General features: G+C 42.8%; 3 protein-coding genes across 5 annotated transcripts; 2 read left to right on the forward strand and 1 right to left on the reverse strand.

Annotated features, from left to right (window-relative positions):
* Positions 1 to 2,626: 2,626 nt before the first annotated feature.
* On the forward strand, positions 2,627 to 6,761 carry LOC311106361 (axin interactor, dorsalization-associated protein-like). The gene is made up of 6 exons (XM_084148701.1): positions 2,627 to 2,822; positions 4,189 to 4,352; positions 4,449 to 4,562; positions 5,108 to 5,230; positions 5,434 to 5,556; positions 5,712 to 6,761. Exons 4-6 carry the CDS (start codon positions 5,143 to 5,145, stop codon positions 5,831 to 5,833), a joined length of 333 nt encoding a protein of 110 aa, XP_084004827.1. The 5' UTR covers positions 2,627 to 2,822; positions 4,189 to 4,352; positions 4,449 to 4,562; positions 5,108 to 5,142; the 3' UTR covers positions 5,834 to 6,761.
* A 1,400-nt stretch (positions 6,762 to 8,161) lies between these two features.
* Positions 8,162 to 26,557, reverse strand: LOC311107177 (transport and Golgi organization protein 1 homolog; the record flags this gene model as incomplete). The annotated part of the gene is made up of 27 exons (XM_084149667.1): positions 8,162 to 9,644; positions 9,775 to 10,144; positions 11,048 to 11,113; positions 11,292 to 11,338; positions 11,444 to 11,515; positions 12,304 to 12,417; positions 12,890 to 12,978; positions 14,486 to 14,553; positions 14,752 to 14,950; positions 15,136 to 15,274; positions 15,364 to 15,454; positions 15,578 to 15,630; positions 17,778 to 17,859; positions 18,044 to 18,166; positions 18,278 to 18,382; positions 18,498 to 18,569; positions 18,993 to 19,103; positions 19,223 to 19,300; positions 19,409 to 19,497; positions 19,628 to 19,649; positions 19,780 to 19,911; positions 22,286 to 22,419; positions 22,513 to 22,815; positions 23,099 to 25,118; positions 25,244 to 25,330; positions 25,453 to 25,683; positions 26,552 to 26,557. 27 exons carry the CDS (start codon positions 26,555 to 26,557, stop codon positions 9,337 to 9,339), a joined length of 5,211 nt encoding a protein of 1,736 aa, XP_084005793.1. The 3' UTR covers positions 8,162 to 9,336.
* Positions 20,215 to 39,659, forward strand: LOC311106338 (TATA box-binding protein-associated factor RNA polymerase I subunit A-like). 3 transcript variants are annotated; one of them, XM_084148665.1, is made up of 12 exons: positions 20,217 to 20,628; positions 22,771 to 22,842; positions 31,759 to 31,916; positions 33,277 to 33,440; positions 33,537 to 33,650; positions 33,866 to 34,064; positions 34,289 to 34,410; positions 34,666 to 34,824; positions 37,094 to 37,160; positions 37,478 to 37,601; positions 37,782 to 37,939; positions 38,192 to 39,659. In XM_084148665.1, the coding sequence occupies exons 3-12, from the start codon at positions 31,781 to 31,783 to the stop codon at positions 38,347 to 38,349; spliced, it is 1,401 nt and encodes a 466-aa protein (XP_084004791.1). In that variant the 5' UTR covers positions 20,217 to 20,628; positions 22,771 to 22,842; positions 31,759 to 31,780; the 3' UTR covers positions 38,350 to 39,659. The 3 variants fall into 3 exon arrangements, with proteins under 3 accessions (XP_084004792.1, XP_084004791.1, XP_084004790.1); XM_084148664.1 differs by lacking the exon at positions 22,771 to 22,842; XM_084148666.1 differs by lacking the exons at positions 22,771 to 22,842; positions 31,759 to 31,916 and having other exon boundaries at positions 20,215 to 20,628.
* The last annotated feature ends 22,227 nt before the right edge of the window (positions 39,660 to 61,886 follow it).

A 61,886-nucleotide genomic window follows, 5' to 3' on the forward strand; every position in this document is an offset into this window, starting at 1 on the left:
CATTAGTAACACACTACGCCGTCATGGATTAAAATCCTGCAGTGCATGCAAGGTCCCCCTGCTCAAGCCAGCGCATGTCCAGGCCCGTCTGAAGTTTGCCAATGACCATCTGGATGATCCAGAGGAGGAATGGGAGAAGGTCATGTGGTCTGATGAGACAAAAATATAGCTTTTTCGTCTAAACTCCACTCGCCGTGTTTGGAGGAAGAAGAAGGATGAGTACAACCCCAAGAACACCATCCCAACCGTGAAGCATGGAGGTGGAAACATCATTCTTTGGGGATGCTTTTCTGCAAAGGGGACAGGACGACTGCACCGTATTGAGGGGAGGATGGATGGGGCCATGTATCGCGAGATCTTGGCCAACAACCTCCTTCCCCCAGTAAGAGCATTGAAAATGGGTCGTGGCTGGGTCTTCCAGCATGACAACGACCCGAAACACACAGCCAGGGCAACTAAGGAGTGGCTCCGTAAGAAGCATCTCAAGGTCCTGCAGTGGCCTAGCCAGTCTCCAGACCTGAACCCAATAGAAAATCTTTGGAGGGAGCTGAAAGTCCGTATTGCCCAGCGACAGCCCCGAAACCTGAAGGATCTGGAGAAGGTCTGTATGGAGGAGTGGGCCAAAATCCCTGCTGCAGTGTGTGCAACCCTGGTCAAGACCTACAGGAAACGTATGATCTCTGTAATTGCAAACAAAGGTTTCTGTACCAAATATTAAGTTCTCCTTTTCTGATGTATCAAATACTTATGTCATGCAATAAAATGCAAATTAATTACTTAAAAATCATACAATGTGATTTTCTGGATTTTTGTTTTAGATTCCGTCTCTCACAGTTGAAGTGTACCTATGATAAAAATTACAGACCTCTACATGCTTTGTGCGTAGGAAAACCTGCAAAATCGACAGTGTATCAAATACTTGTTCTCCCCACTGTATATATACAGTGGGGAAAAAAAGTATTTAGTCAGCCACCAATTGTGCAAGTTCTCCCACTTAAAAAGATGAGAGAGGCCTGTAATTTTCATCATAGGTACACGTCAACTATGACAGACAAATGGAGAAAAAAAAATCCAGAAAATCACATTGTAGGATCTTTTATGAATTTATTTGCAAATTATGGTGGAAAATAAGTATTTGGTCACCTACAAACAAGCAAGATTTCTGGCTCTCACAGACCTGTAACTTCTTCTTTAAGAGGCTCCTCTGTCCTCCACTCGTTACCGGTATTAATGGCACCTGTTTGAGCTTGTTATCAGTATAAAAGACACCTGTCCACAACCTCAAACAGTCACACTCCAAACTCCACTATGGCCAAGACCAAAGAGCTGTCAAAGGGCACCAGAAACAAAATTGTAGACCTGCACCAGGCTGGGAAGACTGAATCTGCAATAGGTAAGCAGCTTGGTTTGAAGAAATCAACTGTGGGAGCAATTATTAGGAAATGGAAGACATACAAGACCACTGATAATCTCCCTCGATCTGGGGCTCCACGCAAGATCTCACCCCGTGGGGTCAAAATGATCACAAGAACGGTGAGCAAATATCCCAGAACCACACGGGGGGACGTAGTGAATGACCTGCAGAGAGCTGGGACCAAAGTAACAAAGTCTACAATCAGTAACACACTACGCCGCTAGGGACTCAAATCCTGCAGTGCAAGACATTTCCCCCTGCTTAAGCCAGCACATGTCCAGGCCCGTCTGAAGTTTGCTAGAGTGCATTTGGATGATCCAGAAGATCATTGGGAGAATGTCATATGGTCAGATGAAACCAAAATATAACTTTTTGGTAAAAACTCAACTCATCGTGTTTGGAGGACAAAGAATGCTGAGTTGCATCCAAAGAACACCATACCTACTGTGAAGCATGGGGGTGGAAACATCATGCTTTGGGGCTGTTTTTCTGCAAAGGGACCAGGACGACTGATCCGTGTAAAGGAAAGAATGAATGGGGCCATGTATCGTGAGATTTTGAGTGAAAATCTCCTTCCATCAGCAAGGGCATTGAAGATGAAACGTGGCTGGGTCTTTCAGCATGACAATGATCCCAAACACACCGCCCGGGCAACGAAGGAGTGGCTTCGTAAGAAGCATTTCAAGGTCCTGGAGTGGCCTAGCTAGTCTCCAGATCTCAACCCCATAGAAAATCTTTGGAGGGAGTTGAAAGTCTGTGTTGCCCAGCGACAGCTCCAAAACATCACTACTCTAGAGGAGATCTGCATGGAGGAATGGGCCAAAATACCAGCAACAGTGTGTGAAAACCTTGTGAAGACTTACAGAAAACGTTTGACCTGTGTCATTGCCAACAAAGGGTATATAACAAAGTATTGAGAAACTTTTGTTATTGACCAAATACTTATTTTCCACCATAATTTGCAAATAAATTCATAAAAAATCCTACAATGTGATTTTCTGGATTTTTTTTCCTCATTTTGTCTGTCATAGTTGACGTGTACCTATGATGAAAATTACAGGCCTCTCTCATCTTTTTAAGTGGGAGAACATGCACAATTGGTGGCTGACTAAATACTTTTTTTCCCCACTGTATGTATATATATATATATATATATATATATATATATATATATATATATATATATATATATATATATATATATATATATATATATATTGTGGCTTTCACATGATTGTTTACGAAAATAGGTCGAACTTCAAATGGTGAGTCATGGATGATCTGGAGTCGGAACTCAGGGTACCTGGAGAAGAACTGGGCGAAAATGAGTCTTCAGATGATGATGAATCAATCAACAGAAAACGAATCAAGAAGCCAAACCTACCCCTGGCGCCTCCTATATTTAAAGGTAATTGATAAAATACAGTGTGTAGACGAATATGTGAACCCTCGAGTAAGCTAAACCAGCTAGTTCAAGGTCCTGCCTACCGATTGGTGCTACATACACTATGTATACACAAAAGTATGTGGACACCCCTTCAAATTATTGGATTCGGCTATTTCAGCCACACCCGTTGCTTACAGGTGTATAAAATCGAGTACACAGCCATGCAATCTCCATACACAAACATTGGCAGTAGAATGGCCTTACTGAAGAGCTCAGTGACATTCAACGTGGCACGGTCATAGGATGCCACCCTTTCCAACAAGTCAGTTCGTCAAGTTTCTGCCCTGCTAGGGCTGCCTCAGTTAACTTAAAATGCTGTTGTTGTGAAGTGGAAACGTCTAGGAGCAACAACGGCTCAGCCACGAAGTGCGAAGTGGGGTAGGCTACACAAGCTCACAGAGGACCGCCGAGTGCTGAAGCACATAGCTTGTAAAAATCATCAATCCTAGGTCGCAACACTCACTACCGAGTTCCAAACTGCCTCTAAAAGCAATGTCAGCACAATAACTGTTAGTCGGGCCGAGCAGCCGCACACAAGCCTAAGATGCCCATGCGCAATGCCAAGCGTCGACTGGAGTGGTGTAAAGATCGCCGCCATTGGACTCTGGAGCAGTGGAAACGCGTTGTCACATGTCACCATCTGGCAGTCTGACGGAAGAATCTGGGTTTGGTGGATGCAAGGAGAACGCTGCCTGCCCGAATGCATTGCACCAACTGTAAAGTTAGGTGGTGGAGGAATAATAGTCTGGGGCTGTTTTTCATGGTTTGGGCTAGGACCCTTAGTTCCAGTGAAGGGAAATCTTAACGCTACAGCTTACATTGACATTCTAGACAATTCTGTGCTTCCAACTTTGTGGCAACAGTTTGGGGAAGGCCCTTTCCTGTTTCAGCATGACAATGCCCCCGTGCACAAAGCGAGGTCCATACAGAAATGTGGAAGAACTTGACTGGCTAGCTCAGAGCCCTGACCTCAACCCCATCAAACACCTTTGGGATGAATTGGAATGCCGACTGCCAGCCAGGACTAATCGTCCAACATCAGTGCCCAACCTCACTTAAGCTCTTGTGGCTGAATGGAAGCAAGTCCCCGCAGCAATGTTCCAACATCTAGTGGAAAGCCTTCCCAGAAGAGTGGAGGCTGTTATAGCAGCAAAGGGTGTACAACTCCATATTAATGCCCATGATTTTGGAATTAGATGTTTGACGAGCAGGTGTCCACATACTTTTGGTCACGTAGTGTATGTCAGTGTCTGATTATCGTTTTCATCTTTACATAAGATGCTCTCTTTAGTCTTATTAATCAGTAGCTATGTCTGTTTCATTACAGAGACACCCCGTGAGACTGGCTTTCACAAGACCACAAGGAACTGCCTCCAACACATCAGGGAGGTCTTGCTGCACCATAGATGGCAGGATGCCGCAGAGTACATGGCCAGTTACTCACAGACACTGGAGGATACCACTGCAAACATGCCACAACTCTACGCTGAGGTAGGTCTATCTTTGGACTGACTGAACACTCACAAAGTGTAGCTAAGAAGTACTGTATAGATGCTAAGTTTGATTTCTTCAAACTTTGTCTTTCAGATAATTTGGAGGAAAGGCACAGAGATACTACACCACCATCCCGAATCGAAGCTGGAAGACTACAACAGCTTCTATGAGCGAGTGAAACACTCAGGAGTAAAGCATTACCTGAAGGTATGTTCCTTAATTGACCTCTTGATCTCTAAACTATCAGCCCTACTAAAGGACCCTAAGTCAATAGGTTTTGTTGTAGCATGAATATGATTGCCTACTAATAGACAGTTTGTTATTATCAATAACCCTATACTACTACTACTACTAGATAACTTTAGTTGTTGAATCTACTTTACAATGTCTTCTTTTTTTTTTACAAGCGTTCACCAAAATGGGTATGTCATCTTAGCCTTACCTGTTAGTCAGTCTACAACTTCTTCTGCTGCCTATTATTGTATAAGTAAAATAATGCTGACAGTAATGACTTGAAAAAGGATCTGCAAGTATAAACACTGGTTACGTCCCAAATTACACCCTATTCCCTATATAGTGCAATACGGCCCCTATGGTCCCTAGTCAAAAGTAGTGCACTATATAGGGAGTAGGGTTACATTTCGGACGCCAACATTATATTGATTTCAGCTGCATTAGTTCTGGGAAAGTGGGAATGTTTTATGCAATTATTGTATTTCTTTAGAAAGTTACAGCTTTCATGTCTCCAACAGGTACATTGTTGCCACGGTTACCCTCAGAGCCCGGGATGTCGCTGCTCACGATAAAGATTGACAAGATTGGGCTGAAAGATGCAGGGCAACGCATTGATCCCTACATGACAGTTAGTGTGAAAGGTACTGTATGTAGGCTATATTGTTTAAAATGCTGAGATGAGTTGCTTACCTTCACATCTGAAATGGTAAGGTCTGAAACAGTGATAATCTAGACATTTTGTAAAAAGAATTATCTCTGTTGAGTTGACGCTTGACAGTACATTTTTTATATATTTTTCCTGCAGAACAGCCCAAGTGAATCTGAACGTTTTGTTTCCCAACAGATGTGAATGGCATTGATTTGAACCCGGTGCAAGACACACCTGTGGCTACCCGAAAGGAGGACACATACATTCACTTCAGCGTAGACATCGAGATCCAGAGACATATCGAGAGACTACCAAAAGGTAGTCAAACTTTCTATTTCTACTGAATTAGTAGTGGGGCCTCTATTTAGCTAGTATCATGTAATATTAAGCTACTACAGTGTCCGTTTATGTTCAAATCCTTGCAGAGGGATTGGGCGGACAATTGTTAATCCTGAATTTTGTTCATGTTCCAGGGGTAGCTATTTTCTTTGAGTTCAAGCACTATAAACCCAAGAAGGGGTTTACCAGCACAAAATGTTTTGCCTTCATGGAAATGGATGAGATCAAACCTGGTCCCATTGTGATCGAGTTGTGAGTGACACATTGTTGAATTTTCCAGATTAACTTTCTTTAAATGTACTCTCTATTTTATTTAAAGATGAAAATAAATCAAATTTGATAACTATTTCTTTGGAGAATCTCAGATTTGAGTGTTATTTTTTGTTGTTGTTGGTCAGTCTGCCCTTTGAATATACAGTTTGAAATAATCACTTATTTATGCTATCGGATGTCGGGTACAAGAAGCCCACTGACTTCAAGAGGAAGAAGCTCCAGCTCCTGACAAAGAAGCCACTCTATCTCCACCTCCACCAGACGTTGCACAAAGATTAATAACCGAGGTCACTGAATGGAGCACATCAAGAAAGCAGAAGCACCACAGAATTCCACTGTAGTCATCAGACATCCAACAAAGTTTGGTGTACCTACTGCGTATCCGCCTCCACTCACATCAGCAATACTAAACCCAGCAGGCCCAAAGGCCACACCCTCAACTCTGTCATAGGATGGCCCTGGATGACACATATTAACTACAGCGGTGACAACACCCTACTGTATAATGCTGCGTTCGTAACCAGGTGGGAGGTGGGAATTTACCAGTTGTGAAGTCGTAAATACCAGTTGGATGCATTCACGTGCTTTGAACTTGTTGAGAAAGGCTGATTTGTCTAATGGCCAACAAGCTTCCTAAGCCATAAACTAAAAGCTATCATGCTGGTAAACAAATGAGTGTTAAAAAACCATATTAATAGATTGCTTTTTATAAATAAGGTTTTGTTGTTGCATTTAACTGCCGAAAAGGCTGTTATCCAGGTCATTTCCTTAATAGGTGACGTCAGAGGTCAGCATGTGGGAGAAGTGGGAGCTCAGGATGATATATACGAGTTTCTCACTAGTAATTTCCAGTTGGAGGGCCGTTCAAATGGATTTTTCCCAGTCCTATATGGTAAATTCCCACTTGGTTACGAACGCTGCATTTGACCCCTCTGATGCCAATTAGCGATAACTTTTTTCTCCTCTCTGCATGACGTTCAATGGAAAATAAGAGTTGAGTTAGCAATTGGTACTGTATGTCAAGCAACCAGCAGAAAAACAACCAGCCTCGTCTTTAGTCTTCCTCTGTCTTTCCGTTTGGGGACAAAAGAGGAACAACATGGTCATAGGTGGTCAAGCGGTGTATTGATGATGTCATATCCTGGTGCCAATTTCAAATGGGCACAATGAGATATTTTGACACAACTGCCACAGAGTGAAAACATAACTGCCCTGTTCATTTACTTAAAAATGCACCCTTATCACTGATCTGGCATTATTTAATAGGTAAAAGCAATATATTGGGATATTTGCTTTAATCTATCCTATCACAGATATGTGATTACTTCAAGGATGGGCGGAATCAAGGATGCATTTTATTACCATTCAAAAAGGATTCTGAGATGCTATGATGTCATCCTGTTGTAAAGGGATTTGAAAAAGGATGCTGCATGTAACTGAAGTTGATTTCTACCTTTGTTTCGAATGCTGTTCCCATCAATGCCACAATGGCTAACCACTATTAAAACATTTACTACATTTTAATTAATATTTTAATATTTTTTTTGTAATGGCACTAACTGAATATACTTATGGTGCTTTCAAGACAACTGGGAACTCTGAAAAGAACGAGGTAAAATCATGATGTCAGTGATCTTCAAGTCGGAGCTCTAGAAAGAGTTTCCGACTTGGAATTCCGAGTTGTATGACCGTTCAAAAATATATCTCAGTTGGAGTTCCCGGTTGTCTTTCCAAGTTCCCAGTTGTTTTGAATGTGGCATTTAGACACTAATCAGTGCATATTATTGTGTGTGTGCTGTCTGACAAGGTTGACGATTGTCAATACAGTGTTGTGCTTTGGGTGACAGGTTGTGAGAAAATGAACATTTATCATTGGATTGACAATTTACACTGCTTTCATTTCTAATAAACAACAAAATGCTGTTTGAATAGTAGTCCTCCTTTACACTTACTAAAGGAGCGAATCCTAACTAAACACTTATGTCAAATTTTCACTTGGCTTGTTCGACATTGCAGGTGACTGCTGACTGATCTACAAATGACCTTGCATCATAAAATAAACTGCTAATTATTTGTAGATCAGTCAGTCACAATTGAACCACAATGGATCACGTATTTGATGCTCACTACCATAGCCACTGTCATGCAAGACTAGTGAAGGCTTTGCAGGAGTGCCCATAGCAATTACCAGAATTAACCACTTCAGGAATAAACAGATGGGTATTACTGTAGCTGTTATTGATAGCATGTACAAAGAGAGCAAATTCAAGTGTAGGGTGTGGTCGACAGAAAATTCACTTAGTCATCATGATTAACCTTCAGTAACTCCATTTATGGCTTCACATACTGTATAAGGCAGAGCAGAGCCCAACTATACAATCATTTGACAGCCTTGATAACAGTGTACATCATAACATTCCAGATATGCCATTAATAATCAAATCAGTCAAGTGTTTTGGTAGCAGTAAATATTGTCTGTGGGTACAAAGAAACGCTCTGGGACCTACTCAGAGTTAAACAAATATTTCTCACCAAAGCATACATTATCTGAGCGCAATGATATAAATGTAATGCAAATACAGTCTTTAATCATGTGCAAGAAATATCAGGTTCTTTTTTTACTTGAAAATAAATTGACAAATGTGATGCATCCCTGATGTAACATAAGAACAAAAAAAAGACAAGCAAATGTGAAGGTAATATGACAGGTGTTCAGTTAGTGGGTGATTAATGGCTTTTCACATGTAATATAGCTATCCATACAAAACAAATACATGGAGCACTATCAGACATTTCCTTTAAACTAAAATGGATCTGAAGAGTTGTCATATGCTTCATATGAACAATAGATAACATAACTGCAGTACTTTTTACCAGCTTTATTAATAAAATATCCTAAGAATAGTAAATACATCTCTGACTATCAATTTACACAACCTTCCTTTTCAGTTCATTCTGAAGAGACTGTTTTGGGAAGAGTTAAGATAATACGGTACTTCTGAAATGATTGATACATTTTTAAAAACATTTTTAGTCATTTAGCAGACGCTCTAATCTAGAGCGACTTACATGATCAATTAGGGTTAAGTGCCTTGCTTAAGGGCACATCAACAGATTTTTCACCTAGTCGGCTCGGGGATTAGAACCAGCGCAAGCAACCCAAAAGCTTGGGGCCCCTTTATTTTTAATAATTTCCATAGGAAACCATGATAACATTGTGAAATTAATACAAAACCAACATAATACCCTTTTAAAAACTGAAAATCCTCAGTCATACAATATAAATGTTATTGCACAATAGGCCTTCTTGCAGAGTGGCAAGCCTCAGTCACTACTCAAACATACGAAACATAAGACATTGATTTTCTGATGCTTTAATAGGAACACTAACATTTAAGATACTTTAAGAAAAGATACTTTAAGAAAAATAAAGAGATGAATCGTGGTTGATTAAATGTAGCCGGGCCGTTAACGGTTGGTGGGTGTCTAAGGCTCTGCCATGGCAGAGCTGACTGAGTCCTGGGGGGCAGCTGTTGCCTGCTGGGAGCTGTAGTCTTGCCCCTGGCCCTGGGAGCCAATGCCGGGCTGGGGGCCCACAGAAGAGTCATGGTCATGGGGGGCCTGTGGCTGCATGGGGGGCTGCCCAGGGAAGTCTCTGGGGCCGCCGTGAGGAGGGTATGGGGCCGCCCAAGGGGGCAGGTGCTGGGGTGGGATGGAATGATCACGTGGTCCATAGTGCACGTAGGTACGTGGGGGTCCCATGGGTCGGGCCATAGGAGTGCCGCTGGAAACACCTAGGTAGAAGGGAAAACAAATATAATACCATAGTACCAACATAACAATAGCATTACTAACCACAGCTGAAATACTAATAGCAAAGAGTCAACTTGAGGTAAAAGCTGGGGGCCAGAATTCACCACCTACCGAATGGGGGAGGCACCGGTCCATAGTGAGAAGGTGGAGGAGGGCACCGGTTGTGTGGGGAAGGGGGACTGTAAGCAGCAGGTGGTGGAGGCCGATATTCGGGTGGGATCATGGGACCAGGCGGGTGTCCGTTAGGCGGTGGGGGTCCGGGAGGCATCATGCCTGAGTGTCCGTTGTCTGGTCGGTACACGGGAGGCATGAAGGGTGGGGGTGGGGGAGGAGGGATGTGGTGGGGGCCGGGGCCGGGAGGGGGACGGTAGCAGAGTCCGGAGGGATAGCTGATGATTGGTCTGAGGGGGCCGGGGCCTGAGTCGGGGGGGGAGCTGATGGGAGAGACCAGGAGGGAGCCAGGACCCTGAGGTCGAGAGTTCTGGAGGAACAACAAACAAGAAACATTAAAACGAAGAATAGCAATATGTCCATTGTGCTTGTAGCCCTGTTGCTGGCACCAACAGTGAAGACCCCTTTCATGTGATTCAAACAGTTTCGTTAGGTTAGAACAAAACAAACACAATCATGCACATGTGAGAAAGACAACAATAACCCACAATAAGTCAAGTTACACAGTTCCACAAGAATCACACTGATTTCGGAATCAGGACCGTTTCCACAAAGCATTAACCTCAAACACACACACAGCTTTAAATGATAACACATTTGAGATATCCATCATGTAGTTGTGCTGAAGTTAAGGCTTTGTAGAACAGTGCCACCATTTCACTCAGTGGGGGTCAGAGGGAGGGTGTCTTAATGTAAGGAACATGTAAAAGCGCTTACAGACGGGCCGCGGTAAGCGGCGAAGGTATCAGACTTCAAATGGGAGTAGAGCGGCAAAACGCAAGCAGTTTTGCTAGTGGCTCGGGTCGTGGTACTCACTCCAGTGAGCGGCGCCGCTGGCTCGGCACTCAAGGCTTCAAAATATTAAATTAGCTGAAGTCTTGAGCGGCACATGGTTGACCAATGAGCAGAGTTCATCTTGCCAACCAATCAAACAATGTTTTAATGATAACCTTCGAACTGACAACAACCGGGGACCGCTGGTCTCTACAGGATTTTCTCGAGGTTCAATTGCCGTTTACCGAGGCCCGTCTGTAAGCGCCTTAAGACAAGTAACTACGCATGTCAGAATCCAGCCAGCAATGTTAAGTCTGACAACCATGTGAAGCCACTACCCAGCTGCCTGCCACTCCAGCCACTGATCCACAGCTGGGGTAAGCATGCTCACACACACATCCGCAATCCCTGCCACCGCTGCCTGGAACATAATACTCACTGCCTCTGGGTTCTCTGTGGAGGCCTGGGCCTCAGCCTGTGACTCTGACTCTAGTGGAGTGGTCTGCTTTAGTGCAAACACACCCACATGATGGAGGAACAGGGGGGAGAGATGCACACACCACAGTAAGTACTGAAGGGGTTTCATTGAAACTTTCCTTCTCTAGTTCCATGTCACTTTTTCCCTCCTGACATGGTTACGTAATAAGGAAACAAATAAGCTGTGGAAATTGACTGAAACTTACCGAGCAGTCCAGATTGCTTAGTGAGGATGTACGTGGGGCCATTGTGTCTGTGGAGGAGCAAAGGGCAGAATGATTAGAGGAGATTTAGGATAAGGGCACAATTAGGGAATAATACTACATCAACCCTCAGTGACTACAAATATAATCTCTACCAGGTCTAGCAGCCACTGGGTGTTTGTGGTCAGGAGGGTAACGGCCGTGAGGGTCAGATGGAGGTCGTGGTCCTATTGGACACAAAATACACGGTGATGCCATATTCTCATCTTCTCGAATGCTAATCTTGGCTCTCCTGGTTGTCATTAGACACCTGACTCTAGACCACGTTGCTGGTTCATGCTACCATCTATTTATAGCAAAGTCTGGTCTATTTGCAGTCCGAGGAAAATGTTTGGTCATGTCATGGTAGGATATTACTCTTCTAGAACTAGAACACTTGCGGATAAATATTAATACCACATCTCATATGGTTTAAAAAAATAAAGCAAAGGCTAAAGCTTTGGTAACCTAACGAGTTGCCCCTTACATATGATCTCACAACAGCTGAACACAACAAAAACAACACCATAGTACTGGAAGAGCAAGAGGCGTTATTCCAAATTGTGAAAGCAAATGAAGGCATGGGAACATTCTGGATCATCTGGACACTCAAACACAGGTGAGAAAGATGGGTATGGCAGTAGAGGGATAAAAGATGGCAGTGAAAGAGACATGAAAGAATGTCATAGAAAATCAAAAAGGAAGTAATCAGAAGACAAAAAAAAGGAAGAGGAAAAGGTCAGAGGTGGGTACCAACTAGGAGCAGGATGAGAGCAGTAGGAAGAAAAATAAGGAAGGGAAATGATTGAAACACCACAGGGGAGGTGAAGAAAGGGAAAAAGGAAAGGTGAAAAAGAGAGCAGCGAGTCGGGGCATACAAGGGTGAACAAGGAGGGGTTTGATTGGCTGAGGGATGGTACTGCTCGGCCAATCAGAAGGGCCAAGGCTGTCCGGGGCGGGGGTTCAGGAGTCTCACCGTAGAGCTCGTTCCTTCGCCCCACGGGGGCAGAGGGGGGGCGCCCGGGACCCTCTATCATGAGAGGGGGGGACGGGGCACCGCCACTCACAGGTGAGGGCCCGTACGAATCACCTGTTTAGCAAAAGCATTTAACAACCTTTAAAACAACAAAACACACAACCAACACCACACAGCCAAATACCGCTGTCAGTCTCTCCACATTGGACCAGCTTCAAGGAATTCAAATCAAAACATCAGGAAAACATGCATTTCAGAAAGTAGAGATCAAACAGCAGATGGGGTATCAGACAGTCAAAACATCCAAGAACTAATCTGAAATGCAGTCACAGCTGAAATCCTACCGACAAGACAATAGAAATTAGCCCTGCCAGGTATGAAACACAGTGGGCAGTTCAGGAACGTTACAGAACGTTCAGATATAAATATATGATTCTCTGTCTTCAAGAATAGAGTCATTTCAGCCCTATTCATTTCATTTCTATCTGCAAGTTATATTCTGATGATTTTGCCTTACTGAATGCGCCACAGACGTGCCAGTCGCCAGCACGAAATAACAAAGGGAACTCTGAGGATTGGTTCTTACCTCGTCGGAGAGGCATGGGAGCCATCCCAGGGGTGGGCTTGAACAGAGGCCTACGGAGCTCATTCAGCTTGCTGGACATGTCAGTCAGTCTAGGGTAAAAAAGAGAACAGGCATTTAGCTTCTCAATACTGTACCTCCAAACCTAGACTAATATAGCTTACTGCATTTCAGGGCTCAAAACTGCGACCAAAACACTTGCATTTGCGACCCTTTGACTTGGCAGTGCGACCAATTTTAAATTGGTTGCTAGGGTGCCAGTGAATCTTTTTTAGCCGGTCACGTTAGTTTTTGGTTCACAATTTGCTTATTTTTTCTTTATTATTATGATTGTGCAATTGACCAAAAATAGACCATATGAACGGATCTGCCTGTCCCCATTTTGAGTGAGCAATAGGTGAGAGGTGCATTCTAATAAGCACAACCATATGACCGTTGCTTAAAATGCAATTGCGGGAAAAATACAGTTTGCAAAGCAACTACTGTTGTTCTAGTTACAGAGAGGAGAGTCACTGCTTTCTGTGAGTATATAATTACATTTCTCACCTCTCAATATGGAGTTCATGGCACCACTTTACAACTGGAGTAGGCTATGTAGTATATGGTTTTGATGCGCCGCGGAGCGCGCCATTTGCGGTGAATAAGGCTACATCAAGTAGCCTGTATAGGCCTAGAACTGGAAGGTTTTTGTAGGACATTACATTCGCTAATATATTAATGAATTAGCCTACATTGGCTATCTAGTAACATTATCATATTTAGAGTTAGCAATCTAGATAAGTGTTTTGAGTTCCCACATCCTCAGGTGGTGAATAATATAGCCTAGGCCAATATGCACAAAGTTGTCCAAAAATAAATCGGATCATTTTGGATTCTATTTCGACAGGTTGCACATCAAAATACCAACCATGCATTCCCTGGATATGTTAGATGAAATATCTTACTTTTTCAATCCTAGACTACCATCTCAGTTGTCTTACTTGTCACAGGATTATTATTTTTTCTTATACTGGCTACTGTTGATAGTGTACAAAAAGAAAACTAGCATTCCTCTTGGCTGGCCTACTGTAGACATATTGACCTCTCCTTTGAAAAGCAGTCTGTCTTAAAGGGACAAAGTCCTATTTTGAGATGTAAAAAAATATATATAAAAAAACACCTACTTTAGAAACAAAATTCTGCAATTAATGCAATGCAATTCTAACGAATAGAATAATGTCTTACATTGCAAAATTATATCATACAGCTTTTTAATACATCATTAATTAATATCCAAATGTAGCCTATTACTAGCTGAATATAGAGAGAAAGCATGCTTCCCAATGCATTTATAAAACAGTTCACGTTGAACCCTGAGTAAATATATCCAAATCAATGTAGGAACACAAGGGCATGCTAATTTAAAAGATGGCTAGTCATTATTAGCCTGGTTCTGTATGGAATGCAGGTACATTATGGGACACAGGTCAGGTCACCATCTCTGTGCAGTGGCGAAAAATTGGTGCGACCAAATCATGTGCTGGTGCCATCAACTGAATAAGCCTAGAGCCCTGCATTGGTATAGCCCAATTGAGTCTGTTGTATTAGTGTTGCACTCACTTGTTACGAAGGTTAGTTCTTTCCTTCTTCTCGTCCAACAGAGCTCGCTCAGCAGCACGTGCAATCACCTAGAGAGAAGAAAGAGAGACATTTAAAATCTCCTGTTTTGGACTAAATTCACCTTACAATTTACTGGCCAAACAGTAGACTTAAAAAAATGTTCTTGTCCTACTGTATGTGCCATCGGTGGGGGTTGAGAAATGAGAAAAAGACACATTTCCATTGTTTCTGTAACAAATGGACTAATAAAGTTGTACTGTACATACCCAGCTCTCGTGGGATTTCTGCTCCTGCTCAATCATCTGGGCTTTGTAGGACTTCTCGGTCCGTTTCAGCTCGTCCTGGATCTCTTTGATGCGCTGCCTATACACCTTGACCTCCTCCTCGGCCTCTAGGGCCTTGCCGTCCACCTCCGTCAGCATGTCTTTCTTGTTGCGGCGCTCAAACTCCTCCTTGGTCAGCTTCCTGAAAGGTGACACACAAATTAAATCAAACTCTCAATTTAAAGTGCATTTGAAAACCTCAAACTTCACAATAAAAGAATACAGTAAAAGACATTGAACAATGTTTTTTACATGCTGTGGTGCCACTGAGAACAAACCCTACAACGGTATTAACGCATGAACTGAACTGCTTCTGGTTCTACTTACTGCTGCAAAGCATTCTCCTTCTGCTGGTACATCTCGGTCATGATCTCGTTCTTCTGCTGCAGGGTGTTGTACTGGTTCTCCAGGTGGTTCCTGTCACTTTTCACCAACAAGATGTCATGCTCCAGCTGCTGATATTGTTCTGTGGCGATAACAAGTTGATAGTGTTGAGAGAGAAAAGGGAGTGATGCATTTCAAACTCTAGTTGCTGGGATAAAGTGCTTGACATACCTTCCAGCTCTTTCCTGGCCTTCTCTTCGTTCAGCAGCTTGGTCATGAAGCGATCGCGCTCTTCCTCCACGACAGACAGAGTGGTCTGGACCTGTGGTAAGTTGTGCCAAAAGTTAGCGTAAAAGTTGACACACTTCTTGGTTCTGAGCATCAGTTTTATTGGCTTTCAGGAACACAGAAATGTTGGTCCGTTCAAGAATGAACTCAGTCTTACCCGAGAGACGTCCATCATTTGCTTAATGCGGTTTTGGATGACGGTCTGCTTGTCTGAAATGGATCAAACATAATTGTAAACACATTACTGACACGTTTCAGGAAACTAGGCGTATGTCGTACGTCACTACTTCACAGGAGAGGCATTTGAATGTAAACATTTATCAAAATTAGTTTTTTTTGCAGAAATGCCTTCTGGAACATGTGAACTTTCATGTGCCTTAATAACAAACTTGTATGCCATCTGTAAATACAAATACAATTGTTAAATTACGAGCCTAGTTGGTTTAGCCACGGAAAAAGACAGGAACCTTCCTGCCAGCCATGATTGGCTGAGATAATGGATGGGCTGGACATAATGAGATGAGTTTGGATTGGTCTGCCATGTAGCACGCTTCTGTCTATAACATGAGCTTCTCAGTATGTGTAGGTAATCCTTTCTAACTTTGCTTTTTTGAAAGATGCTCTCCACTTTCTGGAGAACCGAGCTTTGAAATCCAGTGGAAGCATAGTATGATAGCTAAGGAGATGGAGAAAATGTTGTTGTTTAATTGCAAATATGTGGAGGGAGTCGAAAAGAGAACACACAGAAAGAAGGCAGTTGTATAAAACACCCGTCTCCGGATTACATCTTCAAACTAAGGGCAACCATGGCATCCGTGACAGAGGGAGAAGTGTTCATCCATGTATTCAGGTAAGAGAGTCTAGCTAGCTACATTTTACGATATTATAAGTTTCTAATTTTGTCAGAAAGTCGTTTTCATTGCAAAATAAAGCTTACTGTTAGCCGGCTGGCTCGCTAGCTAACGTTACGTGTATGATCTGTGTAGTAATATTACTCGTATCTCAGAGCCATTTGCATCGCTAGATATAGCCTAATGTTAGCTAGGTAGCATTGAACCTAGTTGGTTAGTTTTAGCTACCAGCAGATTCATACAGGGTAGTAACGTTGAGTTGGAATTATGGTTAATTGTTTAGCTAGCTAGTCTAAACAAAAGACTCCACTATGCAAGTAACCATTTCACTGTACCGTTTACACCTTCTGTATCCTGTGCATGTGACAAATAAACGTTGATTTTATTTTATATAATGTGTGTGTTTACCAGAGATGGTAATGTGAAGAACATGACCGGCACAAAAGTCAAATTTGGATATAACGTTAGGCCAACGAGACAGTGTCCAAGTTCTAAAATTCTCAGGTAGAATGCCCTGCTTTTACTTCATCACACTCACAACCGTAAGCTATTTTCTGTAATTATCTCGCCCTTAACTTGTAAATAATGATCTTGTTGGGAGTTTATTTTCCTGTAATAATGAATACAAATTAGCTAAAGTTAAGACGTTGTCAGCTATATGATATGGTCATTATTTGAACTGGCTAGCCAGCTAACTTAACATTAGCTAGCTGCTAACAAGCTAGAAACTAACCAAAACATTGTTTAGAAATGTGCTTTTAGTTGCCTGGTTTGCTAGATTGACATAACTAAATTCATTTTTAAACAGATGGGTTTATTGGTGTTCAAATACAACAGTTCTGCTATTTTGGACCACCAGGCTGCTGATGTCATGCAGCCTGTTGTTTTTGTGTTTATACTTTTTCATAACGACAACGACAAGTTTGATGTCGGACGACAATAGAATGTTCATGATGTCACTGCGACAACTGTCTACAGACACGTCGATAGACGTAGTATAAACTACCCTTTAGTCTTGAAATCTTTGGTTGTTTAGTACACTACAGTACTCACTGTTTAGCACATGTGAATCCTTAAAGAGAGGGGTGGGGCATTGGCTTAAGAGGGTGTGAACGATGCTGAATGGGTATAGACAAAGAGGAGCTCTCCAGTAGGTGTACCAAAACATTAAATTGATCATTTTCTCAAAAGTGGGGTTACAAGTTTATCAACTTTCAAAGCAGAATTAATTTCCCATTGTTCTTCAACTGTAGTGTATGATATACCATTTTCTAGCTCTGAGTCTCTACTTTTATCCAATGTAAAAAACATAAGAGAAGGCTGGTGGGAGGAGCTATAGGAGGACTGGCTCACTGTAATGGGATAAATGGAACGGAGTCAAGCACGTTGTCTCCATGTGTTTGGTACCATTCAATTTATTCCATTCTAGACATTACAAGGAGCCCGTCCTCCTATAGCTCCTCCCACCAGCCTCCTCTGATTAGGACACTGTGTCAGATGACTTACCATTAGAAGCTTCCCCGTTAGCCACAACTCCATCTTTCAGGTCATCGCAGGCCTCCAGGTCTCTTAGCAGGTCAGACAAAACCTGCCAGAGAGGGAGAGAACCACCAATTATACACTACACTTTTCCCCTGGAATCAGTCAAGAAGAAGGATTTTTCTTAACATAATACAGGTGCCATGTTTCTTTGTCATCAGGGTGCGTTTGAGAAGGTGTGAAAAGGAATTGATGCGGTGTAACAATATCGTAACTTTAAAAAAAAAACTCACCTCAACGTTGTGGTCCTTCTGAACGAGGGAATCCTCCAGGTCTTTCTGGGACTTCTGGTAGACTTTGATCTGCTCGCTCATCTCCCTGTGCTTCTCCTCCCACAACTTGGCAGCATGGTGCAGCTGTAACAAGGAAATGAGGTCATAAAGACAGTTCTATGCAGGCCCTGCATGGCCAATGAGTCCTACACATGAGGCTTCAAGTGTGAATCGTTGTTCTGTATTGGTACTCACTGAGAGGTTCTCCTCCTTCAGGGTGGCAATATCCTTCTCCAGAACCTGGCGCTGGACTTTCTGGGCATCTTCACGGAGCTTGGCTTCATCCATCAGAATGGTAGCCTACAGATTCAATGACAAGGATAATTAAAGGAAATGGACACTTTACATTTGATTGTTGCAATGTTAACATATCTGACATGTTTTCATTGGGCATGTTCACTTATATGAACTATACCTTTGAGAGTGCGTCCTGGGTCTTCTTCCTGCTGCACTTCAACTTCTCAATGGTTTTGTCCATTTCAGACATCTATGGGCAAAGATAATGATAAGCATAATGACAACCATCTTTCTCTGTGCTCACCAACGAGTCATCCTATGTAGGCTTGTAGCTGGCTAATAGTAGCTGCCTATGCTGTCTACATCAAGAAGCAACTGCTCTCTAGGGCAGTTATCTCTCTCGTTTGCAGGCTGTCCCTTCCTCTCTGTAGTCAATTACCAAATTTTCTGCACTAAACTATGTTGAATATTTATTTGCCTGTTGAAAATTAAAACTTCCTACAACGTCTCAAAGTTTGTGCTTGATTTGATTTCTCTAGAGAAACGGCACATTGAGCTCACAGAATAAAACAAACTTAATTGAATTAAAAGAATTGAACAGATGTCAGACAATTGGTTGTTTTGAAACCAGGGGGAACATTTTTATTCCGGCTAATCGCTCAATACTACTCACCACATCTTCATGTTTCGCAGTATTGGCTCGCTCATCGTCAAAGGATCTGGCGAGTAAGTTATTTTCCTCGTCCAGGCGCTCATTTTGTCTCTCCATCTCTTGCACAATATTCTATTGGATAGAAAAATAAAATGGTGTGTCAATTCAAACACTATGGAAAACAAAAAACTAATAAAAATTGTCAGCATGACAATGATGTGTGATCAAGATAATATTTCCTAGAGACTCACCTCCAGTTCCTGGATCTTCTCCAGAGATGAAGTGGCAGATTTCTCAGATTGCTTTTGCTTTTCTTTAAGTTCTTCGCCCTGAGTGGAACCCAGTAGAAATACATTATCCAAACATTGTTATGTCGCTTAATTCTCGTTGAACCCAAAATTCTGGATCTTGGTCAGTGAAAATTCTCTGAAACTTACCTGTTGCTGCAGTTCAGCGACCTTTTGGAGTATCTCCTTCTTCTCTTGTTCAAGCCTTTCCATCCTGTCCGTCATCTCTTTTTCAGTAGCTAATAAAACATATGACAAGAGTATGAATTCAGACATGGTTTACACGTGACAAGGACACCAGCCTGTAGGCAATATGAATGAGGATTCACTATGCACCATACATTGCCAGAGAGAAGTAGAAGAACTTACTTAGATATGACTTGCTTTTGACCTGTGAGAAAGGGAAAAGAAAAGTGGCAGCAAACAGCCTCCTCAACAGTAGCATACGATACATCATAGAATAACATGAAGCATTCAGATGATGAAATTATGAAAGCAGTGACTATACAACAAGGACTTACAGATAGAATGCTCCTCCAGAAGAGGAAGAGGAAGCCGATGACCCCGGCACCTGCAGTGACCAGCACGGGTTCCCAGGACACGCCGTAGAAGTCTGGACCTGGCTTCCATTGCTCTGGCAGGCAGGTGACCATCTGGGGAGACACACAGGCCCAATCAGTGTTACTACAGCACATGTCTGGCTTAGCAAATAAGTTGGGCAATAGTTGGGCTGAGATGACAGAGGAAAATCAGTGATGTTAAACATTGAACTAAACCATCAGGCATTACAGTGTTCTGTTTAAAAGCATGGCTAATGGTTATCCCACTGAGCACCCTCTCAGTCAATGCGAAGAGGCACATCTTCAGATCAAATCAAGGTGGGTTTAGAAATAGACCTAGCCTATAACCCAGTTGTTGATCAAAATCAATAAAGAGAGAATATTTGCCTTAACCTTACGTAATCAATGGGGATTGGATTGGCCTGGAGCCCTAACACTGTCCAACCATGGAGACCTTTGCACAATGCACGTGGCATACAGGCACAACACAGAACTTCCATCGCAGTCGCTCAGTGAAATTCAGGGATTAGCTAAATGAATCACCACAGCATGGATCTAACTAACAAGCCTTAGGCCTAGGATTTAGAGTGCAAAAGATTGCATCATGTGCCCTTTCACCCTGTAAAATGGGCAATAAACAAAACAGATTATTGCATAACATCACTAGACATGAGCCACATGTATATTTAAATGGCATGTAACCTCAGGTGATAGTTATGCAAGGGGAACATGTCAAAGTAAAATTCAACAACTTGAAGACACCTCTCTATCTGAGACACAGATAGAGGAAGAACAGATACTGCCAGTCTGGTAAGTGTGACATTTTGTTTTCTATGAGGAAGAGGGCTGGCAACTTCCACTTTGAAAACATCGAAACTAAAGAGCAATCTAGTGATCCATTCTAGGCTGCAACTATTGGGGAAACGCATTAGGTATTGGAGGACAAGATCATTCCCCAAGACATTGAAGCTGCCAACATGATTCAGTTTCAATGTAGCTAGCTAGCAAGCCAGCCAGCCATACGGCGGCCTAAGACTTGACTAGCCAGCTAGCTACAATAGCTATTATAGAAAGAGTTCAACATATCCTCCATACATTGGCAGTATCAACACTGTAGCCAACTACTTACATATTGAAGTTCCGTTAGAAATAATACGTAGAAGACAGACAGTTGATCAGATTCTGTCATCAGGGGCAACGTGGGTAAAGGGGTTGTTTCTTCCGAATCCATCGCGACGCTACCGTACCTTAGTTTGACAGCTGAGCTGGCTATCTGATGTTAACTAGGCTAGCTAGTTAGCTTGGCTAGTGACGTACAATGCAACTCGCTTGCGGAAATCCGAAAATCCTTGTTTCACCAACTGATCAACGTAGTCGACTACTCGAGAGGATCCTTCATCGTGGTTATCGTGACTACCCAGGAGAGGACAATATGTCCCTATCTTGCTAGCTACCTAATAAAGTTGCTAGTTAGCTAACGTTAACTTGAACGCTGGCTCTGCTTCTCCAGCAACCTGTCTACTAGCCTCCTTTTAGAGTTTTGAACGCGATTACTTTCTACGCCAAATTGACAAAGCCGTATAACACGAGCGACGGTGTCATTTATACCCCATTCAATAAGCCAAATACCGGCTGTGGACACTGAACTTCAGCCTATACTTCACTAGAACATGTCAACAAAAAAAGGGGGACGGATCAATGAACCCGGGCTGCATTCAGTATGTTTTGACGTTCTGGAACTTTTAATTGAACGGAAACGGTGCCGTACTCAACGACCAGTTGACAAACGGGGAAGGGTTGGGTTGGGGAAGGCTGTCAGCATGGCCACTGCCCTTTAAATACCACACTCATGATGCTTTCAAGACAACTGGGTCGAATCATACCATCAGTGATTTTCAGGTCGGAAAGTCGAAGCTCTAGAAAGAGGCTCGAGCTCCCAACTTGGAATTCCGAGTTGGATGACCGTTCAAATCGATTTTTCCCAGTCGGAGCTCGTTTTTTTTCTTTCGATTTCCCAGTTGTTTTGAACGCACTGAAGTCTGATTTTTCCGAGTTCCCAGTTACGACTTCCCAGTTGTTTTGAACGCGGCACGAGTTCTCAGTAGCTTTGAACGCGGCATCATTGCTTCAAGCCACACCTCTTCACACTCATCAAACTGGAGCAAACGTACCTGTCTGTTCAAGAACATACAATAACGTTTTGTGGAAAGTGTCGTTTAGTACAAACCATTCCGCAACGTAGCAAACGTTCAACTGAACACACCTCTGTAGAACCCAAAATATGTTGAATTTTAAGCAAAAAGCCCCCCTGAAAAAACAAAACAAATACATGCATTGTCCCAGCAATAATTAGGCTACATAAAATAAGTATGAATCCTTGAGTCCTAAGCACTAAATGCAGGCAGTTAGTCAATTACAATAGGAAGGCAAGCCCATTCATTAGAGAGAAATACATGAAGTAACTTACCATAACACCATATATTCCAAGGTACTCATAAAACAGGGTGACGAGACTACCAGATAAAATTAGCACTGATACGAATGATGAACCACTGTGCTTCTCTTCATGGAAATCAGTGACAGGAGGTGACTCCAGAGATCCTGGAAATACAGCACAAGAAAATTAGGTTAATGCATACACAGTTTACATCTCACCACAATCTCAAAAGTAGGGAAAGTTTAATGAACACCTACCTGAGGGAGGGTGATCCATGCCTACACTAAGTCCCATGTCCAAGATGTTTTCCAAAATAGTTTGAGGGCCCCTCTGGATTTCTTCTGGAGTTTTAGAGCTCAGCTGATTGTCTTTGTTTCTGTTAAAGTACCTGCCATCCTCCTCAATGTCCATATCTGGTCTCTTGTGACCTTCATCATGGGCAGGCTTCTCAGGTGTGTTAGTCTCTTCACCCGTCTCTGTCACAGTGAGGTTATCCTTGTCTGTGTCCTCCACAGAGTGCAGGAATGTCTTCTCTTCCTCCGCATCAGACATTTCCCCATCTTTTGAAACATTCAGAGGTTCAAACAGTGAGTACATTTTCATGCATTGCAATCTCACTGGCATTGTCAGGATGTGTATTTGTTCTGTCAACAGACGACTATTTACTTTGTTGTACTTCTTGGGCATTTCATAAATACAGCTTATTATGCAAACCAAATTTCCAGGCATTATTATCATGTCATTAGCAATGTATGACACTTTCCAAATATGCATTTAACAAAAGGTTTTAATTCTCCTGTACTCTGACATGAACTTAAACTGATTAAAAAAAAGCAATATTACCTGTGTCCGGGTGTAGTTGACTGCCAACTGCCAAGGGAGCATTGTTTCTGGCGTTTGAGTACTTCTGACGCAGGGTGAACACCAACTCCTGGAAGTCGTCCAAGATGGCAGCTTCCTCAATAAACTCACCAGCCTCCTGCTGCAGGTCAGAGAACAGGAACTCCACCCTAAAGAGGTTCTGAAGACCCAGAATCTTTTGGAAGCGCTCCATATCCTCCTCCTTAAAGTGGTTTCGCAATAGTGTCAGCCTCAACACATCGTCACTGTATTTCGGCTCTTTGCTTGGGAAGGGATCCGGAACCTTCTCTTCAAGTGAGGGTGTGTGGCTTTCAGCATCCTTCTCAGTCTCATGCACCTTAGGTTCTATGTCAATTGCCTCGTCGTGTTGGACCACATCCAACACATCACTGGATACAACATCGGTTTGTGTATCATTATTGGGTTGCTCTGACCCAAATTCAGATAGACTGTCTTTGTCCTTTTCATCACTGTGCTCAGTTTTGGATGAACACAATGATGCATTTTCATCCTCCAGCAACTCTTCCTCAATCTCTTCCCCCTCTAGGTGTATTGAATCCTCCTCCTCTATGAGGAGTTCTTGATGGCTCTCTTTCACCATAGTTTTTTTACTTAGATCTGGGACCTTCTGGCATGGTTCTCGAAATCGTCTGAAAAGCTCTGTACCACCCTGTTTCAATGTATTATCTACTTGTGACTCTTCGACAGCTTGTTTCTGCTCTGATTCGTTAATTTTACTATCAAAGTCTGAGAGCATGTCTGTCCTTGAGAGCTGTTTAGGGACTGGGCTGTCATCTACTGTAAGGTTCTCTGCTAAAGCCTCCTCAGTGTGTTCAAAGGGACTTGCCTCATCAGCAGGAGGTGTTGAATGTTCAATGTCACCTTCTTCAGATTCATCCTCAAACTGCAATGTCTGGGAATCCTCATCAGGTACTTTGACAGCATCCTCACTGTAATTAGAGTCTGCAGGTTCTTCAAAGATTAGCTCATGTGGCTGTTCTGCTTCCTCTGACTCCTTGGGTTCTTCAATTTTGGGAGACTCCTCTGGTGTCATTTCACCTTCGTCATCATCCTCGTCATCTTCCTCTGAACCGGCAACATGAGCTATTCTTTCCCCACCACTGACAATGTTAAAAACTGTATCACCAAATGAAGACCACAGGTTATTGTCCTTGGAGTCCTGTTTCTGTGTATGAGGTACCTCTGATAGACTGTCTTCCTCATCTGTCTGATCAGATTCCGGAATGTTCTTGTGTTCCAAATTAGAAGGTTCTTCAGAAAAAGCCAGCAATGGAGTTTCCCTGAGATGATAATCACTTTCCTCATCCTGCTGATATTCAAACTTGTCACTTTCCTCGTCCTCCTCGTCATATGGAGTCACCTTCCAAGTGTCCTCATCATCAGAGGTGACAGCATCAAAAGTTTTTAACTCAGGGATAGGTCTGCCTTCTGAAAAACCACCAGGTGCATTCTTTAACTCAGGATCATCTTTGGATAGAGGTTCTGAGGGGGTTTCTTTGGTCTCACCTTCCTCTGGTTCAACAACACTGTCCGGCACAGAGTCCTCTGTCCTCTGCTGATCTTTCTGAAGGTAATCTTTGATCCTCTCAGCTGTGGTCTCAAGTACAGTGTCAGATTCCACTCCCTTTGTGTCAATAGTTTCAGGCTGAGGCAGAGAGGACTCTAAAGGCTCAAAATGTCTCAGATCTTCATAATCTGAAACCTCCTCTACAACCTCATCTGGAACCTCCTCTACAACCTTATCAATGTCCTCAGGAACATCCCTATCAATCTCATAATTTTCTGACAGTGTCACTTCAGGTGGAGGCTTATCCACTTCAACTGTGGTGCTCTCAGCACTTTTGGTTAGGTCAAAAGTATCTGTGGTTACTTGCACAGATTCCTCCTTGTCTGTTAACAATAAAGAGGAGCCTAACAGTGAATCAATGTCATAACTGTCAAACTTATCGTGTCCAGTGTCAAAGCAAACAAAGTCGGTTTCCTGAAAAGAAAAAGAAGACATTGTTTGAGTCATACTACCCATTTCAGAAAGAAGTTCAGTCATTCCAGATACTTTTTTAAGTGATGATGCATTGGCAGTAGTGAAATAGGCCTAAATCAATTTACCTCAGAAGGAACCTCCAATTCTTTTTCAGTGTATATGTGATTGATTACAAGTTGGTCCTTATTGAAATAACCAAAGCGGTTACCAACCTATTGTACGAAATTGCAACAAAAACAGAGAACGAAACATGATGTTAACAAAACAGAAAATGCTTCAACATTCCATCTAGACTGCAATGTTATCACATAATTAAATATTAACTAATACTTACACTCCCTGCCCATATATCTGTCTGTCTGCCTGAGAGTTTATAGTAGACATATATAGTCTCTCCTTTTTTAAATGACAGAAACCGACAGTCTGGTCCGGTGAAATCGCTGAAAGCTTTCCCCCTGCACAGGAGCACTGTGGAGAGAAATGTTTCAAAGATCAGTTGTTGTGGAGATGTAACCCCTACCAAAGATTCCGGCCCATGACCCAGCCACTGACCTGGGCGTCCACGCTATGTGCCCCATGCACAATCAGGGCGTGAATAGAATAGACATCTCTAAAGTTATCTACTTCTCTTTTTACAGAGCCAGAGTAACAAAAAGGAAAGCATCAAGGGTAAATAGAATATTGTTTTTAACTTGATAAGGTAGATGCAAAAAGAAAATAACTTGCAAGCAGAGGGGTTAATGACATGACAGTCTTTTATGTCAACAATAGCTAGCTATATAGCTAACCATGCCTATACACCATCTTGCAATTTGCTTCCTAAGCAAACACAGAAGTATGATATCTTTATGGTCCGTTTAGTAAGTAAGTTAGCTAGTTGATTACAATCAAGCTAACACATCTCTATTGTGTGTATGGTAGGCTAATGTAGCTAGCTAGCTAACTAAGAAGACTGCCAGATCAACTGGCAAGTTATGTTATGTAGCTAGTTAGCTACTCCAAACTTGTGAACATTGACTATGAGCCCTTGTGTGGCTTTGGTTAGTACAGAAACACATAGTTGAGCTAACGTTAGCGTACGTTGCTCTACTTCCAGGCAGAGGCTTCGCTTCGGCTACAACCAAGCAAGCTTAGGTTATTATTTATTGGTATTTACTACTAACGACAGTTAGGTTAGCCGAGTTCATCCCTTTGAAATGGCAACCGGTCAATGATAACGCCTGTCAAACTAGCTAGGGATGAGGTGGGGGATAGTGAATTGAACGATGGAAGCATCCTGAAAGTTCGCGTGAGTTTAGCGCCAAGTACTTACTACTGCATTCTTCGTCTGCACATCTTTTGAAGTCAGAGAATCTCCTTTCGACTGCGGCTTTGGGTATGAAATTATGAATACATAACATTAAAATGTATAACGTTACATAAGAAACATGTACAGCCATGTTGGGCTGGCTGGTTCTGCTCGAGCATGAGCAGATGAAGCCGACACGTTAGAAAATCCAAGGCTGGAGCAATTCGAAGGATGTGTTGATCATGGAGGCAAATATGAAAATCTGGGCAGACGATGTCAAAACTAAAAGAGCAAGGACATGGAACCAGAACGCTGAATAAAATATGATTATGGCATCACAATATACGTTCTGATTCGGGTTTATCACGTCTTTGTTGGATAGAACTAAAACATTCCACAAGTTTACTGACAAGTGAGCGCAATTTCCCACTCGATTTCTCCATTCAATTTGCCTATCTGACTCCCGCAGATTTATTATGATACCTCAAAAGCACATGTAGATTATTTTTCAGGCACTGGGTACCAAAACAAACTAAGCAAATACAGAGAGGATATGACTCTCACAGTCTCGGGGTAGGCTATCGTCCCTCAACTACATTTATATTAACCTTTAAAAGTCAGAATTGATCAAATAAATGTTAATATAAATGCCTAGTTGAGGGACGACGCTAAGGGTTGGCTATCCTTATTTTATTTTGTTCTCAAAATAGTAGCCACTCTACTATCAAGGTCCAGGGAAGCCCGGTAGTGAACATATTTGGGAGGACCATCAATGATGGTAATGATCCAAGTCACATGCCATTGCAAATGAAATGACAAAAAAGCATTGCAACTAATTACAGGCCAATACCAAAGACATGAACCTCTTTCTGCCTATTCTTACAACCCATAAAAGTGATGTTGGCCAACTGTGCTGGTCCATTCCATATTCAGGGTCAATATCTCCCCAAGTATTGCCTTTATTGTTTAAAATGATCTATACCCCCCCCCCCCATAAATAATATTCAGATTTTCCCCAGTACTGTTTGAGGCCTACTTAACTACATGATTCTAGGGATGTGAGGCACTGAGCCTACCAAAGATTTTGTACCTGAACCTCATTTATGTTCTTTTACCATTTTGTTTAATTTCACTTTGTTGTCACTATTAATAGATTGTATAGATGTGTCACAGTCCCCTTTAAGACTAAATCCATTTTACAATGGCTGTACTTGAACTCAACATGATTCTGAGTTGCATAGAAAAGTAGCAGATGCTACATCCTTTTGACTATCTGGAGATAGGCCAATACAATCATTGCTTGTTTACTGTTATTTGGTGATTTACAGAAAAAAAAGTGTTTGGGGTTTCTTGTGCTGTGTGACACATTCCTCACCATATTTACATTTCACTGCATTTCTTCTCCCCCCTCTGTGTTTGGTGTTTTTGTATCAGTTAGTTTATTGTCTTTGACTGTTGCACTGACTAAAGTTTATGCTGTCATCCTCATCTCCTATCTCATTACATATGGGTGACGGCTCAAAGGATTGGTCAACTCAACCTTGTTCCTCAATCTGATTAACAAAACTGAATGTTACCTCTGTTCTTGTCCCACATATTCCTAAAATGTTTGATACTACGTTTGGTGACAATGGGTTTTCCAATTGGCCATTGCAAAGTTTTGGCAACTTCCTCCCAAAATTCGAAATCACACTTTTCATTATGCTGCATAATGGAATGTATTGCCATTGAAATAGCATGATAATTCCCCTCATTTTTTTGAGTGTTAACTTTCTGATCCTCCACAACATCCCTGCCACCCCATACAATTTATGTTTCCGATTTGGTGGTTCAACAGCCTTATTTTCATTCATCTGTTTTGTCAAATTATTCTGATCTATGCATTTATCAGTAAGGTCGACTCCACAGTTAACTCTTATCACCATAGACAACAGCGTCACTATCAGTACAGTCAACTCCTACTATAGCACTAGGTCCACCCTTTACCAGTCCTTCCACCAACACCAGACCTCTGCGACCAACTCCCTTCCCTAATTTATTCTATTCTATTTTATTCCATTATATTGTTGTTAAATCATTATTATATATATATATATATATATATATGTTATTATAGTATAGCCTATAATTTCGTCCACAAACAGGTAGGCCTACCTTTTATTTCTTAAATAGGAAGAAATAGGCTCGAACACAAAGCCCACTTGTTATAAAGTCAAATTAAAATGAAGACCCTATTGAGTAATCCCAACCCCACTTCATTCCGGCACCTAGAATAGTTCTCTCTATAAGCCAATATGTAATTTATAGGCCTATAGTGCAGGGCTAGGCAACCCTGGTCCAGGAGTGCCGCAGACACTTCATATTTTGGATTGAACCAACCTGGAACAGCAGGTGTGTTGAATTTAGGCAATCACTGAACTGATCAATTAGCTCAGTTGGTCAGGTGTGGTGCCTAGTTGGAACAAAATCCTGCAGAACCTGCTGCACTCCAGGAACAGAGTTGCCTACCCCTGCTATAGAGCCCCACAGTGGAGGTGTCATAATACCCATAAAACCTAGCGGTCAAACGGAAATGGTTCCAATCGTTTTTCCACCATTCATTTTTCCTATAGGGAATTTTAGAAACACTTAAAATAAGGGCTGTGCTTCGTGTAGGCTTACCCTGGTATGACGTTTTGATAACCATTTAAATCGCTCTTGGACAAGGTGACTTTTATCAATATATTCGGCTCTATTTACTCTCAGATTCGAAAAATGCTAATTAGCATCAAAGTAGACATGCAAGACTACAAATCCCTGCAAGCCAAAGTCAGGGCTATCCAGAGCGTACAGTGGAGAAAAAAAGTATTTAGTCAGCCACCAATTGTGCAAGTTCTCCCACTTAAAAAGATGAGAGAGGCCTGTAATTTTCATCATAGGTACACGTCAACTATGACAGACAAAATGAGAAAAAAAAATCCAGAAAATCACATTTTAGGATTTTTAATGAATTTATTTGCAAATTATGGTGGAAAATAAGTATTTGGTCAATAACAAAAGTTTCTCAATACTTTGTTATATACCCTTTGTTGGCAATGACACAGGTAAAACGTTTTCTGTAAGTCTTCACAAGGTTTTCACACACTGTTGCTGGTATTTTGGCCCATTCCTCCATGCAGATCTCCTCTAGAGCAGTGATGTTTTGGGGCTGTCGCTGGGCAACACGGACTTTCAACTCCCTCCAAAGATTTTCTATGGGGTTGAGATCTGGAGACTGGCTAGGCCACTCCAGGACCTTGAAATGCTTCTTACGAAACCACTCCTTCGTTGCCCGGGCGGTGTGTTTGGGATCATTGTCATGCTGAAAGACCCAGCCACGTTTCATCTTCAATGCCCTTGCTGATGGAAGGAGGTTTTCACTCAAAATCTCACGATACATGGCCCCATTCATTCTTTCCTTTACACGGATCAGTCGTCCTGGTCCCTTTGCAGAAAAACAGCCCCAAAGCATGATGTTTCCACCCCCATGCTTCACAGTAGGTATGGTGTTCTTTGGATAGAACTCAGCATTCTTTGTCCTCCAAACACGACGAGTTGAGTTTTTACCAAAAAGTTCTATTTTGGTTTCATCTGACCATATGACATTCTCCCAATCCTCTTCTGGATCATCCAAATGCACTCTAGCAAACTTCAGACGGGCCTGGACATATACTGGCTTAAGCAGGGGGACACGTCTTGCACTGCAGGATTTGAGTCCCTGGCGGCGTAGTGTGTTACTGATGGTAGGCTTTGTTACTTTGGTCCCAGCTCTCTGCAGGTCATTCACTAGGTCCCCCCGTGTGGTTCTGGGATTTTTGCTCACCGTTCTTGTGATCATTTTGACCACACGGGGTGAGATCTTGCGTGGAGCCCCAGATCAAGGGAGATTATCAGTGGTCTTGTATGTCTTCCATTTCCTAATAATTGCTCCCACAGTTGATTTCTTCAATCCAAGCTGCTTACCTATTGCAGATTCAGTCTTCCCAGCCTGGTGCAGGTCTACAATTTTGTTTCTGGTGTCCTTTGACAGCTCTTTGGTCTTGGCCATAGTGGAGTTTGGAGTGTGACTGTTTGAGGTTGTGGACAGGTGTCTTTTATACTGATAACAAGTTCAAACAGGTGCCATTAATACAGGTAACGAGTGGAGGACAGAGGAGCCTCTTAAAGAAGAAGTTACAGGTCTGTGAGAGCCAGAAATCTTGCTTGTTTGTAGGTGACCAAATACTTATTTTCCACCATAATTTGCAAATAAATTCATAAAAAATCCTACAATGTGATTTTCTGGATTTAGTTTTCTACTTTTGTCTGTCATAGTTGACGTGTACCTATGATGAAAATTACAGGCCTCTCTCATCTTTTTAAGTTGGAGAACTTGCACAATTGGTGGCTGACTAAATACTTTTTTTCCCCACTGTATCATATGCAGCAGCTGGTAAAAGGGTTGAGGGTTTGAATGGTGCACTTGAAGTCCACTAACTGTAAGTCGCTCTGGATAAGAGCGTATGCTAAATGACAAAAATGTAAATGTAAAATGGAAAGGCCTTCACTGCAGGCTGCAGGGGTTGCCTTTCACCAGCAGGATCCTGATATTTCAAAGGTTAAGAAGGTGGACTTTGTGGCCTTTATAGCTATGGTGATAAATGGCACTGCCAAGGTGGAGAGAAGGTCCAGGAAGATAGAAATCATTGTGGAAGCGGCGGAGAGGTTCCTGGGGCTGAAAGATTTCTCGACGAAGGAGTTACATGGAATATTGTCACAAGCCGTACCACCGTCTCAGACCCTAGAGCCTGAGAAGGGAGATATGGAGAATTGAAAGAAGGAAGAAATAGGAGTTTTGTTTTGTCAATGTACTATTTTTATTTGGGTGGATTGAGTTAGTTTCCCTATCACGTATGGATTTTATTTTTTACCTTGTTTTGGCTTCAACCCATCCAGTTGGTGGCGGCAATACACCTTTTTGGGTTGTAGTCCACCATAACGCCCACAGAAGAAGAAGAAGAATACAGTGTATTGCACTTTTAACCAAATACCACTTAAGTAGGAACAAATATGAATCATTGTTAATGTTTAGACAATTATTTTTGTCATGAATAAATACAGTTTAATGATACTTTTCTACTATTACGTGGTCGACCTTTATTTTGAAAAACTCAGAAATTCCGTGACCCGGAATTATTTTATTTTGTGTCGCTGACGAGGCGTTGGTAGCATGCATGGGGTTTGGAGCAAATTCACACTTTTTGCTAAACTACCTACATTATATTTTGCTAAAAATATAACAAATATATATATATATATATATTGTGGCTTTCACATGATTGTTTACGAAAATAGGTCGAACTTCAAATGGTGAGTCATGGATGATCTGGAGTCGGAACTCAGGGTACCTGGAGAAGAACTGGGCGAAAATGAGTCTTCAGATGATGATGAATCAATCAACAGAAAACGAATCAAGAAGCCAAACCTACCCCTGGCGCCTCCTATATTTAAAGGTAATTGATAAATTACAGTGTGTAGACGAATATGTGAACCCTCGAGTAAGCTAAACCAGCTAGTTCAAGGTCCTGCCTACCGATTGGTGCTACATACACTATGTATACACAAAAGTATGTGGACACCCCTTCAAATTATTGGATTCGGCTATTTCAGCCACACCCGTTGCTTACAGGTGTATAAAATCGAGTACACAGCCATGCAATCTCCATACACAAACATTGGCAGTAGAATGGCCTTACTGAAGAGCTCAGTGATATTCAACGTGGCACGGTCATAGGATGCCACCCTTTCCAACAAGTCAGTTCGTCAAGTTTCTGCCCTGCTAGGGCTGCCTCAATTAACTTAAAGTGCTGTTGTTGTGAAGTGGAAACGTCTAGGAGCAACAACGGCTCAGCCGCGAAGTGGGGTAGGCCACACAAGCTCACAGAGGACCGCCGAGTGCTGAAGCACATAGCTTGTAAAAAATCATCAATCCTAGGTCGCAACACTCACTACCGAGTTCCAAACTGCCTCTAAAAGCAATGTCAGCACAATAACTGTTAGTCGGGCCGAGCAGCCGCACACAAGCCTAAGATCCCCATGCGCAATGCCAAGCGTCGACTGGAGTGGTGTAAAGATCGCCGCCATTGGACTCTGGAGCAGTGGAAACGCGTTGTCACATGTCTCCATCTGGCAGTCTGACGGAAGAATCTGGGTTTGGTGGATGCAAGGAGAACGCTGCCTGCCCGAATGCATTGCACCAACTGTAAAGTTGGGTGGTGGAGGAATAATAGTCTGGGGCTGTTTTTCATGGTTTGGGCTAGGACCCTTAGTTCCAGTGAAAGGAAATCTTAACGCTACAGCTTACATTGACATTCTAGACAATTCTGTGCTTCCAACTTTGTGGCAACAGTTTGGGGAAGGCCCTTTCCTGTTTCAGCATGATAATGCCCCCGTGCACAAAGCGAGGTCCATACAGAAATGTGGAAGAACTTGACTGGCTAGCTCAGAGCCCTGACCTCAACCCCATCAAACACCTTTGGGATGAATTGGAATGCCGACTGCCAGCCTGGACTAATCGTCCAACATCAGTGCCCAACCTCACTTAAGCTCTTGTGGCTGAATGGAAGCAAGTCCCCGCAGCAATTTTCCAACATCTAGTGGAAAGCCTTTCCAGAAGAGTGGAGGCTGTTATAGCAGCAAAGGGTGTACAACTCCATATTAATGCCCATGATTTTGGAATTAGATGTTTGACGAGCAGGTGTCCACATACTTTTGGTCACGTAGTGTATGTCAGTGTCTGATTATCGTTTTCATCTTTACATAAGATGCTCTCTTTAGTCTTATTAATCAGTAGCTATGTCTGTTTCATTACAGAGACACCCCGTGAGACTGGCTTTCACAAGACCACAAGGAACTGCCTCCAACACATCAGGGAGGTCTTGCTGCACCATAGATGGCAGGATGCCGCAGAGTACATGGCCAGTTACTCACAGACACTGGAGGATACCACTGCAAACATGCCACAACTCTACGCTGAGGTAGGTCTATCTTTGGACTGACTGAACACTCACAAAGTGTAGCTAAGAAATACTGTATAGATGCTAAGTTTGATTTCTTCAAACTTTGTCTTTCAGATAATTTGGAGGATAGGCACAGAGATACTACACCACCATCCCGAATCGAAGCTGGAAGACTACAACAGCTTCTATGAGCGAGTGAAACACTCAGGAGTAAAGCATTACCTGAAGGTATTTTCCTTAATTGACCTCTTGATCTCTACACTATCAGCCCTACTAAAGGGCCCTAAGTCGATAGGTTAAAAAAAAGTAATATAGGACAGTCAACACATCTGTACTTTTTGTTATGAGCCATTATGACATCTTCAAAAACAAACAAAGGGATGGAATGTCTTTACAATCGAAATGTATATCAACGTGCTTTGAGGAAGTGTTTTGTCCTGAAGGTCTGTCTGGAGCACTCGTTCCACCTCCTGGTCAACGGGCAGTTTGAGGATGCCAAGCGTCAGCTGTCCATCGCTGAGAGCTGGAGGTACGGCAAGCAGTCAGCCGGTCAGTCCCAGAGGATTAAGCTGATCCAGGCCTACAGTGGCTTCCTGGATTACTTCATCTGGAGTGACAAGAAAGCCACTGTATCCAGCACAGGTAAGAGGACACCTGGCAACCACCAAGCGACCATTATTCATTGGTTTCAATGACATTGGGATAGTAGAAATCCTTATGTTGTTACATCCCCATCTACCGGCCAGGTAATGTAACTGCGCCTTTAGGGACATCATTCCAAAGCATTTCAAAAAGCATGGTCAAATAAAAGGTAACCATAACCTGTGCTTGTGCTTTGGCTTAAAATGGACGTTTGACATTTTTAGATGAGTATGATGCAGCAGTTAACCAAGAAATGCATAGCTACTTCCGACAATCCTCTGTGAACCTGAAGGAGATCATGAAGCTTCCTGGCGTCTGGGATCCTTTTGTTCTGAGTTACATTGATGTAAGTACTGGTTCGTGTTTAGTACGCATGAAACAGGAGAACATTTTCCAAACCGAATTACTTGAATTTGTCCAATAAAAAACACTTGTTTTCATTTTTCAGTTTCAAAATGGTTTGCTACAATTTGCCCTACTAAACATGGCCCCTGGCATCCCCTTTTTCCATAATTGTATTACTTTTCCATCATTTAACTACTTTCCCTTATCAGACAACCTATGATGATTTAATGTTTTGACTTGCGTGTGCCAATGGCAGATGCTGGAATTCTACAACGATCACGAGGGAGCTGTGACGGTTCTGAATGACTATGCCTATGACAACAGTTTCCCCCCCAACCCCAATGCCCATGTCTACCTATACCGGTACATGAAGAAACACAACCAACCATTGAAGAAACTTCTCAAAGTGCTGAAGGTAGGACTGAGGCCAATGTTGGTGTTCTTAACAGGGACGTCTAGCTGAAATGCTGGGCACTGGCTTCTGTTTGTTTAAACCTTAATTTTTATTAAATGAAAGAATCTTCCAAGTTTTTTTTCTGTGGTGTTTCCTTTCCTTTTACAATATAGAGTATTCTAGGCGAGGCAGATGTTTGTTAATGTCATTGTTAAAGTGCAGTAAAAAACTAGATTTTCCTGTGTTTTACAGTGAGGGGAAAAAAGTATTTGATCCCCTGCTGATTTTGTACGTTTGCCCACTGATGAAGAAATGATCAGTCTATAATTTTAATGGTAGGTTTATTTGAACAGTGAGAGACAGAATAACAACAAAAACTTCCAGAAAAACGCATGTAAAAAATGTTATAAATTGATTAGCATTTTAATGAGGGAAATAAGTATTTGACCCCTCTCAATCAGAAAGATTTCTGGCTCCCAGGTGTCTTTTATACAGGTAACGAGCTGAGATTAGGAGCACACTCTTAAAGGGAGTGCTCCAAATCTCAGCTTGTTACCTCTATAAAAGACACCTGTCCACAGAAGCAATCAATCAATCAGATTCCAAACTCTCCACCATGGCCAAGACCAAAGAGCTCTCCAAGGATGTCAGGGACAAGATTGTAGACCTACACAAGGCTGGAATGGGCTACAAGACCATCGCCAAGCAGCTTTGTGAGAAGGTGACAACAGTTGGTGTGATTATTCGCAAATGGAAGAAACACAAAATAACTGTCAATCTCCCTCGGCCTGAGGCTCCATGCAAGATCTCACCTCGTGGAGTTGCAATGATCATGAGAACGGTGAGGAATCAGCCCAGAACTACACGGGAGGATCTTGTCAATGATCTCAAGGCAGCTGGGACCATAGTCACCAAGAAAACAATTGGTAACACACTACGCCGTGAAGGACTGAAATCCTGCCCCGCCCGCAAGGTCCCCATGCTCAAGAAAGCACATATACAGGCCCGTCTGAAGTTTGCCAATGAACATCTGAATGATTCAGAGGAGAACTGGGTGAAATTGTTGTGGTCAGATGAGACCAAAATCGAGCTCTTTGGCATCAACTCAACTCGCCGTGTTTGGAGGAGGAGGAAGGCTGCCTATGACCCCAAGAACACCATCCCCACCGTCAAACATGGAGGTGGAAACATTATGCTTTGGGAGTGTTTTTCTGCTAAGAGAACAGGACAACTTCAGCGCAACAAAGGGACGATGGACGGGGCCATGTACCGTCAAATCTTGGGTGAGACCCTCCTTCCCTCAGCCAGGGCATTGAAAATGGGTCGTGGATGGGTATTCCAGAATGACAATGACCCAAAACACACGGCCAAGGCAACAAAGGAGTGGCTCAAGAAGAAGCACATGAAGGTCCTGGAGTGGCCTAGCTAGTCTCCAGACCTTAATCCCATAGAAAATATGTGGAGGGAGCTGAAGGTTCGAGTTACCAAACGTCAGCCTTGAAACCTTAATGACTTGGAGAAGATCTGCAAAGAGGAGTGGGAGAAAATCCCTCCTGAGATGTGTGCAAACCTGGTGGCCAACTACAAGAAACGTCTGACCTCTGTGATTGCCAACAAGGGTTTTGCCACCAAGTACTAAGTCATGTTTTGCAGAGGGGTCAAATACTTATTTCCCTCATTAAAATGCAAATCAATTTATAACATTTTTGACATGCGTTTTTCTGGATTTTTTTTTTGTTATTCTGTCTCTCACTGTTCAAATAAACCTACCATTAAAATGATAGACTGATCATGTCTTTGTCAGTGGGCAAACGTACAAAATCACCAGGGGATCAAATACTTTTTTCCTTCACTGTATATATATTTCTACAGGTTTGAATAATACTGTGAAAATGATGATAACGCCCTTTTAGTGGATGAGTTGTTTGACGAGACCGCCTGAAATGTCTGCCTGTTTTGGTGGGGTGGAGTTTTGGACTTCCTGGTGGTAAATTAGTTAATAGACCAATAAGAGAGTTCCAAACGTCTCTGCTAATAACAGCTCGTTTTCGGTTTTCCCCTCCCCGCTCAGACCACTCCCAGACAGTCCTAGCAAAATTCTTGCTTGAGAAATGGCTCTTTGCTAAGAAGCAATTTCTGTTTCTTTTTGACCATTTTATTTTAAAACAATCACAGTAAGGTACTTAATTGTGACCAAGAAATCTCTAGGCTACAGTTAGTCCTGCGCTCTGCCTCTCAATAGAGACAGTACTGTTTAATTAGTCCATGTTTTCCATTACATTTGCCTTAGATCCTGCATACATTGGTCCCAAGTCATGAGATGATGCCGGAATACTGTTCTCTTCTGCTACAATCGGGTATGTGAATATAAGATCCTGCATACATTGGTCCCAAGTCATGAGTTGATGCCGGAATACTGTTCTCTTCTGCTACAATCATAACATTATATTGGCTTCTAGTGCCTTAAAGGCACACTAGGGTGTAAAATGAGGAAAACAAGCCATTTTAAAGTCTATCTTGATGTTTTGGTCAGTTTTCAATGTTGTCGGGTGTGTTTCTGTCCTCTCAGTGGCTTTTACACATTAAGATGAATGTGTTTGGTGGATGTGCTCTTCACATTGACGTTGGTCCTTTTGAAGGTGTTCATAGTAAAGGGTGAGTATTTTTTTTTCAGAGAAAGAGGGTGATCTTCAGAAGGCTCTAGGTGTGGTTCTGGATCTCCTGGACTACTCCAGTTGGAGGAGCAGCTTGGATGTCTGGAACCATTTGAGGAACATCATCAAGAGACTGAGGATGAAGTAAGGATGGCTGCATGAATCCACACTACTCTCTCTCTCAAAAGGATGACTTTGAAAATGCATTCCCTTCGAATAAATGTAATGTCGGCATACATTGCTTATCTCTTCTCATGGCTAATTGTCAAGCCCTTATATCATGCTTAATTTGTGCCAATTCCACTGGTTTATTTTTTCCTTTAGAAAACAATGGCGGAAGAGTTTTGCAGAGGAGATGGCGAACAGAAAGGACTGGTGGCTAGCAATACACTTCTCAACATTCCAGGCCAGGAAAGATTTGGCAGAGAATAGAGAGCTACTGGAAGTGAAGAGCTTTGTGGTTGAAGCCTTTTGTCCTCGCTGTAAGTGAAGCTACAAAGTAACACCTTTATTTTCTTTCTTTCAGTTGTGTGAGATTAAGAGATGTCCCCACTTATTGTCAGTATTTGCAGCCTTGGCACTATGTGGCAAAAAATACAATTAGTTTAAGAATACGTTTACTTCCTTGAACCACAGTGCTTGGCTGTCCTTAGCTCTAGTTTTTCCTGGTTCTGATAGTGGAAAAGTGGCAGTATGACATCTTATGTAGGCTAACCCATTGTCTCTTTTGCCAGATACTTCCATGTACCACCGTGTTGGTAAGGAAGCCCGAAAAGGAGTAACTTCTGAGGCTCAGAAGGCTAAGAGGGCAAAGAAAAGGATAAGGAATCCTAGACAGCTAAGAAATATAAGAAGGCTCAGAAGAGAAAGTGGACAACAAAGCCAAGACTGACCTTAAGAAAGCTCCAAGAATGCCACCGGCACAGTGGCGAGAACAAACATTTTGAAAATGTGTGAAGTGCTTCCACCATTGCCAGATCATGGCAGACATGTCCTCCTCATACAGTCATCAGGTCAGACTCTCTCCCCTTCCATGACAGTTGCTCCAACTACATTATTTTTCTTATCTAGAATGTTCTTGGTTATCTGCAGACAGTAGTTGCAGCCAGATGACCATTCCCCCCCTTCAAGAAGAGGCAGGCCTCTCATTGCATTGCAATGCTTTACATGTCAAGTTCTGTGATTGTCCACCAGGGAGCACTCACGCTATGCCTATGTTTTGAGTTGCTCTGTGTGCTGCTGCTGCTCCATCTTATAAGAAGCAGAAATTGAAAGCTGTGTTCACTGTGGTAGTTGGTAGGGAAAAGGGAGTCTGGGCGTGCTACAGTATTATGTCTAGGTAATAAGCTCTGAGGCAGGTGTGGCCTCAACTGAACTTCCGCTGATACATGGAGAACCCAGCTGCATTTAGGCGGCGGCGACATGTTGGAATTGCTAAAGCATTTGGGGACGCCAAAGAGCAGCATCATGACAACAGACGCAAAGGACAGTGCAGTGATACGGAGAAAAAAAAACTACATTTTTATAAACTGCTGTGGCGATTCTTCAGTCACGTTCACGTGACACGACAGACACCCTCAGTTTGGTGGTTCAATAAAACCTTTGCTCTGCGGTCCTCTGTCTCTGTGTGATGACATCACATGAGTGATATCCCTGGTTGGAAGCAGCCTTGGGTCCCTGAGGTAAAATGGAGGGAGGGAGAACACACAGCCTTGGCTCCTTCCACACCTATCCATCACACACACACACACACACACTTACACACACACACAGGCGGAACGCAAATCTGATTACTGTACACCCCTCCAGCCGCTCGATGCAGGATAACAGAGCTCAATTTCACAGGCCGAGGGTTCGCAGGCTGCCAGGGAACAGTGGGCCCAGCTTTATCATGATTAAGGACGACATCACACACTCATGTTTGTTATCAGAACCTGCGATTAAGCCTTGTGTTCCTGAACAACTAACTGTGGCCAGTACTATTCAATGTCAGGAGGTTACATGATCAAGTACTCTGTACTGTAAAGTGAATGACTTTGTTGTTTGAATTTGCGCTCTTGTACCTGATTCATTTTTGTAATCTCTGTGCCTGTGGTATGGTAAATGTGGCTGCTATATTTTGTACACGTTGTTACTGAATAAACACTGTGGATTGGGTGGGTGCATAGCTCTAAATGAATAAAGTTGTTTGTGATGAATGAATCTGTGAAGCCTAAGTATTTTTGTCTCACCCATGGCACTTTAGTTTGATAATGTTAATTTATTTTCAATGTAATGCATGAGTGATTCAATATTTAAACTCTGGGTAAAGCAATATTTATGTGTCCTGAATGAATATACCGTAATTCACCCCTAGGGAATACACATTCATTCATTTCATTGAGCTCACATGGCTAGAGGACTTTGTGTGTGATATGCAAGTGTTACCTATTTTTCTAATCTTGTATCTCAAAGGATGTCCATGGGCATAGTCTTAAAAAGTAGTGACATGAGTAAAATATATATAGGCTCTCCTTGTCTTTTCCTTTGAGGTGTTATGTTCAGGCATTCATCAGGCTTGTCATTTTCCTTTGTGTCCATTTCCCTCCTTATTTTCTCTCCTTTTTTTCTAACAGTGTCCTAGCATTGATCTGGCTGCGAACGCTGTCATCAATCAACCATAAGAGACTTTGCACAGGACAGGGGTGCACGGACAGGGGTTAGCTCAGAGAGAGGAGAGAGCGTCTTGGCTGAGAGGTGCTGCATTACAAGTGGACTAGATCTCCTTCATCCTCCACTTGAAATTCTAACTCATTCTTTTGCTCCATGTTTCCTAGAAATGCTCTCAGGGACCCCCAAAGCCCCCACCACACATCACTCCTATATCTTGTATTTTATTTAGGTTACTTGAATAATGTACTGTTATCCAATGGGGAATTCATTTTTATGTCACCTTGTTCTTCTCTTCTGTGGGAGTTGAGTATGCTGCCCAACACAGGCTCTAGAGTCTACTCAGTCATTCTCATGGGCTCTTGCACTACGCCTTTGTCTAACGTCTCAGGGGCTTGCCCCACGTTGGGCCTCATGCCAATTTAATAAGCGTAAGTGCTTGTAATGATTCTGTTGTAGCAGCTCGCCTTAATGTTGGCCATGCATGCAGTCAGTGGGTGCTTCCCAAATGGCACTCTATTCCCAATGTAGTGCACTACTTTTGGGAGTGCACTATAGGGAATAGGGTGCCATTTGGGATGCAGTCAGTCGACCAGGGGATGTGGCTCTATGCTTCTATCTGCTCTGCAGTCATTACATAACTGGAGCCCAGAGCGCTAGGCAAGGCTAGTTAGCCAAACCACAGAGCAGCTGCTCAGGGGAGAGAAGGCAGAGAGGGGGGGAGTGCATCAGAGGAGGAACACATCGTCTGAGAATTCAACCTCACAGGGAGCAATTAGGGAAGGGGCGATAGAACGGACAGACCACCGCCACGAAGGATCCTCTCTGTTGTGACGATTGTTGATGGTTGCCATGGACATTGGACACCAATCATTTTCGAAAGGGCACTGATGGCCAAATTGTATATATTTGCATTCTTTTTGTAGATGAATGTTCTGTGTATCTTGTTTTTATCCTAAAAAGTTACATCAGTTTGAATGGGAATGAGGCCTCTGGTGATGGCTCCTTATGGAGGGGTCAGGCAGCAACAGTGAAGTCAGACAATTGTGTTGCACATTGCATGCCTCTCTATAGGTCACACTGCCATGGCGTGGGATGGTTGATTGATATTGATGAAAGCCAGGAGAATTGTGCCACATGTATCAATAACTATACTGACCTCAGGCCTAGAGTGATAGACAGTAGTGCTACCTTTAGAGAAATCAATGATTAAATAAAACAAATCAATATATTGATAATCAGATTGCCTGTAAATGGTCGTCACACAATTACGATGTCACACAAGTGCTATTACTGTTGGTTAATGCACATAGTACTCTTTTTGACGCCTACCGTATGAACCTATTTTTGACTAACTACAAAGTCTATGGGTAAACTCTTCTCTTGAACAAAGACCTGGGTTGTTTGGTTTCTGTTTTGTCCCTGGCTGTAGCCAGGCAATTAAGCTGTATGTACATGCATTCTCATGCCTGAAAACTGTCAGAGTGGCCCTTCTTAGAGGAGATGATAATTGCTTATGACTGATTGTGGAAAACCACACACAACAGCTCCTATGGACTGTCCTAACTTATTCCACCATCCCCTTGTTCTTCTCTCCCTATTCTATTCAGCCATTGCCTCATCAACCCATTGCCATAACAAACCTTTGCTCTGGTGACTGCTGCTGTGTGTGTGTGATACTTGTACAATACCCATTTTGTCAGACACTGTCTCTGTCAGACACTGTCCCAATCTCCCATGGCATGTTAGGAAATGAAGAAATTGAATGTCATCACAAATAATTTTGTGGAAATCCTCTACTATAGTATCACATTATAATATAACCTGGGTAGAATAGTTTAACCTATAATATAATATTATTATATAACTAGGGTCCAAAAACAGGTAAACTAGGAGTCATTCCTCTAGTCTAGCCCAATGGTCATAAGATATACACTAGCGGTCAAAAGTTTTAGAACACCTACTCATTCAAGGGTTTGTCTTTATTTTTGCTATTTTCCACATTATAGACTAATAGTGAAGACATCAGATAACACATATGGAATCATGTAGTAACCAAAAAAGTGTTAAATCAAAATATATTTTATATTTGAGATTCTTCAAATAGCCACCCTTTGCCTTATTTATTTATTTATTTATTATACATTTAGCAGACGTTCTTATCCAGAGCGACTTACAGGAGCAATTAGGGTTAAGTGCCTTGCTTAAGGGCACATCGACAGATTTTTCACCTAGTCGGCTCGGGGATTAGAACCAGCGACCTTTCGGTTACTGGCACAACGCTCTTACCCACTAAGCTACCTGCTGCCCAAAGCTGCCTTGATGACAGCTTTGCACACGCTTGGCATTCTCTCAACCAGCTTCACCTGGAATGCTTTTCCAACAGTCTTGAAGCACTTCCCACATATGCTGAGCACTTGTTGGCTGCTTTTCCTTCACTCTGCGGTCCAACTCATCCCAAACCATCTCAATTTGGTTGAGGTCGGGGGATTGTGGAGGCCAGGTCATCTGATGCAGCACTCCATCACTCTCCTTCTTGGTAAAATAGCCCTTACACAGCCTGGAGCTGTGTTGGGTCATTGTCCTGTTGAAAAACTAATGATAGTCCAACTAAGCCCAAACCAGATGGGATGACGTATCGGTGCGGAATGCTGTGGTAGCCATGCTGGTTAAGTGTGCCTTGAATTCTAAATAATTCACAGACAGTGTCACGAGCAAAGCACCCCCACACCATAACACCTCCTCCTCCTCCATACTTTACAGTGGGAAACATACATGCAGAGATCATCCGTTCACCCACACCGCGTCTCACAAAGACACGGCGGTTGGAACCAAAAATCTCCAATTTGGACTCCAGACCAAAGGACACATTTCCACCGGTCTAATGTCCATTGTTCGTGTTTCTTTGCCCAAGCAAGTCTCTTGCTTATTTGAGCTGTTGTTGACATAATATGGACTTGGTATTTTACCAAATAGGGCTATCTTCTGTATACCCCCCCCCCCCCCCCCCCCCCTACCTGGTCACAACACAACTGATTGGCTCAAACGCATCAAGAAGGAAAGAAATTCCACAAATTAACTTTTAAGAAGACACACCTGTTAATTGAAATGCATTCCAGGTGACTACCTCATGAAGCTGGTTGAGAGAATGCCAAGAGTGTGCAAAGCTGTCATCAAGGCAAAGGGTGGCTATTTGAATCTCAAATATAAAATATATTTTGTATATATATATTTACTTTTCTGTTTACTACATGATTCCATATGTGTTATTTCATAGTTTTGATGTCTTCACTATTATTCTTCAATGTAGAAAATAGTAAAAAATAAATAAAAGCCCTTGAATGAGTAGGTGTTCTAAAACTTTTAACCGGTAGTGTATACAGTGGGGAAAAAAAGTATTTAGTCAGCCACCAATTGTGCAAGTTCTCCCACTTAAAAAGATGAGAGAGGCCTGTAATTTTCATCATAGGTACACGTCAACTATGACAGACAAAATGAGGGAAAAAAATTCCAGAAAATCACATTGTAGGATTTTTAATGACATTATTTGCAAATTATGGTGGAAAATAAGTATTTGGTCAATAACAAAAGTTTCTCAATACTTTGTTATATACCCTTTGTTGGCAATGACACAGGTCAAACGTTTTCTGTAAGTCTTCACAAGGTTTTCACACACTGTTGCTGGTATTTTGGCCCATTCCTCCATGCAGATCTCCTCTAGAGCAGTGATGTTTTGGGGCTGTCGCTGGGCAACACGGACTTTCAACTCCCTCCAAAGATTTTCTATGGGGTTGAGATCTGGAGACTGGCTAGGCCACTCCAGGACCTTGAAATGCTTCTTACGAAGCCACTCCTTCGTTGCCCGGGCGGTGTGTTTGGGATCATTGTAATGCTGAAAGACCCAGCCACGTTTCATCTTCAATGCCCTTGCTGATGGAAGGAAGTTTTCACTCAAAATCTCACGATACATGGCCCCATTCATTCTTTCCTTTACGCGGATCAGTCGTCCTGGTCCCTTTGCTGAAAAACAGCCCCAAAGCATGATGTTTCCACCCCCATGCTTCACAGTAGGTATGGTGTTCTTTGGATGCAACTCAGCATTCTTTGTCCTCCAAACACGACGAGTTGAGTTTTTACCAAAAAGTAATATTTTGGTTTCATCTGACCATATGACATTCTCCCAATCCTCTTCTGGATCATCCAAATGCACTCTAGCAAACTTCAGACGGGCCTGGACATGTACTGGCTTAAGCAGGGGGACACGTCTAGCACTGCAGGATTTGAGTCCCTGGCGGCGTAGTGTGTTACTGATGGTAGGCTTTGTTACTTTGGTCCCAGCTCTCTGCAGGTCATTCACTAGGTCCCCCTGTGTGGTTCTGGGATTTTTGCTCACCGTTCTTGTGATCATTTTGACCCCACAGGGTGAGATCTTGCGTGGAGCCCCAGATCGAGGGAGATTATCAGTGGTCTTGTATGTCTTCCATTTCCTAATAATTGCTCCCACAGTTGATTTCTTCAAACCAAGCTGCTTACCTATTGCAGAATCAGTCTTCCCAGCCTGGTGCAGGTCTACAATTTTGTTTCTGGTGTCCTTTGACAGCTCTTTGGTCTTGGCCATAGTGGAGTTTGGAGTGTGACTGTTTGAGGTTGTGGACAGGTGTCTTTTATACTGATAACAAGTTCAAACAGGTGCCATTAATACAGGTAACGAGTGGAGGACAGAGGAGCCTCTTAAAGAAGAAGTTACAGGTCTGTGAGAGCCAGAAATCTTGCTTGTTTGTAGGTGACCAAATACTTATTTTCCACCATAATTTGCAAATAAATTCATTAAAAATCCTACAATATGATTTTCTGGATTTTCTTTTCTCAATTTGTCTGTCATAGTTGACGTGTACCTATGATGAAAATTACAGGCCTCTCTCATCTTTTTAAGTGGGAGAACTTGCACAATTGGTGGCTGACTAAATACTTTTTCCCCCCACTGTACATGGAAGATATTACGCCACCGCACTGTTTTGGCTTCTGATTGGTCCCTGGAGGCCGTACTGGTTGTTGGTGTTCTATATCCATGTTAGTCCCTCCTGACCTTCTCCACAAGCTGTCCTCTGACCTTATCAACAGCCTATGTGGTCCGGAGAGACAGAGAGAGAGCACTAACACCTGTTTGTGAGAGGAGAGATGAGGGTGAGTCACATTGAGGGGAATAGGACACTAAACCCACACTGTTTACATGCCTCTACTAATCGTAATATGGCATGCTATCTCTCAGAGTTATTGAGGAACAAGCATAGATTACTTACTTGACTTAAACCCTTTGGCTCCCTAGGGAGCATCAGTCATCTACAGGCCTTGTTAATACATTTTTCCATAACCTAACATATTTACAAAATTGTATCTGGGAATACACTGCAAAGCTGTGGGGACACATCTTATATGAACTCCCCCTAAAATCCCCAGTTCCAGTCCTTGTCTGTGCTTGATGATCTTCTGCTGCTCAAATGCCAAAATGAGAGCCCGGTACACATGACCAAATGCATTAAGGAAGTGGAGCAACCGGTCAACTGAGTGCAAAAGTCCCAGCCCCCCAGGGGATGAGTATGTGTGTGTTTGGATGTGACACAAACACAGTGGGGCTTTCATAAGGTCTGGCCTGGTTCATAAGAGTGAACACATCAATGAGCACATCAACCTTCTCTTTCAAACAACTGACTTCTGGTCTCTGGGTGTAACTGGTGCGCAATTCACTAAATTGGAACTCTATTCCCTCTTTATCTATCTATCTATCTATCTTTCTCTCTCTCTCTCTCTCTCTCTCTCTCTCTCTCTCTCTCTCTCTCTCTCTCTCTCTCTCTCTCTCTCTCTCTCTCTCTCTCTCTCTCTCTCTCTCTCTCATTCACACACACACTCTCCATGACTATCTCTCTCCCTCTCTGTAGTCATGGTCTGCAATGTTCCTTTTGCACGACAACGAGATTGCTGACCCCTTGATGAGTAACTCAGTCATGAGTTTGAAGTCTCAGTCTGAAGTCTGAAATGTTCCATGTTTTCTGTCTGAGGTCATGTCTAGATACTGGCTCTGAGAAAACACAGGGCTAATACATTCATTCTAGCTCTGAGCTCAGTGTGAACGTGTCCTATACGTGTCTTTATACATGCTATAGCCATATGTTCCTTTCTTTGAACCTGTGGCCTATAAAGGGAACTCATTGGAACTCATTGAACTTTCCATCGGCTGTTGGATTTGACCTGCTTGGATTTCCATGCTCTCATGTAAGACATAGTCTGCGTCCCATAGGGCTCTGGTCAAAAGTAGTGCACTATAAAGGGAATATGGTGCCATTTGGGACACAGTAATACTGTACATACAGTGAGGGAAAAAAGTATTTGATCCCCTGCTGATTTTGTACGTTTGCCCACTGACAAAGAAATGATTAGTCTATCATTTTAATGGTAGGTTTATTTGAACAGTGAGAGACAGAATAACAACAAAAAAATCCAGAAAAACGCATGTCAAAAATGTTATAAATTGATTTGCATTTTAATGAGGGAAATAAGTATTTGACCCCTCTGCAAAACATGACTTAGTACTTGGTGGCAAAACCCTTTTTGGCAATCACAGAGGTCAGACGTTTCTTGTAGTTGGCCACCAGGTTTGCACACATCTCAGGAGGGATTTTGTCCCACTCCTCTTTGCAGATCTTCTCCAAGTCATTAAGGTTTCGAGGCTGACGTTTGGCAACTCGAACCTTCAGCTCCCTCCACAGATTTTCTATGGGATTAAGGTCTAGAGACTGGCTAGGCCACTCCAGGACCATAATGTGCTACTTCTTGAGCCACTCCTTTGTTGCCTTGGCCGTGTGTTTTGGGTCATTGTCATGCTGGAATACCCATCCACAACCCATTTTCAATCCCCTGACGGTACATGGCCCCGTCCACCGTCCCTTTGAAGCGGTGAAGTTGTCCTGTCCCCTTAGCAGAAAAACACCCCCAAAGCATAATGTTTCCACCTCCATGTTTGACGGTGGGGATGGTGTTCTTGGGGTCATAGGCAGCATTCCTCCTCCTCCAAACACAGCGAGTTGAGTTGATGCCAAAGAGCTCCATTTTGGTCTCATCTGACCACAACACTTTCACCCAGTTCTCCTCTGAATCATTCAGATGTTCATTGGCAAACATCAGACGGGCATGTATATGTGCTTTCTTGAGCAGGGGGACCTTGCGGCAAAGGGGGTGAATACATATGCACGCACCACTTTTCCGTTATTTATTTGTTAGAATTTTTTGAAACAAGTTATTTTGTTCATTTCACTTCACCAATTTAAAAATAAAAATCAATTTAAATTACAGGTTGTAATGCAACAAAATAGTAAAAATGCCAAGGGGGAAGAATACTTTTGCAAGGCACTGTATTAGCCCATACAAACGCATTGAATAACAGATTCACTATATGGAACAACAGATAGTCCCAGAGATATAAGAAAGATCAGGAAACATTAATTCTTTCAACTGGTACCGGGGGACCTTCAGATGAGGCCTGTGGGGCCTGTGGGCATCCTAGAGCAAAACAACTGACATGTACAGTACCAGTCAAAAGTTTGGACACACCTACTCATTCCAGGGTTTTTCTTTACTACATTGTAGAATAATAGTGAAGACATCAAAACTATGAAATAACACACATGGAATCATGTAGTAACCAAAAAAAGTGTTAAACAAATCAAAATATATTCTATATTTTAGATTCTTCAAAGTAGCCACCCTTTGCCTTGATGACAGCTTTGCACACCTCACTGCGGTGTAGGTCGGCCTGTTCCTTGTGCCGACGCACGGCCCGCTGGAGACGAGTGTGCGCATCATTCCAGATCTCATCAGAGCGCCAAAACCACTTGTCCACCGCAGGGGCCTCGGTCTGGCTCGGATGCCAAGGTGCCAGGGCCGGCTGATACCCCAACACGCACTGGAAAGGAGTGAGGTTAGTGGAGGAGTGGCAGAGGCCCAATGTAGAAAATCCGCCCACTCCCCCGGCCGGTCCTGACAGTAACACCTCAGGAACCTGCCTTCCTGATTGACCCTCTCCACCTGCCCATTAGCTTGAGGACGGTATCCGGAGGTGAGACTGACCGTGACCCCCAGGCATTCCATGAATGCTTTCCATACGTGTGAGGTGAACTGATGACCACGGTCTGACACAGTGCCGGAAGACGTGCATAAAAAGAGGAAGGTGGCGAAAAGTTTTGGTGGTGTTCCCCTGGGAGGGGAGAAGGTGAGACCAGGGTCGTTGTGGAACCGGCCGGGGAAGGAGCTTTCCATAAGGGAGGTGTCTGGGTGTCTTAGACTGGGCACAGATGGAGCAGGAAGAGAAGTAAACCCGGACGTCCCTAGCCAAGGTGGGCCACCAGTACTTCTCAGTCAGGCAGGCGATGGTACGGCCTATCCCAGGATGACCCGACACAGGCACCGTGTGCGCTCAGGAAAGGAAGCGGTCCCGCACACCCGTGGGCACGTAGGCGCGGTTCTCTGGCCACTGTGCAGGTGTGGGTTCCGTACACAAAGACTGTTGGCGTCCACATTTTCTGGAAATGGTTTTATCTAATATATATACTCCCAAATATTTTAAAAGGGAAACGTTTGGGATTTCATAATCCATAAAGTACATTTTATAACTTGAGATGAAGCTGAATTTATCTATGCTCTTCAATGCGTTTGTGAGCGATTGAGACACATTGCCTAGATAGAGTAAAATATTGTCAGCGGTTAATGAGATGAAGTGATCAGTAGATTTGAGGGAAATTGGTGTTATTTCCTTCGATTTACGAATTGTCTGGGCCAGGGTCCATGCATAATAAAAATAGCAAAGGAGAAATCGGATTGCCTTGTCTGCTGCTTGTAGTGATTCTGAATGGATCAGAGCAGATATTGCCTTTTATAACTATGGCTGAGGGATTGGCATATAATATTTTAATCATATTAATGAAATTGAGCTCATTCCCATATGTTCCACATACCAGAGATATGACCATTCTAGTCTATCAAAAGCTTTTTCTGCATCGAGAGGAGCTGTTGTTTCTGATTAAGCATTTACAGTGCCTTCGGAAAGTATTCAGACCCCTTGACCTTTCCACATTTCGTTACGTTACAGCCTTATTCCAAAAAATTTAATAAAAATAAAACCTCAGCAATCTACTTACAATACCCCATAATGACAAAGCGAAAACAGAAATACCTTATTTACGTAAGTATTCAGACCCTTTGCTATGAGACTCGAAATTGAGCTCAGGTGCATCCTGTTTCCATTGATCATACTTGTTTCTACAACTTGATTGTAGTCCACCTGTGGTAAATTCAATTGATTGGACATTATTTGGAAAGGCACACACCTGTCTATATAAGGTCCCACAGTGGACAGTGGATGTCAGATCAAAAACCAAGCCATGAGGTCGAAGGAATTGTCCGTAGAGCTCCGAGACAGGATTGTGTCAAGGCACAGATCTGAGGAAGGGTGGCAAAAAATGTCTGCAGCTTTGAAGGTCCCCAAGAACACAGTGGCCTCCATCATTCTTAAATGGAAGAAGTTTGGAACCACCAAAACTCTTCCTAGAGCTGACCGCCCAGCCAAACTGAGCAATCGGGGGAGAAGGGCCTTGGTCAGGGAAGTGACCAACAACCCGATGGTCACTCTGACAGAGCTCCAGAGTTCTTCTGTGGAGATGGGAGAACCTTGCAGAAGGACAACCATCTCTGCAGCACTCTACCAATCAGGTCTTTATGGTAGAGTGGCCAGACGGAAGCCACTCCTCAGTAAAAGGCACATGACAGCCCACTTGGAGTTTACCAAAAGGCACCTAAAGACTCTCAGACCATGAGAAACAAGATTCTCTGGTCTGATGAAAGCAAGATTGAACTCTTTGGCCTGAATGCCAAGCATCACGTCTGGAGGAAACCTGGCACCATCCCTATGGTGAAGCATGGTGGTGGTAGCATCATGCTATGGGGATGGGAGACTAGTCAGGATCGAGGCAAAGATTATTGGAGCAAAGTACAGAGAGATCCTTGATGAAAATCTGCTCCAAAGTGCTCAGGACCTCAGACTGGGGCAAAGGTTCACCTTCCAACAGGACAATGACCCTAAGCACAAAGCCAAGATAATGCAGGAGTGGCTTCTGGACAAGTCTCTGAATGTCCTTGAGTGGCCCAGCCAGAGCTCGGATTTGAACCTGATTGAACATCTCTGGAGATACCTGAAAATAGCTGTGCAGCAATGCTCCCCATCCAACCTGATAGAGCTTGAGAGGACCTGCAGAGAAGAATGGTAGAAACTCTCCAAATGCAGGTGTGCTTGTAGCGTCATACCCAAGAAGACTCGATGCTGTAATCGCTGCCAAAGATGCTTCAACAAAGTACTGAGTAAAGGGTCTAAATACTTATGTAAATGTGATATTTCCGTTTTTTATTTTGAATAAATTAGCAAACATTTCTAAAAAACTGTTTTTGCTTTGTCGTTATGGGGTTTTTGTGTAGATTGACGAGAAAAATCAAACAATTGAATCAATTTTAGAATAAGGCTGTAACGTAAGAAAATGTGCAAAAAGTCAAGTGGTCTGAAAACTTTCCGAATGCACTGTATATGTAATAGTCGACGGAGGTTATCTGAGGATTAAAGTTTTTTGACAAACCCGCTTTGGTCCGTGTATACTAATTTGGGTAAGTCTTGAGACGAGACGACAACATTTTAGAAAACCGTTTAATATCTGTGGGCGATGGTGAGAACACTAGGTGGCATCCTTAACTTTTTTTTATAAAAGCTAAATTAGTGCTGTATTCACATCTCTCCCAAATGAACCTTTGTGAATGGCTGCAACAGTGGACCTAATTGATTCCACAATTGGAAGCTCATATGTCGAATTTCAATTTTCTTAATTTTAGAAAATATAGGTGTAGATAATAATATAAAATCGATTCGGGATAATGTTTTATGCCTGTTTGAGTAGAAAGTGTACTCTTTTGCTTTTGGATTATGTGCTCACCAGGCATAAATGAATTTGTTGACACCGTTATTTTTGGGGGGGGCTGATGAAAAAGCAGACAGTTTGTACAAATGGTTTTGCGTTCTATGTGCCTCCTTGGGTGCAAGGGCATAACTTTGTGTTTCATATTGGGGGGGTTAGGGTCAATGGGTTCTGGGGTCAACACACTTCTAGGTTGTTGAAATTGTTGTTTCTGGTGGATTTTGAACGGAAAATACACCCAAAACTTTCCTGATGATTTGGTCAATATATCCCAACCACAACTGAAATACCAATCATTTCATTATTACTTTAAACTGTTGGTCTAACTCTAACTTGCTTGGCTATTTTTTTGTCTGTGAGAAAATCAGTTCTGGGTTGCGTTCAGTTGTGTTATTTAGCAATAAGCATTATCACCTGTAGCCTGTGGCTATAAATAAATAAGCTGAAGCATGGGGTTGCCCGTCTGTATTTGTGCTTATCATTAGCTAGGTCATGACACCCCTGTCTCCCCCGCAAGTTACGCGGCTGAGCAGGTGAATTTCTTGGAGCATTGCTATATCAATATGGTTTCTTGCTAGGATATCAAGACAACTCAGACGTTTGATTGGACAATTTAGACCTTTCAAATTCCAAGAGAGAACAGCTAGTGTTGCCATTTTTTTTCAGAAAGGAATATTATATTAATAAGCCCATGGATGTTGTTAAGTCCATGGATGTGTAACAAATAGAAGGTCCGACAGGGAAACTCACCCATTGGTTGTTCCACACCCAGAAAACCCTCCCAGTAAACCATTCCCCCCCTCCCTCCCCTTCCCTGCCCACCCTGCCCTAAACACCCCTCCCTAGCCCCCAGCCCCCCTCCCCAGTACCCCAGCCCTGCACTATCATTATAGTTCATTACGGTTCATTTTGTATTTCTGAGCAAAAATAGAAAACATTGACTTGTGTCGAGTATTTTTTGGGGTCAGTTATTCCATTTGATCCTTCAAAATTGTTGACCTCTTGGCTATTTTTATGTATGTACAGTATACCTTCTAACTATAGCTTTTTCCACTACCATATCCTATCACTAGACCTATATAGTATTGCAACGGGCATCCTCAAAAATGGTCTCCACGGGGACTATCAGCCCTGTTAAAGCCATTCTAGCTCCGACAGTGCCTGAAATTTACTGATGTCTTGGTCAAAGTGCCTCTGAGAATAGCAACCGAGACCACAGGTAGACAGGCATCACCATTGTTCATCTAATTAATCATTGTTACGCACAGCAGACTGAGTTTCGAGAGAGGGAGAGAGAGAGCAAGGATTTATTTTTATTTTTATTTTTTATGCCTGACATGGCATGGTCCTGGAGAATTCTGTTGTAAGGCAACAAAATAGGAAAAACGCCAAGGGGGATGAATACTTTTGCAAGGCACTGTATATCTATGTATAGAACCGTATCAAGCAGTATCATATGTGTACCTTTGAGGGAACTGTTAATAACAAAGTTGTTCTTTGAGGAATAGAAATGTATCCTAACCGTACCATAGTTTTTGTGTGTATGGTATATGAATCACACCACTATTGCTGGCTTGTCACTCAAACAAACCCCATTGTGATTTTTGTCATTTATGAGTTGGAGTTCTATTTTCATCATAATTTTGTTCTTCCCTCTTGTAATAGAGATGAAGGGGGGTGAATAGTCTCGCAAGCCACTGTAGAACACTGTAATAGTTGTGTCTCTATTGTTAGTATACACCTGTTTACTGCTGTGACATGATATCTGTGTGCTCTTTGTTTACTAACGCTGACATGAACACTATGGTAAAACCATTAGGCCTGTGTTCTTCTGGCTCACTCAAGACAAAAGCAGATGTTTTAAACAAAATGCTTGAGGGGAGTCAAAAAAAAGGGGGCGAAGATGAATCCCAAAATATAACTCCCCTCTCTCTGTGATGTCAAAAGTGACAACAGCAATACCTTTGTTCTCAGAGCGCGGCTGCAAAAATAGCTTTCAATAATGCATTAGGTGAATAGCAACCAGGAGCTGATATCTGGGGAGAGGGAGCTTGGCTCCACATATAGCAAGGGCAGAAAGGAGCTGTATCTGAATTCTTGAGAGAAAAACTGATGGTGGTGGTGAGCTCAATCTCTTCTCTGACTGACACAAGTCAGTCCTATCCTGGCAACCCAATCTCCAAATAGTATGTAATTTTAAGAATGTAAACGCACAGATACGTTTGTCACATTTGTTGACGTTTGTAATTGTGAAGATTTGACATACACTAAATGACCAAAAGTATGTGGACACCTGCTTGTCAAACATCTCATTCCAAAATCATGGGCATTAATATGGAGTTGGTCTCCCCTATGCTGCTATAACAGCCTCCACTTTTCTGGGAAGGCTTTCCACTAGATGTTGAAACATTGCTGCGGGGACTTGCTTCCATTCAGCCACAGGAGCATTCGTGAGGTTGGGTACTGATGTTGGGCCATTATGTCTGGCTCACAGTCGGCGTTCCAATTCATCCCAAAGGTGTTCAATATGGTTGAGGTCAGGGCTCTGTGCAGGCCAGTCAAGTTCTTCCACACCAATCTCAGCAAACTATTTCTGTATAGACCTCACTTTGTGCATAGGGGCATTGTCATGCTGAAACAGGAAAGGGCCTTCCCCAAAGTGTTGGCACAAAGTTGGAAGCACAGAATCGTCTAGAACGTCATTGACGTTAAGATTTCCCTTCACTGAAACTAAGGGGCCTAGCCCAGACCATGAAAAAAAGCCCCAGACCATTATTCCTCCTCCACCTAACTTTACAGTTGGCACTATGCATTGGGGCAGGTAGCGTTCCCCTGGCATCCGCCAAACCCAGATTTTGTCTGTTGGACTGCCAGATGGTGACGTGTGATTCATCAGTCCAGAGAACATTTCCACTGCTCCAGAGTCCAATGGCGGCGAGCTTTACACCACTCCAGCCAACGCTTGGCATTGCGCATGGTGATCTTAGGCTTGTGTGTGGCTGCTCGGTCATGGAAACCCATTTCATTAAGCTCCCGACGAACAGTTCTTGTGCTGAAGCTTCTTCCAGAGGCAGTTTGGAACTCGGTAGTGAGTGTTGCAACCGAGGACAGACAATTTTAACACGCTACGCACTTCAGCACTCGGCGGTCCCTTTCTGTGAGCTTGTGTGGTCTACCACTTCGCGGCTGAGCCGTTGTTGCTCCTAGACTTTTCCATTTCACAATAACAGCCCTTACAGCAGCTCTAGCAGGGCAGAAATTTGACGAACTGACTTGTTGGAAAGGTGGCATCCTATGAATGTGGCACATTGAAAGTCTCTGAGCTCTTCAGTAAGGCCATTCTACTGCCAATGTTTGACTATGGAGATTGCTTGGCTGTATGCTTGATTTTATACACCTGTCAGCAACTGGTGTGGCTGAAATAGGGTGTCCATATACTTTTGTATATATAGTGTACTTTGTGCTGGCAATATGACATACTGATGTGAGATTGGGCCCATCATGACCAACGGCCATGACTCTTCTACAAATCCACCTTATTAAGGACCTTGAATTTAACAAGCCACTTAAGACAGATACCTCTATTTCTTAGCCTACTATAACAGATTTTTTTCTTACCCACACCATAGTCTGAACCGATTCTTACTGGCCTGAGTCATTCCAGGAAATCTGTGAGGGAGAGAGCAGCCATTGGCTCTTTAAAATCTAGCGCAGGCGAATGGGGCGATAGACGGTTTGTAACATGGATGTATTGACAAAATTGAATAGAGCGTTCACGTGAGGGTGTGAAGTTTAATTTCTTGCGTGCCTGAATGTGATAAGTGGCAATCACAGTGTCATTTTGAATCCCATGAAGTCCAGTCAATGGACCAAGAAAAGAGTGAAACTTTGAAATGATTTCAAGATAGGAAAAAATGTGATTTCCAAGCCAGACATCAATTATCATGACAAGCAAGGCAGGCGTAAAGTACATACTGGTTTGAAATGGAATCAGCTCAACAGTTTACAATGAAATTGTTTTCTGCTGTATTTTAAACATTGGTTGTTAAATATGTTCGAGACTGAAATGGGGTTTGGAATGAAAATCCATGGAATAACCTGAATACCACTTCATAACTGAAATGTTCAACAGTGATAACTGCATTATGTGCTTTTCTATTGTTTCTCACCATAGGTTGTTGAAAGATGCTCAAGACTGAAATGGGATTTTACACCAGATATCCATGGCCTGAATTATATATTCAATAGTGATACATGTAACTGCAACATGATGCCCAATTGCCAGTAGTACCACTGGTACCAGTTCTTTCCTGCAGAGGGCACTCAAGCTACCTTCTACGGCAGGACTGCCCAACCCTGTTCCTGGAGAGCTACCGTCCTGTAGGTTTTTGCTCCAACCCTAATCTAGCACACCTGATTCTAATAATTAGCAGGTTGATAAGATGAATCAGGTTAGTAACACCTGGGGTTGGAGTGAAAACCTACAGGAGGATAGCTCTCCAGGAACAGGGTTGGGCAACCCTGACGTAAGCGGTGTTCTATACTTAGTGAGGCGCTGGCACACCCAAAAACGAGCCTACTTGTTTCCATCCCACCTCTTCACAGAAAAAGCTCTTGCCAAGCTATGGAAATGTTGACACCAAAATATGAGCGCTGACTAGCTTTGAAGTGGAATAATGCTAGGTGCTATTTTGTGTTCATTTGCACAGTTATGTAAGCTCTGTTGTTGTCTGAGGATTCACTTGAAGCAGCCTTTTAATCGGTTTGATTATTTTGTTGTGAGACTGGTTTCATATCTTGGGACATTGACCTTTTTGTTGAGTATAACTATTCTATTTTGAGCGTCCGCAGACACTGACGGCTAATTGTTATTCTACCAGCTTCTTCTCACTTCATCTCTCGCTCCACTTTTCCGCTTTCCTCCTGTGAAAGGAAAACAAGGGATATTGTTTTAATTTGGGAGTGGGTGTAATGTAGTCAAGGTGTTATCAACCACCCATCCTCCAACACACACATGCACACACGGACGCATGCTCACACACACACACGCACACACACACACTCAGCTATCATACCTGCAGTCTGCAAATTAGGTACATTTCACACTCACACTTACTCAGGGAAATTGGAACTAATTTCATTATGTGGCATTTTGAACCACCGATGCAATAATGCATTCCAATGAACCAACCTACTGGCTGCACGTTTATATAGTGCCAGTCTACCAACTAGGTGACACATGAATACTCACAAGCATACATTGTGAGCTCATTTGACTCATTTTCACTATCTGTAATGCTAAGTGGCCACAATGAGCAATTTTGTGGGGAGTACTTTAGTGTCTGTCACGTCTCTGGAGATGGCTGGTTGTGTGGTCGGAACATACAGCTGTCAAAACACAGCACAGAATCGGTTTGGATCATTGTGGGCGTTTCAACAGTATTGCTTGTCTATCGGTCTATTTCGACATTTACATATTTATCCATCCCTTTGTTATATGCAGTGGCGACCCGTCATTAAGGGCAGGTGGGGCAGAGCCTGTTTTGCATGTTCTTTTGGCATTGATACGTGACACATATCAGTTTGCAAACAATGTAAAAAATAATAATCATTGACCAAACATGGTCTCTTTTTTGCTTTCTTGAGTAAGGCAGCTGCAAAATGCAGGTGTTTCAGCCTAGCTCAGTGCTTTCTGTGGTGGTGAGGCAGCCAGCGGAAAATATGTAGCGTAGGGGTTGGTAATGTTCTCTAATTGCACCGTGATTGGCTCAGTGTTCTGTCACTCATGGGGACACTACGTCACCGCAAAATCTACGGGTAGAGCTCGAGAATTCAAGCCCCTTGGGTGCTGCCATAGAGTTACATTAGATGTGCCCATCCAAGAAGTCTCAAGGTAATTGGCCACAGATAAAATGATGTCAAATCACGTTATATCTACAGTAGCTTTGATTGGACTGATCATGTCAACATCATACTTTCAAAATCTTAGCTAGCAGTCATCATCATGAATCAAGTCGACAATCTACTGGCAAATACTTTTCAATCCTTGTCCTATGAAGAGAAATAATGAAGAGAAATTATAGATAAAACGTATCGGTGCTCATTGGCCATTGGACATAAACATTACACAACAAGTTGGAAATCGCGAATTCAACAATGAGTGGTTTGGAAGGAATCAGTGGCTAACTGCAAGCATTGCAAAGTGATCACTAGCCTGCTATTCAGTGGAGTGGGTGTGTGGTCCCAAGTCTGGGTTTAAGGTTCTCTTTTCCAAGCTTAAAAGGATAAACATTCAACATTGGCCATGCTGTCAATCCAGCAGGACTTCTGCTGTGCTCAAAACAACTGGAAACTCGGAACTGGGAAATCTCAGACTTCAGTGAGTTCAAGACAACTGGGAATTCTGAAAAAAACGAGCTCCAACTGGGAAAATACGTTTTGAATGGTCATCCAACTCGGAATTGCAAGTCGGGAACTCTGGCCTCTTTCTAGAGCTCCGACCTGAAGATCACTGACATCATCATGATTCGACCTTGTTTTTTTCCGAGTTCCCTGTTGTCGTGAAAGCACCATAAATCTAGAGAATGCCAGACTTTGATGACTAAATTTGCCCACGAAGGACCGCTGCACCACCTTCCTGTGAGCACAGCACAACAAGGTGAGTCCAAAAATGTATTGTATGCTGCTGCATAAATGATGTAATATGCCAGGGAAATATGCATACTGTAGCTAAGAAAGTAATACTAAGTGTATGTTGTGTAGTAAGCTGTTAGTGCCTCACCCTAATAATTTGGTCCATTTTCCCCTCATAATTTAGCCTACTGTTTTGACTTGGTGGTGCACATGTAGCCTATAGCCTGTTTTAGAGAAATGTAATCATTGAATATTGTACGAGTTTTCCTTGTCTGCTTATATGCCCCTTTTATTTATCCTATGGTTCTGTCTTGTAATACAGGGAGAATACTGTAAGAACGGCCCATGTTCTGAATTCTGTCGCTGTACATTTCAAAAGTGCTGAACAAATAGTTACATTGACTACGTCCGTGTTAGCTCGCTCATTCATGTCTTAATCGAAATTACAGATTGCCTCTTATCCGCTCGTCGTCCCCTTATGCCATAGTTTGTACATCTCAATTGTCAGTAGAAACCACTTTTTTTTAAAGGCAGTAAATTAGGCTGAATTAACTGTTTCGCTGCCAGACAAGGCTTCACTGATAGCCAGGTGTAGCAGTGGTAAGGTGTTGGGACAGCTGTTGGGACTCTGCTGTTGGGACAGCTTAATGTAGGCCCTAACAGTTTGTGGGCACCATTTGTCACCGTTATAGTGCAATTAATGCATTGTTTAGTGTTGTGTTGTGTTGTGTTGTGTAGTGGCTTTGCTGGCAAATATATATATATTTTTGCCCCACCAAGATTTACATGCTAGAATTACCACTGGTTATGTGGATATGATCTGGTCATCTCTCTGTATAAAATATGATTTTCAATATGTGCCTGAATGTGGTGTGTTGTGGAGGTGGCGCTTGTGGATGTTTCTTGTCATTTATATCATAGATAATACAGTTGACATCTAAAACGTTTGATTTCGGCCTTTTATTTCTGTAATTAAGAAAACGACAGTTAGTATGTGAAGAAGTAATAGGGAAAGAGTAAGTCCAACACATGGTGTCCTTACACATTTCACGGTCAGTACCTGCTCTGCCCTCTGCTAAATCAGTAATTGTTTCATCACTGTCTTGTGAATAATTCAAAACATGTATGTATTTTCTTTTTCACAAAGTTTCTGTATTACACTCTAATTATTACACAATTTTCTTTCTCCTCTATCCTGTAAACCTGCTGTTTGTGAGGCTTATTTGTCCTGTTTGACTGTGTGTCCTAAACTGTGTGTTGGGTCAGATTAACGAATGGTAGCCCCGCTCCCAAGCTGAATACCAGCATTAACCAGGGAACAATGGGACTGTGGGACTAAGCCCTTTTACAACCTGTCTGCTGGCTGGTTGATGTCATCCTCTGACTCAGGCGCTTACCACCACCACTGTCACCCACTGGCTATCCAAACGCCATCAGTAAATGACAGGAATCCCTCTCTACCACCACCACCTCCACCAGCTGACCTATGACTCTTTTTTCTCTTTCCTCTACTGTCACTCTCTCTCTCTCTCTCTCCCTGGTCTCGCTCTGTTTCTCCCACCTCTCTCCTTCTCTCTCTTTCCTTCTCTCTCTCTTTCCATCCCCTTCTCTCTTGCTCTCTTTGAAAAAACCTGCCCCATCAGTTTTACAACATACACAGATGTAGGATCTTAATTTGAGCCAGTTTGCTACAGCAGAAAAATATTGCTTTGCCCATTCACCCTCTGAATCGCACACATACACAATGCATGTTTCAATTGTCTCAAGCTTAAAAATCCTTCTTTAACCTGTCTCCTCCACTTCATCTACACTGATTGAAGTGGATTTAACAATTGACATCAATAATGGATCATAGCTTTCACCTGGATTCACCTGGTCAGTCTATGTCATGGAAAGAGTAGGTGTTCCTAATGTTTTGTTCACTCAATATATATACAAATATAAACGCAACATGTAAAGTGTTGGTCCCATGTTTCATGAGCTGAAATAAAAGATCCCAGAAATGTTCCATACGGACAAAAAACTCAAATTCTGTGCACAAATTTGTTTACATTACTGTTAGTGAGCATTTCTCCTTTGCCAAGATAATCCATCCACCTGACAGGTGTGGCATATCAAGAAGCTGATTAAACAGCCTGATCATTACACAGGTGCATCTTGTGCTGGGCACAATAAAAGGCCACTCTAAAATGTGCAGTTTTGTCACACAACACAATGCCACAGATGTCTCAAATTTTGAGGGAGCGTGCAATTGGCATGATGACTGCAGGAATGTCCACCAGAGCTGTTGCAAGATAATTTAATGTTAATTTCTCTACCATAAGCTGCCTCCAACGTCGTTTTAGAGAATTTGGCAGTATGTCCAACCGGCCTCACAACCGCAGACTACGCCAGCACGGGACCTCCACATCTGGCTTCTTCAACTGCGGGATCGTCTGAGACCAGCCACCTGGACAGCTGATGAAACTGTGGGTTTGCACAACCGAAGAATTTCTGCACAAACTGTCAGAAACCGTCTCAGGGAAGCTCATCTGATTGCTCGTCGTCCTCACCAGGGTCTTGACCTGACTGCAGTTTGGCGTCGTAACCGACTTCAGTGGGCAAATGCTCACCTTCGATGGCCACTGGCATGCTGGAGAAGTGTGCTCTTCATGGTTGAATCCCGGTTTCAACTTTACCGGGCAGATGGCAGACAATGTGTAAGGCATCGTGTGGGCGAGCGGTTTGCTGATGTCAACGTTGTGAACAGAGTGCCCCATGGTGGTGGTGGGGTTATGGTATGGGCAGGCATAAGCTACGGACAACGAACACAACTGCATTTTATTGATGGCAATTTGAATGCACAGAGATACCGTGACGAGATCCTGAGGCCCATTGTCGTGCCATTCATCTGACGCCATCACCTCATGTTTCAGCAAGATAATGCAAGGCCAGTACAAAATTCCTGGAAGCTGAAAATGTCCCAGTTCTTCCGTGGCCTGCATACTCACCAGACATGTCACCCCTTGAGCATGTTTTTTTTTTTTTTTTTTTTTTTTTTTTTGGTTTTTTAGGGGGTAGATCAGCTTTAATATTGCAGATAGATTGTAACTTCCATCAATGTAATTGTCTGCATCACTTCCAATCCCCCATATGTTTTTTTTTTCTTTCTCGCATATATACATACAGTGGGGAGAACAAGTATTTGATACAGTGCCGATTTTGCAGGTTTTCCTACTTACAAAGCATGTAGAGGTCTGTAATTTTTATCATAGGTACACTTCAACTGTGAGAGACGGAATCTAAAACAAAAATCCAGAAAATCACATTGTATGATTTTTAAGTAATTAATTTGCATTTTATTGCATGGCATAAGTATTTGATACATCAGAAAAGCAGAACTTAATATTTGGAACAGAAACCTTTGTTTGCAATTACAGAGATCATTCGTTTCCTGTAGGTCTTGACCAGGTTTGCACACACTGCAGCAGGGATTTTGGCCCACTCCTCCATACAGACCTTCTCCAGATCCTTCAGGTTTCGGGGCTGTCGCTGGGCAATACGGACTTTCAGCTCCCTCCAAAGATTTTCTATTGGGTTCAGGTCTGGAGACTGGCTAGGCCACTCCAGGACCTTGAGATGCTTCTTACGGAGCCACTCCTTAGTTGCCCTGGCTGTGTGTTTTGGGTCGTTGTCATGCTGGAAGACCCAGCCACGACCCATCTTCAATGCTCTTACTGAGGGAAGGAGGTTGTTGGCCAAGATCTCGCGATACGTGGCCCCATCCATCCTCCCCTCAATATGGTGCAGTCGTCCTGTCCCCTTTGCAGAAAAGCATCTCCAAAGAATGATGTTTCCACCTCCATGCTTCACGGTTGGGATGGTGTTCTTGGGGTTGTACTCATCCTTCTTTTTCCTCCAAACACGGCGAGTGGAGTTTAGACCAAAAAGCTCTATTTTTGTCTCATCAGACCACATGACCTTCTCCCATTCCTCCTCTGGATCATCCAGATGGTCATTGGCAAACTTCAGACGGGCCTGGACATGCGCTGGCTTGAGCAGGGGGACCTTGCGTGCGCTGCAGGATTTTAATCCATGACGGCGTAGTGTGTTACTAATGGTTTTCTTTGAGACTGTGTTCCCAGCTCTCTTCAGGTCATTG

The sequence above is a fragment of the Coregonus lavaretus genome (assembly GCF_964263955.1).
Source record: "Coregonus lavaretus genome assembly, chromosome: 31".
NCBI lineage: Eukaryota > Metazoa > Chordata > Actinopteri > Salmoniformes > Salmonidae > Coregonus > Coregonus lavaretus.

Bases quoted from the DNA above. Each gene is read 5' to 3' on its own strand.
- LOC311106361 (XM_084148701.1), top strand. From the start codon at position 5,143: ATGTCGCTGCTCACGATAAAGATTGACAAGATTGGGCTGAAAGATGCA. The intron at 5,231-5,433 runs GTACTGTATGTA...GTTTCCCAACAG, and splicing joins CATGACAGTTAGTGTGAAAG to ATGTGAATGGCATTGATTTG. The intron at 5,557-5,711 runs GTAGTCAAACTT...TTCATGTTCCAG, and splicing joins TATCGAGAGACTACCAAAAG to GGGTAGCTATTTTCTTTGAG.
- LOC311106338 (XM_084148665.1), top strand. From the start codon at position 31,781: ATGGATGATCTGGAGTCGGAACTCAGGGTACCTGGAGAAGAACTGGGC. The intron at 33,651-33,865 runs GTATTTTCCTTA...TTTGTCCTGAAG, and splicing joins GAGTAAAGCATTACCTGAAG to GTCTGTCTGGAGCACTCGTT. The intron at 34,411-34,665 runs GTAAGTACTGGT...TGCCAATGGCAG, and splicing joins TTGTTCTGAGTTACATTGAT to ATGCTGGAATTCTACAACGA.